At 43.6% G+C, this 57,663-nt stretch overlaps 2 protein-coding genes across 2 annotated transcripts; both read left to right on the top strand.

Moving 5' to 3' along the window:
* Positions 1 to 8,369: 8,369 nt before the first annotated feature.
* Positions 8,370 to 33,165, top strand: LOC118514619. Its single transcript, XM_036061616.1, has 7 exons — positions 8,370 to 8,517; positions 10,751 to 10,930; positions 11,009 to 11,225; positions 15,326 to 15,468; positions 30,603 to 30,665; positions 30,804 to 30,884; positions 31,829 to 33,165. Exons 1-7 carry the CDS (start codon positions 8,506 to 8,508, stop codon positions 32,384 to 32,386), a joined length of 1,254 nt encoding a protein of 417 aa, XP_035917509.1. The 5' UTR covers positions 8,370 to 8,505; the 3' UTR covers positions 32,387 to 33,165.
* A 17,564-nt stretch (positions 33,166 to 50,729) lies between these two features.
* On the top strand, positions 50,730 to 56,649 carry LOC118512634 (larval cuticle protein A2B-like). The gene is made up of 4 exons (XM_036057330.1): positions 50,730 to 50,965; positions 51,791 to 51,887; positions 53,385 to 53,603; positions 56,179 to 56,649. The coding sequence occupies exons 1-4, from the start codon at positions 50,873 to 50,875 to the stop codon at positions 56,283 to 56,285; spliced, it is 516 nt and encodes a 171-aa protein (XP_035913223.1). The 5' UTR covers positions 50,730 to 50,872; the 3' UTR covers positions 56,286 to 56,649.
* Positions 56,650 to 57,663: the final 1,014 nt, after the last annotated feature.

The raw sequence follows: 57,663 nt of genomic DNA, 5'->3' as shown, positions 1-57,663 counted from the left end.
ATCAGCCCGCCTGATTGCGTTCGCTAATCGGATCAAAAGATTTAAGTGCCCGGTCAAGCGAGGAACCGATCGTTTAATCGCGTGCAACACAAGCCCGCTCCATTCCGAAAGCCTTGGTAGACATGTGGTGATTATCGAAAAAGCCGATGGATTACACGTATTTAAACAGCTCCACAAAGCTCCCTACGCCACAGAGAGTCGTTAATCATTTCGACGGAACAGTTAGCGGATAGTGTGATTGTACTTTAATGATGACATAAAATCGAATCTTTCGGGGAACTGCAACCGAGGTGCGAGACTGCTGAAACGCTTCCTGGTGCATATGGACATAATATTGTCATGCAAATGGTGGGTCCCAGCACCGGTCCGAAATGGGAATTGGGTAACGGTATCGGTACCGGTTGCTGGAATCGCTTCCCGGTTTTCGCTTTCGAGTGCCACTTTTCACTTTTCTCGAGCGGCGCAGCTCGTTTTGCTGCTACCAGTGCTGTGCTGTGTTGGTTTGGTTTTCATAAGGTGGATTCGTTTGCTGATGAAGTGTTTTATTGTAATTAGCTTTGTTGCCAAATCTTTTCACTTTCCACTGCGGCTGGGAACGTTCAGTTCAGGGAAAAGCGCACTAAGATGCTGAGAAGCTGGGGGCAGGCCAATGCAACACATGATCACATGATCGTTTGCTGCACACCATAAGTGACTTGATAAAATGTAATATTTTCTCGCTAAACAAACTACCAAAATAAGCCAATCTGCAGCGTTTCGTTTGAATGAGTAACATCTCTTAATGCAAAACCAAACCATTACCGTGCCTTGCATAACACTGCGCTACGCCGGCCGAGCTGGTGCACGTGCAAGCACTTGTCACTGTCAATTATTCATTAAAAGTGCATAATGTTGAACATCGTTTTACATACGTTTCCCTGCACTCCCTCACACATAAACACACACAGAAGAACGATCCAATTTCAACGGTTGTGCCGCCGTTCGGCAAACCAACCACGGTGGGAAGCCTGCCTGGATGGGTTTACCCTGTTTGTTTGGTCAACTAATTTGAGAGACCATTGAGACCGATGCATTGCTAAAAGACATGCGGTTTTGTTGCTTTCATTTCAACCGGGAAGCTTAACCGTTTGAGCGGCTGTTGCGGGTCGGGACGCTTTGAAGGCGGACCTCCCACTATGGTGCCCGCTAGGGCTCGACGATCATAAATCAACGATGCTGGGTTACATGGAACCGCCGTGGAGTAAAGGGGTGTAAGGTTTTTCTGGGTAAAATGGGCTCGAAAAGGGGATCAAGTGTGCCGTTCCTAGAAGAAATCGTTTGGCTTAGAATTATGTAAGGATGATGGTGCAATGGATCGTTTAGTTCGATCATTCTATTGTATATTTTTACACAGATTTTTGGTATTATGCCTAGATGCTGAATGTTAAATTATTGTTTTTAGGTAGAAAGTCCTCTGTTGTGATCCATAATTCGCTTGCTATAATTCTTCATATACTATAATTCAATTGCATATATCTAGGGGTATGTCCGCTTGTACTATAAGAAGAACGTTTTACTTAAGTTGGCCATAGTTAATTTGATTGTAATTGAATTTAGTAGCGAATTAATAATAATGCAGATGCGTCGTTTGTCCCTTGTGATTGTCTTTTGTTAAACAATATTCTTAAACTTATGCTTTATTTTGAAAATTTGCAAGAACTTTTTATCAAACGTGACGATAGGAGCTAACATTTAGAAAGTTTATTAACACATAATTTTGAACCAATTAGAAATAACAGACACGAGACAGATAATTGAGAGAGACTGCCTTCAGTTTGCATTGTGCGTGCAGTCTGTCTCGATTGCTCCCGTAACCTTGGCATGTTGGTGCAAAGCGTGTGGCACCATTAAACAGTTATTTAACGGAAAATCCACTTCAGCAGGTTATTAAATTTTCGACTACCGAAAACCTGGCAAATGAAAGCCCCCCGAAAAGCAGGGGAATGGTCACACTGATTATGTTGCGTGCCCAACAAAGAACAATGCCGACGCGGTAGATTAAATATTTGTCGGTCTCTTTGGTTGCCAAAAGACATTTGTTGTTCGCCTTTTTGCCTCTTTGAAGGAGAACACCCGGTTGGAAAGCAAACGGTATGTCAGCCCGGTGCAACCGACCGATGAAAGATGTCGTGCCAAGCGTTTGTCACTAATTTTATTTTGCGAAACATAAAATAGCGGATTGCGTCAAGCAGTTGGGAGCTTTTTTGGGGTGAGCTGCAACGCTTTCGTACGCTTTTGGATGTCAGCGTACCGCCAGCGTAGCATATCTAACGAGAAGCGGATTAAAGTATGGAAAAAAAATTAAATTTGAACCTCAAAACAACTTATTGTGTGATTTGCAATTGTTTGTTTTTACTGAAATTCCTGCAGATGGCTTATCTAACGGCCGACAACGGCACGCACACACACTATCACCCGTATGAACCTCTGCATTAGCATCGTTTTGGAATGTAATTTATGTAATGGTACTGTAAAAGTGTCTTCAACTGCATAACTCCTATTTTTAGTTGTTATCGCTCGAACGAGGTGCATCAGGCCAGGGACTAGTTGGTCTTACAATACCACACACGCAGCCAGGCGGATTTACGCTGCTAGAGGTGTAGTTCCGACGCTTTACATCATTTAGCATCGGCTCCACCGGATCGTCTAATTCGCACACCTTCCTGCGACATCCTTTACCCTGGCGACTGGGCCACTAAAGACGAAGAAAGCACTGTCGCTGCTAACAGGGCGCTAGCCCAGCTTGCCTAGCTTCTTTATTAGCCACGATCGGGGGAGGGGGGGGGGTTTCCCCCTGGGGCAACATGCGTAGCCATAATGTTGCGTGCGGCACGAGGCCACCCGTCGGTTGCGCAATTGATCGGCAGCGAACTGTCGCGTAGGATTTCCGCTTTCTATTAACACCCGTTTGGCCGGATGGGGTTTTTACCATCTGGTGCTGGTGTGGTTGCCAGAGAGTGGCAGTTAATAAACTTCAGAACATTAAACTGCTTCATCAGGTGTGGAGAGAGTACATGTCTTCATGTACAATTCAAAGTACCAGGTTATCGTTTTTGTCTAATTGGTATTTTTGTAGGAACTTCCTTTTGATCTGTTTCTCTAATAATAGTTTTGAGGGTTTAATTTCAGTTTTAAAAGTTTATTTTAATTAACAAAATCTTGAACAATTTTTTGTACCTTTTCTAAATTTTTTCAATTTTTGTTTCTTCTTTTGAACGGTTTTTGTGTTGAGATTTTAGTCGGTTTGATTTTTAATTTAACTACAAACCTATACTTTTCACGCCATTTTAGTTTTCGATGTGTTAATCAAATGAAAAAGCCAAAGCCTAACCTAATATTTCCCACCTTACCTTGTTGCATCCGGTAGAAATCAGCAACTTTACGGCGAGGAACTTGAGCGTTAAGAAATGCATGTGCCTCCGTCAAGTGTCAAAAAAAAAAAACGTTATCGGATCCATCGATAATAATAAAAAACTCCGGCGCTAAAGAAACTTGAGAAACTGCTCCGGAAAGGTGAAGAAATGTTGCTGGCGCTATTAAAAGCCGACGCTGGATGAATTACCCGTGCGACCCGAATGAACGGTGTCTCCGCAAGGTTTTAACGAATTGATCGACTGCAACCCTCTCATTGGTTTCGGATGTCTTTATCACAGCAAAATATCGATCATAAAAATCAACAGAGCGACCGAGCGAACCATGAAATTTCATTAACGAAAAGTTCGATCGTCGCACACCGATGCAGGTTTTTTTTGGCACTCTTCTCAACCACTGCAACTTCGATCAAGTTGTCTTTCGCGAGTGCTCCAGTTCATGTTCACCGCCTGTTTTCTTCGACACCCGTGGTGGTGTCGAACGGAATTCGTTAATTGGTCCTAAATCACATCAGGCGCGTCTGCATGCATTAAGCATTCGGTCTCACCCATTCCCCGCCAGGGACCTCATCAACGCCACCGAAAACCCACTGACGCAACGTACCATGATTCCGTGGTGACGATCGACAAGATCGTGGCTACCAAATTTACTGTTTCCCTTTTTGCCGCCGGCACCGGGAAGCTGGTGCGGTGAGCTGTGTTTATTCGTTTAACGGAGAGTGTTTTATGTAGCTCGAGCTTGTTATTTATGTGGGAGCCTGTGGGTAGGTTGTGCTGGTGTAATCGGGGGTTTTGTGTGTTATTGGGACTTGCTACTGCAATGATGGGGGAGCAATTGGATTCCCAAGAACTTGTTTAAAGCATGTTAAAATTAAATGTGAAATTTAATCTAGCCATTGAATTAAAAATGAAGCTCACCATCTGGCTAACAATGTTAAATACCCTTAAAGTCAATGGCTGGAACTAAATTTTGCGAAACAAGCAGCTCGCCACACGCCACATAATCAATCATCCATTCCAATGGCCAGTACACACTTCCAAAAGCCACCTCAACCGACTCGATTGCATCTCCATACGCCTCGCAGTAGAAGCTTTCCACTACGCCCACCAAAATCGGTTCGACGTTAACGCGCGCACCGGGCGTAAAGTGGCAATTTAGCTGCCAATAATCTACCGAGAAAGGATTCACTTTCAGTCGCTCTATCTTGAGCTTCGAGCGAGGAAACAAAAAAAAATGGAGGCTAAAATTATATGCTTCGTGTATGAATAATCGTTCAACGCGCTCGGATAGAATCTCTTGCATGCTGCATGAGCGCATGAAAGGAAAACGTTTTATGTAAAATAAGCCACCCACGGTGGGGGTGGATTTAATGCTACCATTTTTGCGATTGAAACCCTCCCCCTGTGTGAAGGGAGGGGGGTGGAAACCCCTTAGCGCCAGGAGAGTGAAATTATGCTTTTCATTCCACGAGCACACACACCCGGTTTGATTGGAAGGAAACTGTCCCATGTCAATCAACGGAAAAATCTATCGCCATAACTACTGGCTCGCTACCTCGAGTAGCCAGCGAGGACGACCCACTCTCCCGGTTGGATCCCCGATTGACCCACTGTACACACGGTGGTATGTGCCCCTCGACGGCGACGGTAAAGACAACAAAAAAGTCCGAGCAACAGCTCCTTTCCTGGGGGAGGTTTTACGCGGTACTGTCTCATTACACCGTGTCGTGTCATGTTATGCTGTGGCTGCTGTTGCTCCGACTCGCGATCATCTATTCTCGCTTACGGCACACGGTGCGCGATCTTTGCCTAATATGATCTCTACCGTGGCCTACTTTGGATGGATTGCCACCCTTAAGTCTGGAAGAGTGTGTGTGTTCTCTCCTTTCAGTACGACGTTCGAGTGCTGCATCTTGCCTCGGTTCTTTGTCATAATCGGTGCCCGATCAGTTCGCGTCAGCTTCTTTCACCGAGATGAGGCTGCAGCACAATTACAATATTGCATAATCGATTACCGGCGCGGTTTGCTGCTGCGAGTAATAAGTAGCGCCACCAGTGCACTTTTGTGACTCGAGCAGGAGCGAGCGAGCGAACGAACGAAGAGCCGGCACTGCGTTTTGCGTATTCCTGGTCTGTTATTGTTGGATCGGGGTGTTTTTTTTGAGTGAATCATTGTACGGCCGATACTTTTCAGTCGGTTGTATTGAACCGTTTCATATGAGCTTCAGGAAGGAATCAAGGCGCTCGATCGATGCTTATTGGATGATTTATGCTCGACTGTAGGTTTTTTTTTCTATGAAGCCTGTAATTTAAACCAAAATGTTGGATCAGATTATTTTCTTTTGAGTCTCAAGGATACAATTATTATGTTACTTTTTATGGAGCAAGGGGCAGACCGGTGGCCGAGGCGACAGTGGCGCCGGTCTTCACACCATCTAGACCACTTCCCGGTACCTATGGCTGACTATTTTGCTACGGGTAAATCAAGTCACAGAAAGCCAGGTATGGCAGGCCGAGACCTCTCGAGGTTGTAGTGCCTAGGAAGAAGAGATGATTTTTGGAGTAAATGGAGTAAATAAACGTTAGGTATATTTTTTGATACAATAATTAATAATGTCTTAAGATTCAGAGTTATGGATGGGCTCGACAGTTTCAAGAGCATTTGTAGCTATTGGGGTTTCATGACGGTTTAGGTATAGTTGAAGTAATTACATGACATTTGCTTATTTTAAAAGAAGTTGTTAGGAAAAAGAGTCTCGTTTCGTCGTTATTATCTTAGGATAACATTAGACAAGAACCGAATAAATGGAATTGACAGAATAAGGTAAGGCGTTAAACGAATTGCAGAAGATTTTTTATATAATTTTGATATGAGATCAATATTTCAATTGTTTGAACCCTTAGGTTTTTCTCTTAGTTTTTTGTAACCTATATGAAGCCATCTGAAGGTTCTACAATATTGTAAGCACAATAAAATCCAACCCTAAGGCCGTTCCCCGTCAGGCCGTTCTTTACGAATAAAAAAAAAATCCAACCCTCGTATCGATTGCATGCGCAGAGTGCAATCAACTCCCGAGATGAATTAATAGTAATTAATAATAACTCCAACCAAAGCAAGGGCAATGCTACACCGTTTGCTTTCCATTACTAGCACACCGAAGTGAACTGGTGAATGGGAAATTTTTATTCAGCATTGCACGATTGCAAAAAGCGAAAATAAAAAATCGCTCGCCACCGATTCAAATGTGGAGCATAAAATTATAGACACTGAACGAACGAAACTGAAACAGAATCGGGCGTACATTTCAGTGGGAGGTTCTTTTGACGAATTTTCCAGCCCTCACCAAAAAAAAAAACAAGCCGTCCGTTCAAAGCCTCCCATAACCATACCATAACCAAAGCCGATGCTAATGATCGCAGCTCGCACGGTCACGGTTGCCGTCATAATCATGGTTTGCCAAATCAAATTTGACCGTTTGATTTCGGTCCGCAAAACGATCCTTGCAAAATTTACTGTTCCGAACAAAATGGTTTTAAAAATAAGCGGATTCGATTGGCTTGGACTGGGGTTGCAATTTTCAGATCATTTTCAATGGCAAACGGCAGCGACGTTTTGCAAGTTTTAAGACACAGCCAGACGTCGCCCTGCAGTTCAGACTGACCTTATCCCTGAAAATGACCTCACAGGTAAGTGTTGCTGTGTCATTTGATCGTGCCCGAGATGAGATAATAATTCCTGGGGCCCAGCACGTTCGCCCGCCACCGCCTGGGGCTGTCACCGGTTGGTTTTTCCTTCTCTGCGCGGTTGTTATAAGGCATATTTTCCGGCATTAGCAAACACGAATCGCAATTTAGCTTATACCGTACGCGAGACCGACACGTTTTGAATGCAAATGTGTAATTTGAAGCTGTGAGTTGGTGTGGAAATGGAACCGCGAGCGGATACGGTTTGGTTGCCCTTCTGTAGGGTTTTTCAATTTTAGTCTCGTTTGGAAATGTTCAAGTGATAATTGTTCGGGTGGAAATGTGGAGAAGAGATGCAGCTGATTGTTGAGCGCAAGGTCAAGCAATTCGATTATAGATAACTATTTCTGAGGAAAATGTGATGCATTTGAATGGAATTGATTGGGAGTAATTTTACTGTCAATATGTTATTTAATTTTTGTCATTTAATGACGTTTTAATCCGGGAAAGTTCTCTATGGCTTTGTACTTAAAGCTTTACAAATTTAAATAAAAAAATTCCTTGAATTTTGATATTCCTACAATTTATAGGAATAACTTGTTTGGGTTTCCTGGAGGAAATGAGCAGAAATAAATATTTTCTTTATTTATTAAATGATTAATATTCATTTTATTTATTTATAATAAGGCCAGTTACAATTTAAAATTTCTTATTTTATAAAGGCTTACTATTTAATAATATATTACTTCATACAGTTTGTGTTCATCCAGCTAATGTGAACTTCCATTTCTATTCGTATGCTAAACATCATCGCACCCGCAAAACCGCTCTCTATTTATGCGCTTACGAATCTCTTGACAGGCGCGTGAACCTAATGCAGATGCAGCGGATCGTTCGAAATGCACCTGTGCAGCGAAGCTTCCTCCTCATTTCCCTGCACACGTGCATCCAACATCGAACCGCACCATTTCCTTCCCATCGCAACCGCCCTCCCCCCCCCCTCCTTACATCCCACAGCAACGTTGTTACGATGACACTAAGAAACGGAGAAGAAGGCGACGACGAAAAACACTCCCGTGGTTGCTCCCCGGTGGAGGAGATCCGTCCACCCGTGGCGCGTGAGATCGCGTGCCGTTTGCGTGTGGAAGAAGGGGCAGGGTGGTTGGAAAACTCGGAGCCGAACAGTTTTCGCTTTCTTTACCGTAACGCGGTACCGGTTGCAGTGTGTCGGGCGCCGGTTCTTCGCCCTATATAAAGGGGGTGAAATTTTATGGTTCAAACATCAGTCAGCCAGCGTCCGTTGTGCAGTGCGGTACAGTTGAACGTTACCACCAGCAAAAGCAAAAGCGCTTCTCAAAGCATTAAAGCTATTCGTCGGTTTAGTGCAAATCGTACAATTTTCCCCAGCAAAATGGCCTTCAAGGTAAGGCAGAACGTTCTGTTTGTGAGTGTTTGTAGAAGTGGATGGATTGAGTGAAAGGATCGTGGGCAGTGGGTGAAGTTGTGCTGTAAAGTGATCCGCTAAGTGTTTAGCTCGTGGTGGAATCGATTCTAAGGAAAAGAATTGAGAAAGGATCGAAAAATCTGGAAGTTTTGTCACACACGGTTAAGCCGGTTGGAGTGTCGATTGGGATAAACTGGAGCCCATCAGTGATCGAATAGATGTTGATGGTTTTAAGTATTGCAATGAGTTTTACGCAGCAAGTGTGAACATTGTTGTTTTACTTCTAATGCACTAGTTCGAAAATGTTGCAGCATTGTTATTCTTGCAGTAGTAACGAGAGAAAAGTGCTTGAAACACGACACGCAAAAACAATTAAAATTGTTTAATTGGCCAAGAAATAGGACCTTGGTTGCTAAACTTGCAATCAGTTTTCGTTTGATTACTAGCGATTTGTGCTTGCAGTGTCTTCATTCGTTCATGCAAGGTTTTCCTTAAAATTGATCTACTATTTGAGGAAATGCTTTATCGAACCATTTATTGGAATTATGTATCATTTTCAGGTCTTACAACAAGAGTTTCCGTTTTTTTAACAACTTGTGGTTTGAGGTACAACAACCATACGTCTCATGGTAGTACTAAGGTTGTTGGTCATTTCAAAATCACGCATTGCCATAAATATGAAGACACTTGTCAGGACTCACAGGAATGAAAAATTCGGTTAGAGGGCTGGGGCGATCCGGTGGCCGGGACAATAGGCTCGAGCAATAAATCCCATATAGACCTCTACTTCGTACGAAGAATTCACTATCCAGCCAAGGGGTTAAATTAAGTCACAGGATGAAAGCATTGGCAGGCTGAGATCTTTCGAGATTATTATCACCAAGGAATACTGCAAGAAGGTTTATTACAGTTTAACGAATTACACGTTAAATTGGTTAGCTTGTTGTTTGATTTCGGTGGGAAGTTTTGTTCCCTAGGGGAAATGAATTGGGTCGGCTCAGTTGAATAGTTAGTATTGGCGTGAGTAGTTAATACAAAAGGATTGGTATCGAAACCCGGTCCTGAACTGTCACTTCGTACACAGGACTGGCTATCCAGCAATGGGAATCTTAAGTCCGTCTTAATCTGGCCAAGGGAGCCAGAAATGGCCAAAACCTCTCGAGGTTGTAGAGCTCTTATGTTGATTAACACTATTTTGTGCTGCGAAATTCAAGCAAATCATCAATTATTTGCAATTGGAAGTCACCTATTTTTGAAGGGACACTAGATGTGACAAGTCAGTTTGATTTATTCAAGACAAAATTAAAAGAAAATGTGCATCGGAATTCCCAGTTCCTCAAACCAGTCAGATGAGTCGGAAAAACAAACCAATTACTCGTCAACTGCCTTCCGTTAATTGCACCCTGACGATCGCGATCAGGAGCTAACTTTTACTCGTTAATATTATGCGATCCTACAATTACCAGTCACACTCCTTCAATTAGGATCAATCGTCACACATAATTACTGTCGTCTTGCTGAATCCGCTCGTTAGGTGGCTGGTGGACGGGTAAAAACAAGTAAAAGCAAACCCATCCACCAAGATGTCACCAAACGGGTGTTGGATTGCGCACCCGTTGCTCCCACCGGTTTTGTTTCCGTTTCCCACTCGCGCTAACGAGGCGTCAATTGGAACCAGTTCCGGCCGTTGGCTTCGTCTTCGATGCGTTTCATAATTACTGGTTTTGCACTGGGCGGGAAAAGCAACTTCAGCCCTGCATAATGCATAATACACGCGACACGCCCGGTGCAATGTACTACTGACGTGCGCGAGAGTGACACGTTCTGCAAAACGCCTTTCTCCCTAGCCAAGGTGGAATGTCCGCTGCTTTTCATGGGGGTCGCATCGGTCGGTGACCCGTGACGGGTGTGTGCGCCGGGGGTTGATTGTCCGGAAGAGAGATAGAAGAGTCCGCTCGATGGGCGATCGTTTACGATCCTCGACCGTTTAGCGCTGGTTTTCCTCGAGCGGGGCACTAAATAAGGCATGATTACCCATCGATTACCCATCGTCGGTGTCTATCGGGCTGACCCCACTATCAGCACACCTGATGCCGTCCGTGATTGCGTAACTGATCGACCCACCACGGACGGGCGGAGATGCGATAACGAACGAACGAATTTTCCGCAACATCGGTCTGATGCATTTCTATTCACTTTCTCATTCGCACAGTTTGTAGTATTTGCATCGCTGCTTGCCTTCGCTGCGGCCTTCCCCGGTGGCTACGGAGATTACTACGGTGCGGAGCATCAGCTCGAGGGTGGCCATCAGTACGGACAGGTGGCACGCATCTCGCTCGGTGACGGCCACGGACACCACGAGTACCATGAGGATGAGCACGTCGACTACTACGTAAGTGGGCCGGGATGGCAAGACTCGGTGCGGACCGCTTTCACTAACCCTCTTTCCTGCGTTTCGTCTCACCCTCAGGCCCCACCAAAGTATGCCTTCAAGTACGGAGTGAACGACTTCCACACCGGAGACGTCAAGTCGCAGCACGAAACGCGCGACGGTGATGTCGTGAAGGGTCAGTACTCGCTGGTCGAACCGGACGGTTCCGTGCGCACCGTCGACTACACCGCCGACAAGCATTCGGGATTCAACGCCGTTGTGCACAAGACGGCCCCGGTCAGCCACCATCAGGGTGGTCACTACTAGAAAGGGTCTTCCCATGAAGGGGAAGTGAACGCCAACTGCCCTCCCTACGGGCCCCTAGCAGGGGCTTCTTAGTGCCTAGGACCAATGTGTAGCCCAGTAGTAGTCTTCTCACGCCTTCTCACTTCCGTCTCGCTCCCACTGTACCTCTACTGCAAACGATCGAGGAACCAACTCTTTTGGTTGCCAAAACCCGGTGGCGGGGTTGACCAGAACATCTTCGGTTGTGAAAAAAGTATCACTGCTCGCAGGGAAAACTCAGTTCCCGCACAGTAGCCAGTTTTGCATAGCTTCAAGAGAAAAAGCACACACACACCATCGTATTAACTGTGATATTAACAAATTTTTGCCACGGAAGTGAGCGATGCTGCAGGCGGAGTTTGTAACCTTGCCAGCATCTCACCACAGCCACGGCCAGCCAACATAAGAAGTAGAAGGGTAGTAAATTGAGATGAAAATTCAACCTCTAATCGATGGTGCGGAAAACTGTGCGAGCTGTGAGCCCTGCGAGCCACGTGCCAGACGAAGTGGCTGACGTAACCTGTGTGACTTGTCGCGGACGCTCCAGAACCGGTTCGGTTCGGTCTTCCTGGGGTAGTTTCGGTACGTTTCCTGGATTACGCAAACCATCGCCACAAAAACTCTGGTCACGTACGCGGCCCGATCGTGGAACAGCGGGAAAACGGCCCTTGTTACGACGGATCAACACATGTGGCCGGTGGACAGCCAGCTGGACGGGAAATGGCACGCGATAGTCAGCAGCTGAGTTTTTGCATTCGCGTACGCGTTCCATGGATGTACCGTTGCGCTTTATTTTCTTTCACACACTGCACCCCGCCCCGTTTTTTCCATCTCGTGAGACTCATGTTGACTTGTATTTATGTAATTATTACGTTTGTTTTGTTATCTGTTATCAAAGCGAATAAAGAGGAAGTTAAAAACTGTATCGGCATTGTGTTTGGGGCTGGGAAAAGTAGTATGGAGGAAAGAAAAGTCTTTGCGAATGGGAAGTTCATTCATATTCTATAAGAAAAATGTGTGGGATACTTTAGAAATTGTTGCTTATCAGGTTTGGACTGTGCAGATCTTTGTTTAATACTCATCAAACGCTTCAGTTAGAAGTGATGCCTGTTTAAGTTCGATTATTTTGAATTGAAAAAAGTGTTAAATTTTTAAGCAAATTTAGTAGCATTATTATCAAATAAACCAGTTTATTTACATAAACAAATGCTTACAACCTTATAGATTATCCGCTTATTGTTGTGAAGTTAAATTAGTTCATTTTATTTCTTTAATTATTATTTTGTGTCGTTTCTTATTTTGTTATTTTGTGTCGTTTGTTAAATCAACTCTTGGAAATAAATTTTCTGAAAGAAAAATGCGGAATTTTGTTAACTATATGGCCAAGTTGACAGGTTAGTTTGACAACGTAAATAAATTCTTCATAAATGATTATAAAAAAAGAATGTTCAATGCGGCGGTCCGGTGTTTAGACAGGACCGGGGTTCAAATCCCATCTAGACCGCCTCCCCGTACGCAGGGCTGACTACTTTGCTACGGGTAAAATCAAGTCACAGAAAGCCAGAAATGGCAGGCCGAGAAGTTGTAGTGCCATCGAAGAAGAAGAAGAAGAATAAGAACAATGGTTTACATAAAAATTATTACTTTTTTATTTATTACAATGTATGTTTTTATACACGCACAGTAGCAGTATTATTTTCTGCTGGAAAAAATGTATTGGAATACTGAATTTTTTTTATTAAATGTTGATTGAAAAAGTATGTTGGAGAAAGAGTAATGTAACGTGAATTTCGGAAACGATCTACAACCTATGTAATCGCTACACTATTAACAATAAGACCATTTACATTTTGGCGTGATTAAATCATTTTTTCAATGTATGCACATGAAATATGTTTAACTCGCTTTCGAAAAATGATCCTCGATTTTAGGCTGATTTATTTTAAATCACTTATTCACGCATTCAGAATTAGGATGGATCATCCTATGATTTTAACAACAACAAAAACTACTTAAGCCTTTTATTTTGTGCATAAATCATTTGAATTTGAAGCTCCGAACTGAAACGCCATGAAAACAACAAATGCTTGTTTCCGCTCGTTGGAAGAAATGTATTATATGCGCCTAAATGTAGGCTATTTGTATAGCATGCACAAATGCACAGTGACGAACAGAAAAAAAAGTGTCATATGGTTTCCAGATGTATTTTTTTTGTGTTGTTTGGAGTGATTTTTAAATTTCAAAAATACAATTAAATTGAATAAAACGTTGAATTCAGTTAAAACATAATTTTGGAAAACATTTTCGTAGTGCTAAATTGATAGCTTTTATGGGTGTAACGATAGTAAAACAAGAGTTCAATTTTTGTTTTTGGGTGATGATTTTTAGTCGGTTGATTATCTCATGTTAAATTTGAGTTAAGTAATTTCTAAGTCAATTATTGAATTTCTCTAAAACCTACCCAAAGATCTTATCAAAAAAGTAATGTATTAAATTGATTTAAAACGATTCGCAACTAACGTTGCAAAGAACATTTATCTCTTTCTCAATTCCATCACTATAATTAACCTATCTGCTCGAAAATCTCATCGGATCCACACACTTTTGGTGGACCGATTGACGCCTGAGTAAAATTGCATAACCGCTTGCAGTTTCATAGTTTCTACCACGTGCAAGGTCGTTGAAGGCCGTCTCGGCGTGATGTGTTACAGCTGCTGCTGTTGCTCTCGTAGGCTCGTACATCCGTTTAGCGAGAGTGTTTTTTACGACCATAACCAGGGAACCGCTACGCCTGTTCCACTGTGTCAACCGCTGGTACCGTTTCATTGACATACCCAACCCGTTTCATCCCCAATGGTACTTCTGTTTACATCTAATTTCAATCCACCCAACAAAACAAAGGACTTTTGCAATTTTGCTCAGGAATGTGTGCAGGGAAAACCGCGTTAGCGACGAACCTTCACGATAAAATTATTTACGGCTGACCTCGCATCTCGAACTGTGTGTGGTTGATCTTTCCCAAACCCTCTTCCATCCCTTTTTTCCATCGCATGTACACTTTTCCTCCTACACCGGGACGTTCCGCATTGGCGCCGATTTTAACGGCGAGGCTCAAGAGCTGTCAAGGACCTCATTTTCGTGATCGACGCATTGAATAGCTCGGCGTCGGGTAAGTGGCTCGGCGGTTTTGGAGGCATTAACCGGTGCAGCAATGGCAATTTGTTCATTCAAATCCGTACCACTCGCCTATTAGCATACAATTCCGACATTTCGAGTGGTCACCGTCCCGATGACCCTCTGGCCGACACGCGAGTGACACAGATTGAACAACGCATTGAACAGAGTAGCTGCCACCGATCGTGCTACGACTGCTTGCTGCGGTGTATTCGCGGCGGTTAAGATCTTTTTCTCGGAGGAAACCGATATCGGGCCCACAAAAACCGAAACTTTATGGAGCGTGTGCATGCTGGAGAAATATGTTTCAGGAAACATATTTTACGCCTTGCCTGCCGCGTGCATTCCATTCATATCATTGAGGTTAACGTGCGGTTTAACCGGCTAGAATGAAGACTAAACACAGTCTGCCAGAGTTTGATTATCCATTCATTAGTTATTTTAAAATTATCAACTATTTGTTTCCAGTTCTTGGGGTAATTTGAGAGCAACCACTTCAGCGACCACTACACATGTCAATTCGAATAATTATCAAACGATCTCCCATCGATCCTAGAGCAGCCTCCCATCAATCACGCGCACCGGATTTCTTTCGTTAATTCGTCACCACAATTCGCCTGTGTGTCAATTAAATGTCGTCGATATCGTGGTGGAATGCCTTGATCCTGCACCAAATACGCGTCCGACTGTACATCGTGTTGTTAGTTTAGCTAATTTGCCCCTTACCATTGGTGGCCTTTTTGCTTAATTAATAACTTTTGTGTCGTTACGCCGGTCTCATGCTCGCACTTGCTGAGCAACCCTTGAGCTCATGCTAAGCGCAGAACATTCCGTTCTCGTACACGTCACGGAACGGTCGCCGGAATGCTTTCCTCGTGCGATGCAGACCGGCTTCAGTGCCACGTGGCCATATGTTGTGGCCGTCCTTCGGCGGTATGCCGGCGGTTCGCCTGGTACTGGTCTGCCCGGAGTGGAATGCGACGCGCACTGCCATTGACGCGGTAAAGCAGATCAAGGAAATGAGAGTAGTAGTGCAGCAGGTATGCGTCACCGTGAGGCGACACGTCGTCAGCACGGGTCAGCAGCAGTCGCAACGCACCGTCGCAGATTATCGTATTTTAGTTGTCGCGTTTGTTTGCGGGGGCGATTTCTGTTTGTGAGACGGATAATAATCTATTTCGCTGTCACTTGAAATGAGGCGTGAAAGTTCAACACGCAACTTCGGGTGCGATGAAAGATACCGGTGCCCTGAATAATCGGGTTGTCTAGGATGGTTTGGTGTGAAGGTAAACTGGAGCCGAGGTGGATTTACTCTACATTGCATAATAAATTATTTGACTGACTTTTATTTAAACGCGGTAATAAAAGCGGCTTACTGAAGGTCATCAGTTGGAAGGTCAAAATGAGGGATTTGCTTTTATTTAAGGTGGTGCAAGTGTCATAAATGTCGTAGATACAAGAAGCTTGATATCCTTCTGCGGAATTATTTTCAGGACTAAAGCCGTGCTGCTCTAAATTTTCGCTACTTGCTCCGTTTCTCTATGGACATGTGCTGCCAAAAACAACTCAGGGATAAAGGATAAGTTATGTGTAATAATATATTTTTTTCTTAAGATTTCTAATAAGCTAGGCTTTTTATTAGATAAATTGGGATTTGAGATCTTAAGACATCTGCTCTTGGATCTCCAATGCTTCACTTAAGATCCCTGATTTTAAATCTCCGATCCTTGGTATCCATTGGCATCCTAATCCTTTATTTTATATTCCAGGATCCAAATGCTTGGCTCGTTTCAACCTGACCAAGGATCTCGGGATCTCAACTTTCAAATTACCTATCCCTGACATTGGATTGCTGATTGATATTTCTGGAACCATGCCCTTTTCCATTTTCACGATCTTAGCTTTATTTTCCATACCTCCTCGGATCATTTATTTGGCAATTCAGGAAATCTGATTTGATCTTGCGTAGTGGATGATTGATATGATCACTACTTATGGAACCAGGATCTCTGGTTTCTGCTCTCAGATTCCTGATATGGGATTGGGTGATCGTCAGCTTTGAGTCAGATCCTAGGTCTCTCCTGTTTATTCTTTGGCGCTATAACTTTGATCATGTTCGACACGATTCCCATGACTGACTCCACAGGTCGATCAGCCGGAGGTGCCTTGCTGGGAGATAAAAAAATCAATATTTTTAATTCCTCGTTATTTGTCCTGGTATAACATCACGGTTTTCAATAATGCCCTATATACGTAGGACAAAGGCTTAGCAATGGCATGTAAAAACTAATAAAACTGAAAAGCTAAAAATGATAATGTTGGATAAAGCTAAGAAAGACCAACAAAGCGCTGCTCATGATCATGAACTTCTAACCACATCTAGATGTTCGCTCTTGTTCAAACACTTCCCCCTGCATAAAAACATAATAGCGATCGTGAATGATCAGATCACGCCATGACTCCAACCCGCCACCTCTTCTCACTTCCGCCACTTCCGCCACTTGATCTGATACAGTTACGGTAACGAGAATAAGTTTTCTTATTCCCGACGATCGCAATAGCAAACGGATGCTGACAAACCGGAGCCCGCCCGTAATAATAGCAGTAAGTGCCACATTACCTCGTGGGCGCCATTAAATTGGACGACACACCTCACACTCAAGGTCGCGCTCACATTCAGCGGTCCGATGTGGTAACAAAGTTGTGTCCCCGGTTCCGTCCGCATGTCCGTAGCACGTTCGCTTCGTCACTTCCGACGCCCGTGTTGGAACACGACAACAGGCCCTAGCTCTGGTACGGCACTCGTTTTTTTTTTTTGAGCGAGCAGATTGAATTGAACGAACAAAGCAATTCAATCCATTAGCGGATTTAGTGGTGGAAGCGAACTGCCACCAGCAGAGCGTGGCTAGGGACGCGGATTTCGTTTTCGAAAATGATGATTTTATGCCAAATTATGGATTGGAGGAATTTGTTGTTTGCTTTAGTGGCGTTTCGGTTTGGCGTCCCTCCACCCGGGAAGGGACCATCACCCGCTGGCCAGAATGCTGCTGAGCGCGTTGATTGATGTTCGACTTAAGCGAATGATTTAAATGCAAAATCAAGCGACGAACCTATTCGGAGGCATAACATCCTATTGGTGGCAGCAGGATTGATCGTACCGAGCGCATGGTTTGACACGAGACGGAAGTTGAGCTAATCCCTGCTAGCAGCTTGGAGCCGTGCGAAACATTCCTGCCAAACTTTCTGCACAGGGTGTACCGTTGGTAAAGGTCGGCCCAAACAAGGCTGAACGAATCTCCGTTGCGAAAGGGAATTGCGAAATAACCCCAAACGCTCCAAGCTTCTTCGAGCGGTGAGGTGGACGGAAGAAGCATTTTTAATTAATTTTTACGCCATACCGTCGTACCCCGACCATCCCGGGCTACCGATCGGCTCGGTATTCAAAGCTCGGTGGTGCTAACTAATTGCCGAAATCTAGTCGGTTCACGAACGTCTCTGTCCATTAATGCCTGTACGAGCAGCAGCAGCAACAGGTGACAGGGAGACCCATTGTTGAGTTCCGTTTGTTCTTAATTGATCGTAAAATTTGGGGTTCTTTGTTTATTGTCACGCTGGATGCCCGATAGATTGGCTTATGTTTTAGTTCGGTCGTTACATTACGGGCGGTGTAGTTATGGTGAATTTTAATCTTCGCCGATGACCATCAACCTGCTCTTGCGTTCAAAGCAATAAAGAGGAGACAAATTAATTAAAAGCAAATAAAACTAATCGAGTGAGTGTCTGCACTATTGTAGCACAAGGAAGAGAGCAGCAATGGGAACTTGACCTACTCGCTCGGATTGCAAATGTTAATGTTAGGATCGGGTCTCAACCTGCATTAGAATATCTTTCAATCACCGCTGGTGGGGAATGACCAACGAGCAAGTGGGGTGGTTCTATGACATAAGTATTCGTTTGTATTCCCCACCTGGACGCATTCGACGTAAAGCAAAAGAAGCAAATCAATTATTCATAGTCGATTTCACTGCCACCGACCGACCCACCCACTCCAGGACAGGACTCCCCAGCACGCGCAAACCCGCTTTAGGTCTGATGATTGCTTCCCATCGGGTTGGACCGGTACCGGGAAGCTGAAAGGAATCCCTAACCGAACGAAAGTGAAACCGGATCGGCAAACGGACCCGGTCGGCAACCGTAACCCAATTCCCGGCACAGTACTGTGCAGTAATACCGAGCGAGAAGGTCACCGCCGGCCGAACAAGATCACGGAGATTCGTGCGAAAATGTCCGCTCACGAACTTCCCGGTGGGACACGCTTACCAGTTCGCTCGCGTTCCTGAGTCATCGACGAACGAGTGGATTCGATCAACCGCCGGTACGCTGATCGATTGCGGTTTAAAGCGCTGGATAATTGCAGTTCTCGTCCCGACAAGCCGGCTACTCCCAGCTCGAGCGAGTTCTTGGCGAGGTGTCTACGCTCACGGTTCCTTATTCCGCTTCTGGTAGCCGTAATTGCTTCTGGTGACGTGTCGACAGCCGCCACCACCACCGATGTTGTCCACCACACTCAATCCACCCAATGGTGCCTTGTGGTGTGGTTAATGTAATTATACCGTTTCACGTGCTAAGCCACTCTTTACCGCATGAGCATGAGAAAATGTATTAACGTGGGGCGTTTTTTCCGTATTCGTTTCTCCTCACTGTAGTTTAGCTAGTGCGGTAGCCATTCTGCGTCGGTAGAATCGTATGCCAAAAGGTATGTAAATTGTCCACGAGCATAGTGTGATTAGATCGTGTGATTGGATGAGGTGGATGTCTTTTTTTTCGAACCCCGGGTGGTTGGGCTCCTGCTTGTGAACCGATGCGAACTCTTGTGGGGTGTTACAGTTGTAGCTTGGGTGACGACGTCCTTGACGGTGGCCTGGGGTACTAACGGAGGGATGGGGGAGTTCTTGGAGAAGGAAATTACCACCGCTCACGAGGCCAGTCCAGTTGAATGTAGTTCATTTACAAGCGTTTGTAGCATTGAGCTTCATTTGCTCAAGGGAGCGATTGGTAGGGCGCTTTTGATGGGGCTGAATGGAAGGATAATCAAGAAATTATTATACGCGGAGTGGGAGTTTCAGCAGTGGTGGTGATGGAGAAAAGAATTAATTGACAGTAAAGTTTGGAATAATTGGACAGTATTTAATGGCCCTTCGTGCGGCGTAAATGGCACGAGTTTGAGAAATTCTAGATAAGTTTGCTAAATCACATAAGCATGTGAAGCATGCAATGTGAAGCAATAGACTATTAGAACCATTATGTTTTGCTTTACCAGCATAATAAAATGGGTAAATTATAACCCATTGGAATGTATAATAAAGATTATAATGACTCCTCTCCTTCGACTCAATAGCAAGCCAATCAATGCTATTGTCAAAACTCTCAGTCTACTAATCATTATTTTGAATGCTCTCTTATCATAGGAAAAGATCGATTAAACATCATGGCACCTACTGTTATTTGAAGCTTTTTATCTATTTCTAAGTAACAAAACTACAACTCTTGCAGGCTACCTCCTCAACAAAACCCCAGCTCTCAATGCATCCTAAACCCAAAAATTGCTCAACATACCTTTGACGATTGGTGTGGCGTGTCGGGGTTTTTGTATCACAATTTGTTCAACGCTGACTTGACACTTACGATCAAGGACCAACCAGCTATTGTACCTTACGGCCCTTATGGTGAAACGAACCTTCCGAAAGCCCTCCAATCCTGCCCAACTAGCTCCTGGCTCTGCATTCGATCGAGCCCTTCTCATAATTGCATTCGATGCGGTGTCAATGCGTTGCGATTCAGTTACCGTTTTCCGTTTATTTGATACTGGCGCAACGATTAGGTTGCAGTTCATGGTAGCTGCCCGAGTGATCGGCCCAACCTGAAAGTCTTCAATTCGGCAATCGGAGTGAGAAATCTCGGCCGGTGTCAGCTTTGCTGTGCAGCTGGGCTCACCTACTGACCTTATCCTAATATACACGTAACAGCAAGACAAGACAGTACACATCAGCCCGCGCTTAGGGCCCTATGGCCGGTGCGGTTTGTTACGAACCGTGCTCTGCTTTACTTGGTCCTGCCATTGCCTGCCAACTTGTGGGAGATAAATTTGGACCCGATTAAAGGAAAAAAAAAACAAGAAAAACAAAAACATTCCAACCCCCGTATCACCTATCATCATCGACGAAAATTGTGTGGAAACAGAGTTAAAAAAAAATTGGTTCCACTTGAACGGTAGCCCTTTCGCCCTTTTATCTCGAATACCCGACACAGGCCACGGGAAACGTTCGCATACGAGAGCACTTTTAGCCCGTCACAAAAAAAATACACACAAATAACGAGTTCCAGGAGGGCGTAATGAACGGGTGGCGCTGAACGTTTGAATTTGGTTTTACATGAGCCGTGCCCGACACTCGTCAGCAGGCAGCAGACTCGACAGTGGCAAACGGTTTTGAAAAATTACGTCCGAACCGGTCAACCGTTGCCGTTGCGACGTCAAAGGTGAAGCGAGTGGTGAAGCAGCACGGTACACGGGCGTCAAGGCCGTCCAAGGTCTCGCGCTCGAAAAGACAGCAATGCCGGCGCAGCACACGAACCTCGGAATTCCGTACTTTCTGATCGGTGAAGCGGCGGGTTTTTAAAATTAGATTTGGAAGCGTGCGGCAAAGACAAAGCTATTTGAATAGCAAAATAATCGTGTGCCAGTTTATCTTGATCTAGCTTAAAGTTAATGCTTTGACAATATATTAAATATTTATTAAAATGATAATGATAGCATGCAGAGGTATTGTATGAATAATTTGCAACTGTGTGAACACCTTGTTAAATCATGTGAACTAAGGAAGAAGGAAGATTGTTGTGAATGGAGAATAATTGTTTAGAATTAGGTTGATTTTGATAATGTTTCTACAATATTCTAGTCGATTTCCGAAAAGAGAATCATTTTTGTCTTGTTGATGTTATACATTACCTTCTAACCGAATTGAATGCCTTCAATCTCACCGGAACTAAAGTAGCTCGGGATGATAAATCTTAAACCTTCACCAACTTTAAACCAAGCGACGAAAACACATGTCCCGCTAGCAAACGAGATCGATCCATCAAATCATAGCATCACATACCCTTTACGCATGCGCACGGTTGCGCTGCCACATATTTTCCGCCCGATCCGCGTCCGGCCACGGTCGTAACAGGAGGCGCCCCGCGTGCAAGCGTGCTTTACATGCTCGTAAAATGTTGACGAATTGATGGAATTTGGTGCGCCAGTTGACAAGATAGTTATCCTCGGCCCGGTAACGATACGTTGAACCTGACCACCGCCGGCAAGCGACCGGAAGACTTATCGGACGTGTAGGTTGTTGCATTGAGAGCGCATTAGATTGATCCAATTTGAATAATCCAACCTCGTTTATGGGCTACGAATTAGTTGGTTCCAGACACAGTTGCGTAGAAGGATAAAAAAGAAGAAAAACGCCCCATTAAAATTAAATTTAAATTATGTCCGACCGATGGTTTATAATTGTTTCTTTTTGTGTGTGGAAAAACGTAGAATTTCCATAATGTACGATACATTTATGGTGGAACTGCATCTCAACGCCCAACGAACAAAAGGCCCGCCTCTGGCACTGCTCTGGGTGGGTTAAATTTCATCGATAATTAATTTTTAACGATATCGCAGCCACAACCAGCGGAGCTGATCGTGTGATGATCGTGTGCACCTTTCCTGCCAATCTTCCGATGAAATCGACTGAAACGACGATCGACTCGAGAACTCTCCTGACCATCGTTTCGAGGGACAAACGTTATACTGCTTTACACCCGACGGAGAGAGCGAGAGGGCGTTTGTTACACTACGATCGCCATTCGATCACTATTGGTGGTAGTTATTTTATAACGATCAATAAATTGTCTCACGAGCCGCGAGTCCTTGACATTACTCAATATACGACCGAGTGGTGGAAAAATTGTACAATCAATACTGCCGGTGGATAGAGCGTTGCTTTGGTTCGCCTTTGGTACACTGGAGATTTGGTGTGGTTTCTGACCCGAAACCAATCTCGGGAGTCAGATTTATAGCCACAATAATTGTCTTTATTTGTTGAAAAATCTATTTCAAAACAATCCGCCCTGTTTGGGTGGGATCAAAAAAGGGGATGTTAAAACTAATGAGCTTACTCTCGCTTTCCGTTGGATTGTTGATCCGCGGTATGATTGAGTTGATCGATTCGTGCTGGCAATATGACTACCCAACGGACACCCATTTCCCTAATGACTCTAAATGAAGCTGTTCGAATGGAACGCGCTTCCTAGATGCTTTGCTGTCAGACGAGATGTCGATATATGACGCAGTGCTGAGTGTACTCCACGTTCTCAGCGATGGAGAAGTGCTAAATGGCTGTGTGAAGTGCCATTCCCTGCCTGAATGCTAGAATGGGTTGGTTCGGCTGGATTTAATGTGGGGCGTACGCTGGATGACGGAGATCGCTATCGAAGACCGGTGTCTTCTGACCAGCTGTACCGTGTGAACCGTGCAGGTAATTGAATCATTCAACCCATTATCAACCGGTCGCGGTGTACTTAAATCGAGGATGTAGAAGCGAACATTCATAGTCACCAGGCTGTCATTCGGTTTAAAAGCAGCCGCCCGCTTAGTACGAGATAATGTTGCACAGATAATTTGTCATCTGTGGTTCGCCTTTGTTCGGATGCATTTAGCAGCTCGTGTGTCTTAGGTTGTGAGTTGCGGCTTTTACCGAGCGTTTGAAAGAAAGGGCCAGCGAGACATGAGTGGTTTTTATAAGAATCATATTTCAAGCGTAGAAAAGGCGGTGTCCGTCTCAGCTGGCTAGTTTGTAGCAGATAAGTTCTATGTATGACATTTTAGCTGGGGATGTTTGACAGACCTGTAATAAATGTTTGAGGAAGTTCTCTTTTTTTTCATAAATATATTTTTATAAAGTAAGGAGTATAAAGGATAAGTGATTTATAATGTATATTCCTTTTTATCAACTACTGACTAAAAACATGCTAAGAATTAGTTACTAAGATTCCGAAATGGATTCTCTCTCTCTTCTTGGTCGAAGAACCTATCAGAACATGTCTGCCTCTTCTGGCTTACTATACTTCATGATACCACGTAGTTGGATATTCATTCCTCACTACGGGGGAACAGTTCATATCGCATTCGAACCCCGATCCTGCCGTATGAAGGCCAGCGCCTTAAAACACTATTCATCAAGATAAAAATTTTGCAATAACTTCAAACAAACATTTCCTTAAATAACAATCACTCTTTAATGTTAGACAGGGGTAGACAAGGCCACCAATAACCATTGGCTGTTCATTTTCCCGCTTATTGCCGCTTATTGGCACACCATCGAACGCGTATGCAGATAACGATTTGCCACGAACTGGACGCGCATTAGCACGGTTTCGCACGAACGGCACCCACGGCAATCATCCGCCCGCTACCCAGTTCAGTAGTCAACCCGGCAAATGGTCTGTAAAATGCAGCTAATCGAACATCAAACTACCGTCAAACAGCTGGCACCTATGCTCTTTCGTGTCCGTTCTTAGCTCACGGACTCGGACTTTAAAGGTAATTTTGCTACAACCACAACCCAGCGAAGGAACAACCAGTGCCGGGAAATACCGTTTCCAATCTCCACCAGCAGTCCAACGAGCCCTCGACCTCGACAAGGTCTTTTGGGGTGGGTATTTTTTCTCCGTGCTCCACCCACCGGTTGGCATTATGCAATAGCGATCCTCGATTCGCAAAAAAACAAATCCGTGACCAACCCGTTCCATGGTGTATGTGTTCTGGCACGATTATCCCGCCAGCCCGCCGGCAGTTTGGGTGGCAATTTAGGGTGGTAGTGGTGGAAATTATCAGCCTCTCGTAATTTAAGCAGCTCGTAAAAAAGGCATTATCGAGCGAGCATGATAATCAATCGCAGGGCAAAAAAGGATTCGGGTGTTCGATCACCGGTGTCCATTGGAGCAGCTGGTCGAGTAGAACGCCACGGCATGTTTTGTGCGAACGGTCGAACAAACTATCGCAATCTTTATCTCGTTCTTATTCGGGGAGTCGTAAATACTTCGCCGACAGTGCGCAATGGGCGTCATCGTTCCTGGTAGCGCCCGTAGGATACGATCCAGGGAACGCCTTGCTGGTTATTGACATTTTAATAAGAAATTCAAGTTACCTTTTCGAGCTGTTCCCGGACAATCCTACGCTCCACCGGTGTCATGGGATCGAACGTGCCAACTCGCGGTCAAACAACACTCAAACGCTGAACTTTTGCTGCACGGTGCTAGGGTGTCCGTGTTTGTGTAATGTTCCGTATGACACGGCTTGTTTATACCTCATTAATCATTGCCGTTGAAGATAAAAATGTTTCATAAAGTACTTCGCCCAAAGCCTGCTTATTACCCGTAAAATAAACAGTTTCCAAATGAAAATCGTTTAACAAGATCCGGTATTTGGTATCTGGCCCTCGCCGATAGCTCCAGTGCTGGCAGCATCAGAACAAATAGCACAATTAGAGTTTAATTATCGGCACCATTCTCCGGGCAGTCCCAGAGAACTAGAAACTAGAACACGATTACGCAATTGGCCTGGTCGCAAATGGCAGCCAACTTTAAAATAGAACAAAACCACCCCCGAGAGCCAGCTTGGATTGGAAGTCCATTCCTTCGGGGAAACGGAGATCGATGCCGATCGCCGCGGCTCGTACAATGAGCGACCAGTAAGATCAAGGACTAGTGCACTAGTCGGGAGGCGAGATTTCTATCGCTAACGTTTGCTCAGTTTTCGATGAGTCAGTTAGCACCGCGGGCGATCGGAAATCGATTGCAAAATAATGATACTCCGGACTGCTCGGCATTGGTCCGCATGCTAATGAACGCAGTTTGTTTCGATGCCGGGTTTGGTCGGAGCGTAAAAGTTCACACCAAGTCCCGTTTGGCCGAACCAGATGGCTTAAGTCGGCCCCCGTACAAAGTCCGATCGCGCCCTCGACCGCGCGCGCGTTGTTGACGATCGTCGGTTGGTGGTGCGAATGATTGAGAGTAGTTGCTTTTTCCTATTTGGAAGGTGCATTAAACTTTATCGGCCGTTGTTTATGACCTGCTTACGGATCTTTGGAGCTAGGCAAAAGGTTATTTAATATCTTGATGTGAAAAATAGAGATATTAAAATTCGTTTTCGATATTTTATTGTGGTATACTCGTTTAAGGTTTTGTAGGAATTGTTTAATTCTTAGGTGTCCTTGTCAAGACATAAGACAAATATTGAATTTATTCGTACAACACTGGTCCAGTCACTTGAAAATCGATTCTTTCTCTAGATTTTGAACGCATTATAAAATGTTGTCTTCTACGAAAGAATTATCTAAAAAAAGTATAACGAAGTCAACCATCGTAGCTCTAACGAGCTTGAGCCATAAAAGGGCAAATCCGCACAAGTTAAAAGAATTCTCAGTTTGATAGATTACTTCCTTGCTATTGTTCTGCCTTAACTGATCATTCTACTCATTTGGATTTGTAAAAAATCCTCAATATTAACTTTTGTATACCACAACTCCCAATAATTGAAACCAACGACTGCCGGCTTCGAAAGATAAGTCTAGATTCTTAAGCATTCTTTAAAACCAAACCTTCAAAATGTCACCCCAACCGGAGCTTATGGTCGGAGAAAGATAAAACCAGCTTTAGAAGCTCATGACATTTCGCCAGCATTCGAGACACAATATTTTAAGCTCACCGTACCGAAAAACCCTCTGGAATTTGGATGCCGAAAAAAAGGTCATTTTGCGTAGCATTGTGCGTCTTAGGTAGATCCAACCATGGAAATGAATCAAGTGACATGCCGTATCGTAGGATGTGTATCGCTCTAGCCTTCGGGAGTAACAGCTCGGGCGGCTGGGATCCGGGTCAATGAACATCCACAATGAGAATAATCTCAATTACTGGATCGGGTTGGGACAACTGACCAAAAAAACAAACCCCCCCGGTGAACGTGAGCGTTTCCCACTATCTTGAAAGGTGCGTCTTGGGTGCCTTTTTTGGCTCCATTCCCAGAGCACTGTGTGATCGGAGGTAAAAATGATCTAAATCTGTTTATATCTCACCCGAAACCAAGCGATTGTGCGTAGGTTGATTAAATCGTTTGGCGTCTTTATGGTAGAATAGTATTCGTGTCGACCAGAGACCGAAATGTGTATCAATCATCTCAAAATCGTTTTACCGGAAGGTGCCACGGTTAACCGCAGCTAAGTAAGAAGCAAATGTTAGATCCGTTTCTGCGCAGTTAAACCGATTGCACCGACAAGAACTGCTGACTCATTACGTGTGTGGGGTGTCTTTTTTTGGATAGCATCCAACTCATTCTCACCGGCCTGCGCTGCACTACCTTGCAGTGGGATTAACTTCTTGGCCATCGTGTACCGGGCGGGTGTACACGGTTATGCAGCTTAGCGATGGTTGGCTAATGACTGGTCGGTGTGTGTGTCTCTTCGAGCGGGGGCTCACGGTAGCTTATGTGCAAAGTTCAAGAACTGATGTAGAAACAAAAACAAGGGTAAGAGAGCCGGGAATGGTTACATGCTGGTTGCACATTTATTCCAGGTAACATTATACCTGGTCCTGTCAGCTGAAACAGGAACATCGATTTTGCACAAAATTCTTCCTACGCAGGGTAATGTGATTAAGCGGAGGCTCAACTAAACATCTCGAGAGAGCCTGATGCTACTCCGGATACACTCTAGAAGCTTAATTTCACGGCAACAAGACAAGAATTCATTGCATCAATGTGAAATAGATACAAATGCTGGGCAGCGTTAGAAGAGCGGCATAAATCGTCTCTTCCACCCAGAGTGGGTTCGCTTGGCTACCATGCTGACATGTGAAAGATAACAGTACCACTACAATATATTTGCGCTATGATATGCTATCCTTTCGCCAGCGAAGGTTTATGCTCATAATTTTTCTCTTCTTCTGTCTGCCTTCCTTCTGGCGTTTGTTTGTTTATAGCTTCGATTGAGTATCGACGATGTTGGGCTTATTCTGTCATTATAAATCAGTAATTGTGGAGCAACGGTAGACTACGAACCGAACATGAAGCACCCCGTCTCGTATGATGATGCTGGGCAGTGGAGCTAAATTTTTTTAATTTTTTTGCGATAGAATTAATTGCTTGAAATATAAATATAATAAAAGAATAAAAGTGGAATGATACTTGTTACCTCCAAGTGAGTTGTTCTTGTCCATTCTAAAGACTACTTTAAATGATAATTGAGCATAAGAAAAATGGTTGATTGTACCTGTTATATTATTATAGGTTAATTTAATTTAAAGTTTGTAATAAAACAATGTTTTAAATAAAACATCTTCTAAATAAAAATCTAGATCAAAAGAAACCAAGTTGTTCACCACTGGATCATGTGCATCCATTGCAGACCCTTTAGCCGCAATACAATTGCGTTCCCTTCAAGTACTCCAACACGGACCTTTACCATTACACCGTTACGGGCAGACGCGATCCCGGGACCTTAATTGAAGCACCACTTAGCGAATCAATCGGTCGGTCGGTCGGTAAGAAGTGAAATGGATTAACGGGTACTTCACCGTCTATTGACCCTCGGCCCGGTCAGGGAAGCTGCGCGACATTGACATTGGTTTGGAGCATGTTACCGTTTCGGACAAATCGACGGATCAACGTTCGCAACACCGAGGGCAAGCATTTAGTCTTGTCGTTGCGAAAGCGCGAATCACGCGGATTTTTGTACCGCACCCGAGAAATTTGCGCCATTGACATTGAACTCTGGGCGCGCGCGAAAAACGCCAAAGGTTCCACGTTCGCTTCTTTCGCTTCACCACCACCCCAATACCTTTCTCCTTCGCTGAGAGTTTCGACACGACACGATGGTGCTGCATGCTTAACAAACCGCGATCCTTTTTATGTTTCTCTGCCCTCGGGCGGCGTGCACGGAGCTGTTGGGCGTCATTTGTCTTGAGCAGCATTCATTCCTTCGTCTTTATTCGCCCATTTGACAGCTGCTGCTACTAAGTGGAGTCGCCCAAGATTCGGGAAGTGAAGCTGAACGAACGCACTATGCTTTTGGATGTTGTTTTTTTTCGGGGTGGTTTCGCCTTTGTTTCTTGGTCGGCATCCCTCTGCTTCAATCCATTCACCACCCTGTGTTCACAGTCGTTCCGTGGGTGGTGCGTCTTTTGTGCCCGGTGTTTGATCTCCTAGGGGTAAAATTTTATGTCAGATGGTTTAAAATCGCATTAAGCGTTGCCGTTTGGCAACAGAAACTGCCAACACAATGACAAGTTAGGTTATAATTATAACGGTGTGTCAGTTGTGTTTGTTTTGAATTTTGTTGTGGAAGTAATAAAGTTAGATTTATCACACAAAAAAAATAGCAAGTGAAGAACAAGTGGCGTATAACATGAATAAATTGATGCTTAATGTCAAAGGGTAATCAGCAATACGGCCAGGCCGTTCTTTATGAATAAAAAAAAAATGTCAAAGGGTAATCAATAACGTTCAAAACAGTTGAGACTTTATCATTTATTTCAAATAATACTCCCCGTATGTTGACTGTGAAACCACAAAATATTTGAATTTTCTATAATTTTCTTAGGCAAGAGTCATTCATTAAATTTACCTTTTTGACATTAATTGCAAGGGCCAAAACCGACAAGAAAAATGAGTTCGTTCCATAAACATAACATTTATAGCTCATACACGAATCGCTTCAGCAACAAATTATGCCCCAAAAATGGAAAAAGCCGGAAGCCACAGAAGCTTTACGCATCCATCAACCTCCCGGAACCGAAACCGCAATTTTCATTTAAAAAATTCAATCAAACCCACGACTCCGACACCGTCCCCACTGACTCTCAGCCGGATGTGACGCACTGCACGATTTTGCCACCAGGCCCTTTTTTTCGAGCAGCCCTTCAGTAGAAGATCATGCTTCTAGATAGAATTCTTTGTTTGCCCAAAACCAAAACGAGCCAATCGTTTCCTTTCTTTATGATATCGGCATGAAAATTCTTATTCGCATCTAAACCGCAGCGTGACCTTCAAGTCGGAGGTCTGAACAATCTGCCTGTAGTCGTTGTGAGGTGATGGATTGTTGAAAAGGGAGGGGTTTATTAACCGGAGGAGGACAGCAAAAAAACATCAAATCAACTCCCATCAGACAAATGAGGATATGGATCGGTTTTTAGGGCTTTCCATGGTACACCAGGACCAACCGGACCTGTGAGGCTTCCATCTCATTTCATGGTTCGTTCACAAGAATGCTTTGTTGATGCGTGATGTTTTTTTTGCGTGTGTATTTAAATGCTCATTCTTGCTGTTCACATAGCCGTACGCCACAAAACGCATCCGGCACTGCGTTTAATGCCGGGGTGCTGTAAAAATGTCCAGCCTCCAGCCGTTCCGTATCGCTCTCGTTTGTACGAGATCGGTCGTGTAATGATCGATTGAGTGGTAAAATAATGGCACGCTCCCTTCTCCTCTCCCACCAGCCGTGACCACCGGCCAGACCTGACGTCACCGTCCTGTCAACGGTATCTCGCATCGACACCGTGGACGCTACCCTCCCAGGCTGTAAGTTACTCCACCACTATTGCTTCCCTTTCGTCGATCACACTGAGCAGCATCTTGGCATGTTGGACACTACTACGCTAGACAACAGACGCTGCCTGCTCCTTCCACCTTAACTGTGTGACGTTTTCGTAAAATGAGTCGCTCTCTCGCTCGCTTCTGCTCGGTCGGTCGATCTCGGCGCACTAAGATCGTACGCTTACGGTTGCCAGAACGGAGCGTTTGGGGCAGCTCAGAGACGTCGATATTTAGAAGGCGAAACGAAACGGCGCTAGCGAACCGTTGAGAGTGAAAGGGAACGAGCCAACCCCTTGATGGGGTGGGTACCGGGCGTGTGTGTGTGTGTGCGCGAGTGCTGGGCGGGGTGGAAAAAGGAGACTCGAGGAGCAACAACGACGACAACGCTGAAGCCCCACGGACACCGGCAGTGGCAAAACGCACGGGTGGAGTTGACTATAAAAGCGGTCAGCACAAATCAGTTAGATATCATTCGCAGTTCAGAACTCGTCCTAGTGCAAAGCAAAGCTTGCTCAAAACAAACCAACCAACCAACCAATTACAATGGCTTTCATCAAAGTGAGTTTCGAAGTTTCGGTGCTAATCTGAATCCTTAGTGAGAGGGATACTGGTGGTTCTCGTCGGGAACACCCAGCAAAGTGTGAGCGTGAATTTGTTCTAATTGCTTCTCGATCTTCCGGCTTCTTCCTTTTGCAGTCGCTTGTGTGCCTGGCCGTTATCGGAGTTGCCGCCGCTGGTGTGGTCCCGCTCGCCACCGAATACCAGGGAGACTACTACGTAAGTAAATAGTCCTTTAAGGAGTGCCCAGTGATACTAGTTTCGAGTGAAATTTGCTTAAAGAGGTGATCAAGAGATTTAAAAGAAATAATCGCAGAGTTTCTCAAAGCATTGCACGGCATTAAAATCTTCATTTGTAACCTTATGAAAATCAGAAATTTCTACACTCATTTGTTCATTTTTGAGAGGTTCATCGCTTTGAATCTTTTGTAATGAAGTCTCTTTTAAGCTCGCCTATACATCTGCATCTTGTTTTATGATGCTTGACAGGCTTTTTAATTACTTCCGTTACATCTTAACATTCAAATAATTATTCGTACGACATCAAGCAATAAATGCTAGACAGCTGTTTTCCCACAACCGTAACACACCTCGTTAACCGGGCGACCGAAACAAACAAACCCTTTTAAAGCCGAACGCCCATTAAATGCAGCTTACGCTTCTTTGGGGGCGATCATCCGCCATGTTTGGTGATGTCGCGAACCATCCAATTGTAGCTGCATTCACAAGTGCGTAACCTGCCCTTGATCGCGTTTTCTCGTTTCATCGATGCACTGGCGAAGGTGAAGTGAAAACTCAACTTCGAGAGACACTACTCTCGAATAAGACTTGAAAGCGATCACATTCGATCGCTTATTAATATATTGTTGAAATGTATCTTGAAATCGTTATTAAATGATACGATCATTGAAGCTAAAAGCAAACAGCTACCGAATCTCGATCCCTGTCAGAAGCTAATCTATAATTCACTAGCAAAGATGATGATGAATTGGAATACATTAGTCACAGCTGCACCTTTTCGGTAGCTGCATAGAATAATTTAAACTATTTCAACGGAAATCGTTTGTCGGGCTGTGGAACAAACCTTCGATACTCTTTGCCGAAGGTCACCACTTTGAACGATCATTAACTGGCTCGCTTCCGGCTTCGTTTTTTTACTGCAGGCTCACCCCAAATACTCCTACAACTATGGTGTTCACGATAGTTTGACCGGAGATGTCAAGTCGCAGGTCGAGAGCCGCGACGGTGATGTCGTGAAGGGCCAGTACTCCCTCGTCGAGCCGGACGGTTCCGTGCGCACCGTCGACTACACCGCCGATGATGTGAACGGATTCAACGCCGTCGTCAGCAAGTCGGCCCCGTCCGTCCACGCCAAGACCGTGGTGGCCCATGCCGCCCCGGCCGTCGTTGCCCACGCCGCCCCGGCCGTCGTTGCCCATGCCGCCCCAGCCGTCTACCAGGCCCCGGCCGTCTACCAGGCTCCGTCCGTCTACGCCACGCACCAGGCCCCAGCTGTGTACGCTTCCCATGCTGCCCCGGCCGTCTACGCCACCCATGCTGCCCCGGCCGTCGTCTCCAAGACCCTGGTCTCGCACGCTGCCCCGGCCGTGTACGCCACCCATGCCGCCCCAGCCGTGTACGCCTCGCACGCCTATGCCCCAGCTCACGGAACCGTTGAGTACCATGGCAAGGCTGCCGCCCCGCTCGCTTACTACCACTAAGCCGAACGATAGTCACACTCGACGCTCCGAAGCTGCCCACTCCCGGAGGACGCCTCACCGTGGGCCTGATTCTCTCCCTCCCACCCTAGCCTGACTTCACTGCCAAAAGTGTGGATATTTATTTCATCTCCCTAGCTCTATTATCCCCGCTCGTGCAAGGTCCCACGAATCGAGAGCCCACCCGTTCCACGGGAAGCAGCTTGTTTTCGACCCAGCAAAACCTCTTCTTCTTCCTCTCTAATGGCCACCGCTAAACGGAAGCATCGCCCGTAACATCACGCCCGTCGTCGTTCTTCTGTATATAGTTCGTGATCGTGGGCCCGAAAGCAACGTTTGGTTTGGTGGCAGTGCGAGCGACTGGACTGTGTGAAAGAGTTTTGAGTGAACTGCTGATCGGGTTTTGGGGAAAATGTCGCAATGTGGACGCATGTTCTAGTTCCGCATTTCCTCGAACATCACTATGAAAGATTTCTAAAACAAAAATAACGAATCGGATTCATTTCGATCGTAAGCTTTGCTTTGCACCTTCGCTCTGCACACTGCCATCGGATCGAAACCTGTTGCAGCCTGAGTTCACGATCAGTAATACTCAACGTGTACTTCGAATCATGACGAACGAGTCGAATGTTCCGGCGTTACTTCTTCGGGGCTTTCCTCGTCAAGCTGACGGTTGTTACTCTGCTAGCCTGGTGAGGATTGTCTTATTTGTACAGAATGGAATGAATGCCGACGATGATATTAATTTAAACTGAAGAATAAAACTCAAATGTACGATGAAATCACTGGTGTTTGTGTTTCTTGTTGCTGGTTCTTCGCCTGTTCTATGAACTTCACTTTGATGAAGCTTTCTGGAGTAAAAACAAAGAGTTAAAAAGAACTTCTGTTCACAAAACCTAAACCAAGAGCTATAAAATTTAACTTTTAAAGGTGTTTCCAATCGAACTTTTATAAAGCAAGTTAATTTTTGGCATTGCCACATTTTGGCAATTGACATAGGGTTCTTAATATATGATGCATTTATTCTACAAGCTCCTGTTTTTCAGCAATATTTAACCATAATCTTCTTCTTGAGCAACAGAACTTTTGGAAGGCCTTCAAAGAGAATTAATTTATAAGATAAATCTATTCTAATTGGGTTGTTTGACTTTTTGTACTCGTCGAAGTGTGACAGCCGTTCTGATAAGACGTGTTTAAATCCCACTGAGATAAAAAAAAAAAACCGAAACCAAAACAAACGAAATGGTGCTACGCGTGAACACCGTAAAGGTGGACTTCACCGGTGTACCGAAACCAACGTACCAGGAGATCCACAAGTTTGTGGAAATCAACCTTAAACTGGACGTACATGAGGTGGTAATGCTGCAAATTTGCAAGTTGGAACCAACCGTGTATGTCAAAGTATCCAGCCAAGAAGTAGCCGAACGTACAGTGCTTGCAGCCGCAGAAGCGATAATCGTGCTAAATGAAAAAACGTACAAAATCCCAGTGGAAATGGCAGACGGAACAGTGGAAGTTAGGGTGTATGATGCACCGGAGGAAGTAGAAAAGGACGATATTGCCAAACTCCTACAAAAGTACGGTGACGTGAAAAGTGTCATGCCAACAACGTGGGGAGCCAACTACAAATACGCAGCCAAGACGGGTGACTTCAAAGTCCGTATGAAAGTAGAAAGCCCAATCCCTTCCACGGCCTACCTGGGAGGCGAACACAAAGTTTTGATAACTTATCAAACTCAAGCCCATTTGTGCCGATTCTGCAACTGCAAGATACATCCAGGCGTGTCATGTGCTCAAAATAGGTTAAGTTATGCGGATGCAACAAAGGCTGCAGTAAGCACAGCTAACACAAGCAAAAGTAATCCGAGCAAAACCTCCACACTCATGACTACGCCTAAACCCGCGGTTACAAATACATCGCCGACACCATGCACATCAAAATCTCTAGCTTTACGCATAGAGAAGTTACAAACCGAAATTGCGGATGAAACGAGCGTAGTGATGACTGAACTTTCGCCAATCTCTCCCGTACTTACACCAATAAACAGACCCAAACTAGTGCGTCCTTTCCCCGTTGAAACAGAAGATGAACAAAAAGAAACGATCAAGCGAGGAAGGGGGCGACCAGCGAAACCTAAACCCAGCCGTGACAATAGTAGTGAGAACCTGTAATAACAGTGACCAACAAGTTTGAACGACGTATTAAAAAAAAAAGGAAAAAGAAAAGATAAAATTCAAAAAAAATTTTTTTTTTTAAATGACGCTAATCAGTTTAAAAATTTTACAAAGTAATATAAACAGTGTGACCAAAAACAAAGAAGAAATATTACGGCTTATGTCTGCAATGGACATTACTGTCGGATGTTTTATGGAGACGTGGCTCAACGACACAAATACGCAAAAAGCCAAAATACACAATTATAATCTAATACACACAAACAGAAAAGACGGGTACGGTGGAACTGCAATTTACGTAAAAAAAGGTATCCCATATAAAGTGTTAGAAGAATATGAAGAAAACGAATATATTCAAATTACTGAAATTCAGCTACTCCAACTAAACTTAAATGTAGTTAGTGTGTATGCGGCCCCATCCACACCGATAAGTGTATACAAAAACGTCGTGACAAAAATACTAACAGCAAACGCACATCAAAACAAAACTGTAATAACAGCTGACATAAATTGTCACCACACTATATGGGGTAACACATACAATGATAGCAAGGGCAATTTTCTAGTGGATGTATTAGAGGAGACAAATCTGTGCTTGCTCCACGAGAGTGAGTTCACATATATTCCCACAGATGCAAAAAAACAAAACACGGCAATTGATCTTACCATGGTATCGGAAGATATCATGGTTAAGAGCAACCGAGAGGTATTAGACCACCACATGGGAGCCACAAATCATAGAACCATCATAACAAATATACAGATAAAAGATCGAGCGAGGCAAAAAACATACGTAAACAAAAAACAACTGATGTGTGACATCAACCAGATTGTACCAGACAGGACCGAAAATCTAAACACGCTTATTAAAGTAATTCAAAAGAAAATACGGAAGCACAGTCATGTACAAAAGAAAAAACCAAAAATATGGTGGAACTCTGAAACTGAAAAGGCCTGGAAAGAAAAAAACCGCACGCGTAAAATATTTACCAGAAACAAAACTGTAGAAAACAAAATCAATTACAACAAAGCTAATGCAATGTTCAGGTATAAAAAAAGAATATTTAGAAGAGCACAATTTGAAGCGAAACTAGACAAACTTGACATGAACACCAATAGTAAAGAAATGTGGGAGCTTTTGGGTAACTTGGAAGGAAAAACCAAATTTCCGTTAGAACAAAATAGAATTCATCAAAGTAAATCAGCGGCAAGAGAGTTCATGAGAACAAATTTTAAGAAAAATCAAAAAGGTAACAAAAAAATATACAATGAAGAAACACCACCAACACTAATCAGCTTTGAAGAGTGGATTGATATATTGCGAAGAAAAAAGAACACAGCACCAGGCAATGACAAAATATCTTATGAAATACTAAAAGGCCTCAATACTGTTGCGACGAATAAGTTTATAGACGAAATCAATGAAATGTGGAAGGTAGGAAGGTTAAAAAAACGGTACAAGCATATAAAAATAATAGCGATCCCGAAACCACACAAAGATCTAAATGTAATCAACAATTACAGACCAATAGCCATGATACCAACAATAACAAAAATTGCAAACACGGCAGTATTACGCAAACTAGACAAACAAATCGCTCAAAATAACATAATCCCGGATGCTTCGTTCGGCTTTAGGAAAAAACGAACCACGAATCAATGCATTAGTCTCCTATTGAACCAAATTTCTCATAACAAAAGAAAAAAGAAATTTACGGCAGTCGTTTTTGTGGATCTAACAAATGCATACAACAACGTCAAGACGGACATACTGATAGAAATTTTAAAGGAAACCCATATCTCTACTGATATAACAAGATGGGTTGCAAGCTTCCTGAACAATCGAACATTAGAGATAGAAGCTGAAGGAGACATGATTCGGAAGTTGGTATCAGATGGGCTCCCGCAAGGAGATGTTCTATCCCCTACTCTGTTTAACATATACACACGATCATTTCACAACAACAAAAACAAGAATGACATAGAAATCATACAATACGCGGACGATTTTGCAATCATACAATCAGGCAATTCACCAGAAGAATTAGAACATAAACTACAAGAGGCACTGAACTCATTTGTTGAGACAGCAAAAAAATTACACCTGCACATTAACACACAAAAAACCAAAATTTGGCTCACAGAATCTGAAACAAAAGACATACAGATTGGAATAGAGGAAAAAATTATTGAAAGGGTAGAGACATACAAATACTTAGGCATATGGATGGACAGTAGGCTAACATTCCGTAAACAAATAGAAGTACAAAAAGACAAAGCCCGCACCAAATTTAATGTAATGAAACACATTTGCAACTTCAAAAATAATCTTAACCCAAAGAAAACGATCGCGGTACATAGAACAATAGTAAAAGGAACACTCGAGTATGGAGCATCCATTCTAGGAAATGGTAAAAAACAACATTTGAACACAATGAACCCAATAGTCGCACAATCTATCAGAAAGGTATCAGGTTGCACAAAAACTACCCCGATCAACACACTTTACGCCATAAATGCAGAAATACCCCTAGGCTACAGAACTAAATACCTAGCTACGAAAGAGCTCTTTAAAACAATCCTATATTCACCCATACATAAAAAACAATTTGAGAGGAATCGCACCAGAAAAAAACGGAAGAAAAACTACCTAGAAATATTATACACGGAAAACAAAGAGACCATAAAACAAATGGCTGATATAACCTTAAACAAAGTACAGGAGGAGATAAAAATACGCACTAAACTCGATCAGAGGCTGTCAAAAAAGAATCCTCACGACCAAAAAATCATGAAAGTAGAATATATAAACGAAATCGAGCAGGCCCAAAAAACAAACACAATAATCTTCACAGACGGTAGTAGATCGGTAGAAGGAGCAGGCATAGGAATTTTCATCACATCTCTCGACAAGACTCACACCTACAAATATCGTTTAGAAAATTTAACTTCAACAACATCTATCGAATTATCAGCAATAGAAAAAGCCCTTAAAATAGCTCACGACACAAAAATAAAAAATCCAATACTATATACAGACAGTCAGGCAGCATGCCAAATTATCACAAGAGCACAAAAAGACTCACACATAGAAAAACCACTGCATAACATATTAAAGTACTGTAAGCAAACTAAAGCAGAAATCAGATGGATCCCTGGACATGTGGGTATCCCAGGTAACGAAAAAGCCGATGAACTAGCCAAAGAAGGCATTAAATCAGAAACTCGCATAAAAAATAAGTTAAGATTAGAAGATACCTTAATAGTAGCAAAAAACAAAATGCTAGAAGACACAAAAAAGTGGTACAAAGAACAATGCGAAGAAAAAGGTAAAAAATTCAAACAATATCAACAAGAATTTACAAGTAAACCGTGGCATCATGAAATCGACTTAACTGCAAACGAAATAAGGAGGGGCAATAGAATCTTAACAGGCCATGATTTAGCAAAATATTGGTTACATGTAATGAAACTATCTGATAACCCAAACTGCAATGTGTGTAATGTACCAGAAACAGCTACACATTTAATATTCGAATGTCAAAGATTCGACCCACCGCTAGGTTCAACTACTGAAGATTTTATGGCACACTGGAATGATAGGGATGGAACGATGATGAAACAAATAGCGAAGTACGTAAAGCAAAACAAGATCGAATTCTAGAGAAACAACAACAAAAAACAAAACGCAAACCCAAATTCCGAATTAATCGTAATATTAATACGTCGATATGACTCAGGGAAGTCAAAGACAAACAAGAGAGAGGCAAACCTCTGATTATGTAGAGATGGTTCTGCCACTAAACATAGGAGGATATGTATTCCTCTCTCATATAGCGAAGAAGAAGAAGAAGAAGACTTTTTGTACTAGAATGTTCCGGGTGTGTATTTGTCTGATTCTGTCGCTCTAATGAATATTATTTTATTAAACAAATTTTTAAATCACTTTTTATGAAAAATTTCAACAGATCGAAGTAAGAAACAACCCGGATGAAAATGAACAAGGAAATTGTTTTTAAAATCGATTATTTCAGGACGAAAAGTTTGCTTTTAATAAGCTTCAAATGTTGAAAAATGTATCACCAAATTGTTACTCATAAATTTAAAATTTAACTTCTAGTATAACAGCTCCCACAGCTGAATTATGCCTTAAATTAATGCTTGCTACGCAATCCATAGCTCAATAGAGGAAGCTTCTACCATATAAAGCGATTCAGCATTAATAAAAGGAATTTCCAGGCTATACTAATCAGTTTCCTAAGTGTCAATTATTCATTTGAAAAACTGAACGTACAACTCATTGTCAATGAAAAATAATTTTTATTCTCCACTTCCTGCTATTAACAAAACGCTTGAAAATGAAACAAAAACGCTTAAAAATGTAACGATAATAGCATACATTTAGGCGCACAAATGAGATTCGTGAACCGCTGTCGTTTCTTGAAGGGTATTGCAATGTGTTTGTTTGGGACTGTTGTTTTTTGCAGTAAATTAACTTAAACGAAGTTAAAATGAACACAATATTTGAAAATATTTGTAAATAAATCTCCTCTTTTATTTCCTCACATTCCTTTCTATTTCTGCGACAAAGCGCTGGTCACACCATCCGCATTCCAATCCAGCTGAAGCAATCGTACCGTAGTGGGATCTGTCCTCTCTCTAACTCTAACTCAATCAAGCCGTTCTGGTTCGGTTCTGCATACCGATTCGCTACCAGCGGAACCAATCATGCAGTTTTTCGCAAAACAAAAAAAAACAGACCGCCATCCGCTGGCAACCGCTTCGTCATTTCCCATCACTTTCGTTGCGCTTGATTGAATCGGTTAGCTGCCGGTGCCATTTAGTTGGGTTCTGGCATGGAAAAGCCGTCGCGCTACCGTCGCTAACTGCCGCAAATATTTAATTTCCAACGCAACCGACCGTACAAATGGTGGTTGATAAAGTTTTATTGCAACGATTTAATTACATTGCACATTCATCGCACTCGGTAAGTCGCTAAAAAGGGAAGGTCGTTTCGGTAGTTTGCTTAAGATTTTGGGTGGCATCTAAAGCGTGTGTGTGTGCCATGCCGTGTTCTTCCTTAGAGAAACAAAAAAACATCATCCACGGTCGTTGTTGTCGTTGTCTTCCGCTTTCGATTGCATATTTGTACGCCGGTGCGAATAATTCACATCAGCTAAACGATTGCTGATTGCTTCACCCATGTTTGCTGAAGCTTATCATGACGAGTGGCACTACTTTCGGTTCTCATCCCTCACTGGCGGCTGATTTGCAAAACGATAGCGGTAGACAAAAAAGTTGTCTCACAACCGAGACACGGATTAGCTTAGCGTAAGTGGCTTAAATAATATCGCATTGCTTCATCGGTTGACTATTGTTTCGTGTGGCAAAACAAGCCAGCTAATGGTACAGGTCAAGCAGGTCTGTTTTAAGCAGCCAAATGATCTTATCTTGAAGAAGCACCGGGGACGATCATTATCAAGGCATCTGCACTACAATCGATTCCAGAGTGTGCAGAAGGAGTTCACGCAACACAAACCACCATTTTCTGCGCCACAGTCACAGTCTTCTCGGGGCTTGATTTATGTGATTTGAACGAGGTGCAAATGAAAACATGTTTTACCGGGCGCTTCTCGGCTTGCGCACGACGGTGTTTCGTCTAATTGATCATCTTCATTTGCCTTTAAAGTGACCGTAAAGTGAGCTTTTACTATCACACCCTTGTGCACTTAATGGCCCAGCGGCTGGCTGGTATCGCGACGCTTGTAACGACTATTATGGAACACAACCGTTTTTTTGGGGCGTGAGCGTTTTTCGCACCCAACTCCTCACAGTCACCACCAGCCTGTCAGCGCATGACGGGTAATGCAAATTTTCCCACTCCAAGGATTGTGTTTATCATTGCGAAAAAACAAAGTAAGGGGAACCCACCTATAAACGATCGGCTGAATCATGCCAACCGGACTGGACCCACGATACGGGAGTGTAAGAAAGAAGGTAGGTGATTAAATAATAACTGGAACCCAGCGTCATTGACTCATCTTTCAACCAGACTGGTAGAGCACCAGCGTTCGATCGCCACACATAGCAAGATCGGTTTGCTCCGGCTTTGTACGGATTCCAGAGATTGGAATTGGGTTGATAGATCTATTACGATTAGGAAAGCCATTCAAAGTCACCGCTCGTGAAGCAGGTGGAAAATGGGTAAGCTCAGCTCGACTGGGTGTCGAAAGGCTCAGTCCACACACACACACACACCTTGCGCGGGGAACAAATCGTACAGAAAGAAAACAAGAAGCCACCAATCGAATCGGTGATGATCGGTTAGACGAAAGAAGTAGTCCTATCCGTCGATAAATGGATTATGCGCAGTTGGCGTGTGCCACTGAAGCAGGGAACCGTGCGCCTTATGTCACTCGGCAAATGGCATCAGCAATGCCGTTGATGATACGTCTTCCACTTCATTTGCTTTCTTCGGCTGTGATGGTGTGTCCGTGTAGTGTGGTGAGTTTTTCTTAGCATTGGGGCAGTGGGTGACTATGTTACAGGAACAAATCGAACCCGGTCTGCTGCCGATGGTGGCGATGAAAACTGTAGTTGGACGAGCGATTCCGTAACGCGCGAGCTACGAGATGCAAATTGGCTGTAATGTTCTCCTTTTATTGGGAGTGGAATCGATTGATAACTAATATTGGATTTAATTAGCTTTTCGAATTAGTTTAATGAGGTTAAATAATAACGCAATTGGTAAGGTTAACTCTATCTTAGCCCCATTTTCCAGTTAGTTATACTTATTCATTACTCATCTTTCAACTCTCAATTAAGACTTAAACCAGATTAGCGGGTGTTGGAAATAGCCAAACTTTTGAAAAATATTTGAAAGCTTGAAAGGTTAGAGAAAATAATTCCATTGTCAACACAGCATGTACTAATGAATAGTAAATTCACAAACATTTACAAAAATTAACAAGGCATTTTCTTCCTGTTATATGCCTTGTGCCGGGCATTCACTGCTCAATGGTTATCTCTTTCAGTATATTTTTCTTTGATGTTTGAATTCAGTTATCTTATTAAATTATACTTTTAAATGTTGAGGAACGGCGCCGGTCTTCACACGGCAGGGTTCGAATTCCATACGAAATGTTGGGAGAAATTACTATCCAACTGCGTGGTATCAAAGAGTCTAGTAAGCTAGGAATTGCAGGCACGACCCAAGAGTCCATGAAGAGCTGTGTAAAAGTATATTTTTGAAATTTGCATTATTTATAAGAAATATTGACTTTCGCAAAGCTTTAAGTTGGTTTTTTAGTATTCTGATTTTTTATGATTCAAATTATAAGAAAATCATTTAAACAATTCAATATAATAACATTTCTTTCGAAACGAACTTCTTCAGCGATGCACATCGCAGACAATGCAAGAAAGTACACCTCCAATTCTTCTCCGAAGACCTTCAGCTTGCCTCAAACCAAAAAGAATTAACCTCACGTAAAACGTATCGCAGGGTAGCCGATCGTCATCGTTTTGCGCTTCACTGCGCAACCTCATAATTAACATGTTGCAAATCCAAGTCCGAAAAACTCTCCGGGCTCCCCAAGTTTTGTCAACGTTGGCGGCCTCGGCTAAGCTCCTAGCTCTAGCTCACGTGTGTCTCTGTATGAGCATGTTTTTTCTTCTCTCCATTCGATCATGAATTTGTTTTTCGTGGTTTCGGTTCGTCTTAGCGAAAACGTCCATCGCCTCGATGTATCCGACAATTCGATGGCATTAATTGAATTGACGGTAAAACATGCGTGTGCATATGGGGGAGAGTTTTACGAGCGGAGGCTGCTCAGTGCTTGCGCAATCGCCGCATCGGTACGGTAGAAGCATAAAAAACGTAGTCACAATTAGGCGAATTGGTAATGTTACTACCGACAGACCGGGCCGGGTCACGCGCGAGCGTTTTGTGCGGTGACGATGGATAATATCAACTAGCAGCGAAAGTAATATCAATCTGAGCTGGATAATTTTAAATTATGTAAAACTAATCGAAATTAGCTAACATGATATAGTTAGAAAGAAAAATCTTAACCATATTGGCTTTATTTCAAATCGCTAGAGAAAATCATATCTTCGTTGACACCATTTCTTATACGACGCTCTTGTTCACATACGAAGATGATTTCTTCTCCACCGAAAGCGTTACCCACTTTCCAGCCAAGATCGATTGCGCAAAACGCAAGTAATTGTTCCACTGGCCGAGGGTGCATCAGCTGGCACCATTAAAGTTTTGCCTCCATGTCATCCTCCTAACATAGAGCCGAGCTGTTCAGGCTCCGAACCACAACTCTGGACACTAAACTTTCCCTCCCAGGTTCGGTGCAAATGCAGATGAGTCCATAACTGTACCGCTTCTGTCATAAAGCGTGGCCAGTGAGCAATTACAGGCGCAAAAGACACCCGTTAGGTCCATCGGCAAAGACTGCCTGACATTCCACCAAACCCGGGAGGATGTGTTGCAAAAACGAGCCTTCGAAGCACCATCACCTGGTCATGAACTTTGGCCTCCCACCAGATGCTCTAAATTTGTACCACAAACGGATCCGCTGACGTGTGTTTCAAATCTCATCCGACGGTAGATGAAACAATCGAAACCTCTTCAAAACCAAAAAAAAAACATAAACTTTGACGAAGGGAGCAAGTACACAACGATGAAGGCATACATGTGGGCTGCGGCATGTTTGCGATTCGTGCTACTGCACGCGGTGGAGATCAGGCCGTACCGAAATGTTACTGGAGCAATAATCACTCGGAAAGCGCAACATTTCGGTGGCATTGGAAGGAATTAGCCGTGCCTGTCGAGCGTGATTTCTTGAGGTTGGAAATAGTGCTGTGCTGCTTCTTTTTGGCCGATTCTGACACGCGGGTGTCAACGGTACTTACCTTGGTCCTTTATTACCTCCAGACACTCATTCGCCATGTTCCGTTCTCACACATTATACGGACGCAGTAATAATAGTAATGGTGAGGGTAAGGGCAGTGCTACCGATGGCTAATTGCGCGATTAAAAGGGAAACCATTGGCAAAGCCGCAAAGACTCTACAGCTATTAAAATGGTTTAGTTGTTTGAATTTAGAAGTGAAGAAAAAATATAATTCAAGCTGAAGGAAAAACTACAATAAATAAGCTTAAAAATATAGAATAATAAATGTGTATTAAGAACAAACAAAATTTACAAAGAAGGATACAAAATGGATATAGTAAATACAGGGCTTTTCAGTTGATAAGGCAATAGCATCCATTTTGAAGGCAGGCTCCTTAGATGAAATGGCAAACAATGCTAGTTGATATGGAAACGGCTTCGTATGACAGGGAAATCAATTCCCTTTTATTGTGAAGTCCTCAGATTATATTGTCATAGTAGCCTTTGATATTGTATACGTCCTTTCAGCGCTCGACTAAGGGCGTGCAATATCAACGGTCACTATGACAATATCATCTGACAATAATAGGTACTTGATTTCCTTACCATCTGAAGCCGTTTTCATATCGACTAGCTGTGTTTGCCATTTCATTGAAAGATAATACACTAAAAATGGATGCTATCAACTGAAAAACACTGTAAGATAAAATAAGAGTAGATAATTCAGCAATACGGGCCATAGTAAAAAAAGAGATAAAAAAAACAAGAAAAGATAAAAATGATGACGAACAATTAGGAACTGAAATAAGAGAAGAAGAAAGTTTCAAATGTAATACATAAATTAAAAACAGAAGAAAACAAGACAAATAAAAATAAAAAAAGAATATAAAGGGAGCAAGATAAACCTAAAGGGTAAAATAAAAAAACAAATACAGCAGCATGAACAAAAATATATTTAAAGAGATTACAGAAAAGGACTAAATAGAAAAAAAATAAAAAAAATGATAACCCATGTTTAAAAAAAACATAATAATTTGGATGAATCCCAAACAATCTATTTGTTTTAATTGCAATTGGCTGTCTCGTCGTTTCGTAACACTCAATAAGAATCAAATCTTTTCTAATGAATTATTTATATTTGCTTTATGCGTTATTATTGCAATATCAAACATACCCACGCTACATAAAATAATTTAAACAGAATCCATCCATTGTTAATGATTCACCAATCTCGTTCGATGGGATGCACACAGAAGGCAACCCCCATTAAAAGAGCTCCCAAGAAGGCGTCATTAAAATGTTTAATCATCGGCCGTTTGAACGTGATTTTAACACGGATCGAGGGTTGAAGATAACGCAGCTTAATCACGTGTCAAACAACCGATCAACTAAACGCTACATCCGGCGACAAACGGCACCATCAGCAAGGTTGAACAATTTTTGCCGATCGACCCAATTCGTCTAGTACAGAGAGCGAAGCGCAACAAAAAAAAAAGCGTCAACCAAATCGTAGGTCGATGCCGGATAGTTGCTCTTGAAATTAAGTGGTCCTTTTTTACGACCCAATTCGACCGGACACTGGCACCAGCTGTTGGTTGGTTGCAGCAGCTGCCACCATTGCATAATTTTTTGCTTCCAAGCGTTAGAGTGTCGCCGAAGCAGCAAAGCTGTGTCGTAAAAATCGTTCCCTCTCATTACAGGCCAGCTAGACGGTCCGGCGAATTGTGGGAGGAATCGAGACACCGTGTGCTTCGTTTTTTGTTTAATTGGTACCATGCCGTGAAGCTCCTTCTGCACTTTACCCGATGGCTGGCGTTGTTCGCTTGCTCGGTGGACGACCGGTGGTTTGGGCGGCTGGGCAACGTGACTGACCCGGGTCGACAAGTGACTCCTACAATGTGATGTGCTGCACTGTCTAAATATCGGTCACCGTGTGGGAGCGCGACGGAACACCCAGACCGGCAAAGTAGAGCAAACTGGAGATGACAAACATGTCAGCCAGGTCTGGCACAATTTGTCAATGCCACGGGAAATATGAGTAATGTCGGAAAACTGCATTCGCTGCAATCGATTTGATAACAATGGGTTGTCTTTGTGTGAACCGACCGCAAAAGGGTGGTGCACGAAGTTCACGAACCGCATCAGATTTGAAGCCATTCCAGAAAACGAAATCAAAAGTAAGAAAAAACACAACAACGGTGGCCCTTACTTCTTCTCTTTCTTTGTTGGCCAGTGGTACCGAAACGGTTGCTGCATTTTCGTAATGTGCATCCGCGTTCGAGAGGGTGCAGGGCGTGCTATAAACATAATTGCCGCGACCTTCCCTTTATTGCTCGTTATGACAATCCGTGCGAGTCATTTCTAGTCTCAGGAATCTTTGTTTTGAGCTTGAGGTGGTTGGTGCTCGCAGCTCCAACAGATGGACGAATTCCTCCTGGTCAGTGGATCAATCAACGGTGATGTGGTTAGCTGATGCATTAAACGTTACGGGTTGTTTAATGGACCACGGAGGAAGAAAATGGGGGAATGTGACCCGAATACGGAATCAATCAAGGATAACACAAAAATAACATTTGATCGTCAGCTTGTTGAGGGATTTATTTTCCTTGGCACTACCAACCCCGAAAAGTCTTGGCCTGCAACCATTTCTGGCTTTCTGTGACATGATTTTACCCGTAGCAAAGTAGTCAGCCCTGTGTACGGTGAGGAGGTCCGGATGGGATTTGAATCCCGATCCTGTCGTGTGAAGACCGGTGTCGCTGATGCTTCGGCCACCAGACCACCCAGAACAGCATTAGGGATCTTGGTAGAACTTTGGAAGCTGAGCTTAAGCTACGGCCAAATTTAGTATCACAACATATTGCGCTGATGACCCAACAGCTGTTTTTTTATATCAAATCGATTAATTTTGAGATGTTATTGAGATCGAAATTGAGATGTTAATGATGCATTTTCTATTTTTTGGAATAATTTTCAATTTAAAAGTATCAACGGAAGGAGTATCAATATCGAATACACTTCTAGTCGTTTTGTTTTGCCCGTCCATTTTGTGAAAAGAATTCTTATTTAAAACCCATAGGAATCATCCAATCATAAATCACGAAGAAACATTTAAACTCAATCATCGAAAAACTGAAAATTTCAAGAGCCCAACAATATTGTTACTGAAATTTAATATAATATTTTCTAGTTCAATTAAGCTGATTCAGATAAATTTTACACAGCCAAAAGTACTAAAGAATTGATTTGCATTAAAAAAAACCCCAAACGTTTCAGAAGGACACAGCTTATTGTACTACACATATTAACACAGATTAATTGTCATGTTTCCTTGCTTCGTTCTCACCACCAACAAAAACACCAGCCCTTGAAAATCACTCATCAAAAACATACCCATAAAGTAATCAACATTTGATTCGAACCATATCTGATCTGCGCGATCGCAAAACCGAGCCCCACAACCGGTGATCTAAAACAAATTGCCCAAATTCGCCTTAACAAACAACCTTTAAGCGGCAAGGGCCTGACAAACGCTGTACCGGCGTCCCTGACAAGATCCGGATGCATTGTGTGATCCGGCGTGAGGCCGTTTCGCTGGGCTTCGCTTTCCATGCAAGCACTGGATCTAACCGTTCGCACTGATTACCATTTCCGCTCACCACAAAACCACAAGACAACAAAACAGAAAAAACGGTACAGAATGGAACAGAAGAAAGAAAAAAAACCCTCCACCGAATGCCTCTCCAGTGTACTTGCAGACGCGAAAGCTCTCAGAACCTTGTGTGGGATGGGCCCTGGCACAGCGCCGTGGTTCGGCACGTTGACGGAAATTCAAGGATTTTCCTACCCAAAACCCTTTCCGTTTTCGTTCACGGTGCCCCGTGTGGGGTTGCGATAATTGCGCACGGGTCGGTTGTGGTTTATATCACTCGAATAATTCTCCCATCGGGCAGATCGTTTTGGGGGCCATTTAATTTTCCATCCCCGCAACCGCGTGCAATCGTGCGCTGTGAAAACTCGCTCGAAAGACTCTGGTCGCTGATGTTGAGGTGTGGTGGCTGGTGTGTCTGCCTTGAAAGCTGTGCCCAGTGCCGTCTTTTGGGGGGTGTTAATTAGCATGCACTAAGCCACCCGAGCCACCGAGTAAGGCAAACAATCTCAGTCGCTCTTTGGGAAACAAAGTGTAGAAAAAGTGGTAGTTCCCTTCGGTGGTTGGCGAGGAAGAACTGCGCTTTTTGTTTGCGCAGACGCAGTGTTTCCATTGTGTTTTTCCGTCTCCGATTGCTCGTGCTAGCATGCGATCTTTTTCGCGCCAAAGCGCCTGATGACTGATAGCTGGGAAACGATTTCGGATGACGTTAGAGGCTTTTTTTCTGGTGGCTATCGCATGCTGAAGCGCCTTCAAGAGATTTGAACCCGTCGGAAGATTTGAATAAGGAGCATGAAGAATGAGCCGCGAAAGCGAGAAGCGTTATGAATGGAAAGGAACGACCTTCAATATCATCAAATTTGGGCACGCAACTTCACAGCATCAAGGATACAAAACTCGGTCCTTTCTTACAATCCCCCCTAGGTGATCAGGGCTCTTTGTGAGGTTCTTTCTCCAAAGGAACAGCATTAGCTCTCCAAACAGTGGTCCAAAATTGTCATCGTTAGCTTCCACTCCTTGCTTTTCGGCGAAGGTCTTCCCGGGCGTATCATTACGCTGCTAAGCCACTGGGTCACAGGCCTAATAATAGATCACCGGACCGTGCCCTCGCCCGGACAACGCCCGCGTCCGAGAAGGTGTTGCCCGGTACACACCTCTTGCAGCTTATGATTCAATTTTCATCAACCACTAATTTGGGAGCTGATTGTTGATTGTTTCAAAATAATTCAACGCCCACCGCTGTACCCTGCCAGGGTGTGCTAGCGTACCCAGGCTTCGTTCGGTTGCGTGTGGCAAGAAGCCCGAAAAACCGATTAACAACACCTTCAACAGAAAACGACTCCGACGCGAACTCCCGAGAACTAGATCCGATTAAATGTCCCTCCGGACAGCGGCAATGTGACGTGATCGTAGTCAAATGTGACACTGATTGTGAGGTTCCCTGTCGCTGGGGGTACACGGTGCACAAAAATTCTCACCACTTTGCCGAATCATCGTCCGGGTCAGCCGCGTTACAACACACCGTCGCTCGTTATGGTCTTGAACTTAAAATGTAAATCATCAGCGAAACGGCTCCGTGAGGTTCTCGGGTAAAGATCAAGATTTGGACCGGTCGATTGACCTGCCGTCGATGTAATGCTCGGGAGTAAGAAATTCATCACGATTTCATACCGTCCACCGGCCAGCAATTAATCACGAACCAACCAACGATCTCGATACCCTGGTCGCGGGCATGACCTAATGTCTTCTGGCCACCGCGGTTTCATCGATCCGCGCGGTGTGACTGGTGTGACCGACGGGATGCCTGCGTTGGGCACATGATTAGATAGATGCCGTTTTTAAGGCTGAGCTGATGTGATGAGCCGAAAAATTGGTAAGTCATTTTGGTAATTTGGCCAACCGACGGTGCTTGGCGCAAACGAACGGAAAGTGTGCCACGGCGAAATGATTCCTTCGCAATTCCTGTGCTTTGTCATTTTATTGTTGACAAAGCTTGGTTGGCGGTGCAAAATTCACAGTGACAGTGATGAAATGATGTATGGGAGGACAATATTGATGTTGATAAGGGATTTAGAAATCTAGAAATAATCGTTTCGTTCTAAATAAAACAGTGCTGAACAAATTTTATTAATCTTCTCATAGCTGTCTTCTCATATTATTTTTTTTATTCAGGCCGATCGGTGGCCGAAGCGGTAACGGTGCCAGTCTTGACACATGGGGACCGGGGTTCAAATCCCATCCAGCCCGCCTCCCCTGTTCGCAGAACTGAATACTTTGCTACGGGTAAAGTCAAGTCACAGAAAGCCAGAATCGGCAGGCCGAGACCTTTCGAGGTTGTAGAGCCAGCCTAAAAGAGGATTAATTTATTTTTGTTATACTATTTATTATAATTAAGACAACATAATATTATATGCTTTACAAATTTAGCAAGTGTTGTGTATACAGTATTATCAATAACTGTTTAAAATTATACCGGTTTTATTGAAAAATTGATAGTTAAAAGTCTGTAATGATTAGAGAAACGATCAATGAAATGCTTGATTCTTGCTTCTTTGATAAACTTATAAATATTTTATTGAAAAATAAAAAATAAACATCAAAAAGTGAGATTGACAAAAAAGGCTTCAATACATTGAATTGATATGATAAAATTGACAATCTCAGTCAACAACGATAAAATCGATATAAAAGTCGAAAACGATAAAATCGACGATACGATAAAATCGACATAAAACGCTCTCCAAAATATTTACAAAACACAAAAATACAGCTGTAAGATTTTTCACGAATCAATCAAAAATAAGATAAACAAGTATGTAAAAAAATTGAATAAAATATTATAAAACTGTAGAATTTTTAAGTAAGTGTCACTTAAAGTAAATTTTAAGTCTAATAGCTCATTAAAGAATTACTTAAAATGTGTATACCTGTAAGCATACATTAGCATAGCACTTTTTTTTTTTGTACGACGGTGAGAAGCCGTTTAAAAAATGCTTAAAAGCTCGTATAGATGGAAATATTCTCACTTCATTATGGCAAGAGATCTTTAATAGTTTATAATACACACCCTGCCAATATTCCTGTACCAGCACGTTAATCTGTTGTTTACTCAAAAGAAAATGTAATACAATGTTGCCTCTAATAATTATTACAAAGTTGACAAAGTTGACTTTTGAGACTTTTAATACTTAAAAAAAAACCTTATCCCAGAAAACACACCTTTAATCCAGCTAAAGCTTCTATCGACACCGCACATGTCAACAGCCATCCACAACATGCCCTGTTCACCTCATCATCAACATGCTCTTCTTGCTGGGAAAACAAACACATACACTTGCACAGCCATCCAAGAAAATGTCCTCATCCCTTGTCCAGCTGGCCACCGTCCGCTTGGTTTCGTCTTGTGACAGAAACAGACCCCGCCGAAGACAATGCCACTGTCAGTCGGCGTACCTCGCCACCGAGCCACATGCAACGGACGGAGAAGGGAAGGGATGATGGCCGGGTACGGTGCCGTTTGGAAGGGGTTCGCAGCCACCGTCACCGCTGGCTCGTCAATCGATTGCAGTTACCACTAGACTATATAAAACCAAAATTACCAACCACCCAGCAGTACAGTGTCTCGTCAAGCCACGCTCCGTGCAGTCAACAGTGCTCCGTGCTCATCTCATTCATCGGCCAAGTGATTGTTTGCCCGCCCCGCGAACAGTGTGAGAAAAGTGAAAAGTTGTTGAAGCAAAGTTTGCCAAGAATATACAAAATGGTTGCTCGCGTCTGTGCTACACTGCTGCTGGCCCTGGCCATGTTCGGAAGCTGCGCGCTGGCCCGTCCGGGATACGCCGTTGATTATTATGTGAGCATTTTGTTTGTTGCTGTTTCGGGAGGGGTTTTGTTCTTAAGAATGATTTGGTGGTAGAATGCGAATAGCGAAGGAAGTGTTAGAAACGGTGTACCGTAATGATGAAGAAATGTTGATGTTTGGTGTGAAAAGCAGTATGTGATTCAGGGTGGATGTGATGTTACGATGAACACTGGGGCCTGTGGTTCGAATGAACAAACAACACAGGATGAAAAAATTAAAGTTATTCAATAGGGCGCAGAGAAGAGTACAAGTGTTAAAAATTCAATTCAAACTGAACATAAAGTGATCGATACTCTCCAAATAAATTAAATTAATAAAGCAGATCAATGATTAAAAATACCCTATGACATCCCAAGGATAAAAACACATTTTAAACAGAGTAATTCCTTACAAAAAGCAACATAGAAATGATTTTTTTTTTTCGCTAAATAAATCAATAGAGTTAAAGCAAGATTTAAAAAAAAGGTTTATTAAAAGTAATTTTAATTAAAAAATCTGATAAAACAGCATTGTACAACAAAAGAAGGAGCAAAACGGCCAGGCCATTCTATTAAAAAATATAAATAAAAGGAGTTTAACAGAAAGTTATCAAGCTAAAACAAAAAACTAAAAATAAAGGGTCAGTCATGCTAGTAAGATAATCGAAATTAAAGAAAAACTCAAACAAACCAAATAAAACATAGAATGAATCTCTTAATCAATCAATCTAGCAAACCATACTAAAGAAAACTCCGATTTATGCTTAAGAACGCTAGTGCAACATGCTCAGAACGACCTGTTAACAATCCAACTATTCTCGCCTTTTCCCCCCGGCAGGATCATCCCAAGTACGCGTTCAACTACGGTGTCGCGGACCACAGCACCGGGGACGTGAAGTCGCAACACGAAACTCGTGACGGAGACGTCGTAAAGGGTAAGCCCGAACCAACAGCATAAGTCACTTCGGCGAGCATCGGTCGACATTACGACAGAACAAGATCGGTTGAATGGCAGCAGAATAACACCCGAGGGAGAGACAACAGCAAAACAAAAGCCTTACACAGAGCCCGATTGCATGTATGCATTTACGATGCATACGATCTTGTTCGGTACCGAGTTGCACCATCTTGCATCTTGTATCAGTGACAACTGGAGCTGGAGTTGGAACGAACCAACAAAAGATCCCAGCGCGAGTGTTCCATATTTCACACATTCCGTCACCGATGAAGCGCGCGTTCATTATTATGTGACCCGTGGGTGAGCGCCCTTCCCTCCCCCCTTTCGCATAATGGTTGCACTTTTCGCACGATTGCACCATTTGGAGGGTTTTGTTTTACGACAGCGGACGGACAAACAAAAACCCAGTGGAGATAAACGAAACCGATTGATGCACCCACTCGCTCGCTCGCTGGGAGATTCATTCATCCAACCGACGCCATCCATTCATTCAGCTGTGAATTGCTACTTGGTTTGCGGGATTTTGTTTTTCGCCAACCCCGTAAAGCGCCGGATGATTAGCGTCGTTTATGTTGACCTCGGCTTTTCGGCTGATGATTTAGACCACAGATCGAGATCCGAACCGCGGCACCGATAGAACTAACGCACCGTTCAAATTAGGTGTAAATTTTCCCAACGTTCCCAAACCCAATCTGGCTTTTTTTGCGCATTAATGGTAATGAACCATAATTTCACCCACCTAACGCAAACAAGCGGAGAAGCGTTGAAAGTGAGAAATTGTGCAAAGTGAAGCGTATAAACGCGCGAACGAAAAACCGGGCGAGCCAACAATTGCATAATAATTGGCTTTTGGCGCCCATTTGCTGCCTGGGACAGCACAATGCTGGAAATTAATTTGCGCGAACCGTTTTGCCACGTGCGGGATGGCCAATTGGTTTCAGCCGATTGTATTTGTACGGAGATGCGAAGATTCAGCATAATGTGGCGTGCGTATGCAAAATTAGCCGCTTCATTATGATGGCCCCGCGTGACGAGCGATTCGGCAGCCTAGCCAGATCTTCGGAAGAGATGCGATCAGTTCGGGAGATTAAGATATGGAGATCCTGCTGCGATTGGGAGATTGGTTAGTTGATATTATCGCATATTTCACGCACCCTAGGGTGGTAATGTGTTGCTGTTTGCATGCCCGAACTTCCTCTTTTTTACATAATCATTTTTTTAGAGTGCTCATACAAGGGTTTATTATTTAAAAAATTGCCTTACAATATATTTTGACGAGTGGCTTTGAAATACTCCTGAGTGAATCATGCCTTAGTAAGCTGTTCATTTCAGGGTTCATTTGATCGTTTCATTAAAATTAATTCAATCCTCTTCAAATCCCTAATGAATTCATTTGATTCATTCGCTCACGAGTATTAGCGAGTTTAAAAAAAGCTAATTTTAAATATAATATTTCTACATCCCTTCCCGTCAGGACAATACTCTCTGGTTGAGCCGGACGGTTCGGTGCGCACCGTCGACTACACCGCCGATCCGATCAACGGATTCAACGCGGTAGTGTCGAAGACGGCCCCGCTCGTCCACGCACACGCCCCCGTCGTCAAGCACGTCGTCCCGGCAGTGAAGGCCGTCCATCACCACGTGCCAGCCGCTCCCGTCGTACAGAAGGTCGTCTATGCTCACGAACCACTCCGTAAGTAGAATTCAAGTAGTAGATCGCTTCTTCGATGCTCCAAACCGCAACACCGCGAACGACAGGAACTCAAGGAATCATTCCTGCATGTGTAACTTCACGAGCCTACTTCAACAAACCGAAACATGGCGTCTTCAAGTGACATACAAGCAGTTCGAGGCATCGCTCGTCTACGGTGTTCAGTTCAGAAAACTAGGCCACAACACAATAAACACCACATAATGAAGCGACTGCTCGCTCAATGGTCGTGAAGCTGCCGGCTGTTGTTGTTGTTGTTGTTGCCTACCAATTGTTTGAAAAAAAGCTACTTTTCCACTCATAACGATACCGATGATGGGGTGGCCCGATGACGTAGTAATCCTTTATCTGTAAACACCCTAACCATCTTTATGTAACTTTACTGCCCAGACAGTACCAGGGCGGGGGACAACCGGTTCGGGGTGCCTTTTTATCGATCAATTTTTACAACTCGCGATCTCATTTGATAATTGTTTTCGGTGCCCGTAGGTCGGGAGAGATTTTCGGCACAACGGTACGCTTTCTTCCGTTCCGACGGTATGATATTGCGGTACTTCCAGTTAGACTGGTTTCGGAGCCGTTTTGCTGGGAAGCTGTGAGAGTCTCTGCGCAGCTTTTTGTACGCGGATCGTGGCGTGATATAAGATTGTTTGCAATCTCGATTGTCACGACGAGTCCTTTCACTCGCCACTTCCGGATTTCCCTTTTGCTCCGGGTCATAGACGGTTGAGAGTTACGAAAGCGGCATCAGAGTAATATGAGCGATGCAAGAGTAGGTCAGCTTATATGATTATCTGAACCGTCGAACTTGAAAAGAATTTTTTTGGTGGGTTTATTCTACTTGGGAAGAAGCTCTTGAGTACATAAAATCATAATCATAAATCGAGCTTGAATTGCCCTACAGGCGAACAAAGCCTCATTCAGCGACCGTTGAATTGGTGCCTCCCCGAATCGGATTACCCAGCATAAACCACAAGGTTAGGCAAGCAATTCGCCGTATCATAAATCTGTTGCCCTTTTGCCAAATTAGCCCCATTCTAGGAACATCCGATTGCACATCCGATGCAGAACGACCTACCGGGCTTCTGGGCGTCCCGTTCGAGTCGCACCTCACGCAACGGACATCATTAGTGTTGGCCCTCGACGCCTACTCGCCCAGAAGCCAGGGCAATAGATTCGCAATAATCAGGTCAAGGCTAGTACCCGCCGATCCAACATTCGGATGCGCGACAAAACGCACCGTGTGAGGTTTTCGCACAGGGTGGAAAAACAAACACACACATACACCCATTTGTTCTTGAGATTCGAATCGATGGCGAGTGAACAATGCAACATTGTGCTCGCCACAACACGCTCCTTCTGCCAGCTGTCACTGGTGGGCCCGCGTGCGAAGAGTTCTCTTAATTTGCATGTAACCGCTTGTAAACAGGCCGGATTATTTTGCTGGCTAAAGGTTAATTACACACACACACACACACACACACACACACACACACACACAAGTGCCGCCATACCCGCATGCGGGCAGTTTGGACAAACATAATGAGATTTGTTGTGTTCCTTGGGCACTAGAGTTGAGGAGTGTTTCCATTCTGTCTCGTAAGGTTGCGGCGGCCAGCCGGTTGGTCGTGATCGCCACAAGAGTGCCATTACATGCGCTCCATCCGCTTGTAAATGAGAACCGACCCGCCGGCTCACGATCTGCCGGCTAGCTCGATGGAAGGAATGTAACGAGAGGACGAGGTCAGCTCGAAATATCTATTAGCAATAAAAAAAAAACAGCTGTAATAATTTTACCACCGCGAAGACAAGCGGAGCGAGAAGATCAGCGAAAAAATCAAAAGACTTCAACAAATGTCAATTTTAAGCGACGAACCCATTAGCATAGTTTACATCATACTTTCGTGATTTATGGATTTTTGCTTCTCGTTTTCCTCTCGTGCGAAATGCTCGCGATAGATGCCATAAGGAAAGCGATTATGCTGTTTTGCATAACGATATAATTACGGGTGAATTTTACCAGAAGCGTGGTATCCCGGCCGGTGTGTGTGGAATCGATCAAACATACAATCGTCGATCGAATCGCACTGACTGACATTTTGTTTGCCTTTGTGACAAACGAGTTTGTTTAGCCGTGTTTCCACCGGCTTCTCTTCTCCTCAACACGATGATGAACGCGTGAGGGAACGCTCGGTTACGGTCCGCAATCGATTTGCCTGTGAAGCGTGCGGATCCGTGACAGTACGATCAAGCTGTCCGGATGCGGTATAATGTTCTTTGCCTTTTGGCTACCTGTTGACTGCCCGTGGCTGCCACTGCCCCTGTCGATCTAGATCAGGAACGTGACTCTTCACCAACGGTCAGCGGGTGCGGAAGCTGCCCGTTGCTTAAATGTCAAATCGTTCGGTGAAGACCTTGCACGGTGCACCTTTTCTTCCAATTAATGAACATTTTCCTATCCACTTGAAGCATTCCTTTTCCTGATCAATTTTCGCATAATGTCTTCGTTCCCCTGACTAATTCAGTTATTTCTTTGCTTTTCAACCTTTTTTTCTAGTTCACGTTGCCAAGACGGCCCACTACACCGAGCACGCTCCGGCCGTACACTACGGAGATTACCACGATGGATACTACGGCCATTACGACGATAGCCACTACTACTAACAATCTCATCGAGGATCGTTTCGTTGGGGTTGGTTGCTTTAGGCGCAGAATCATCACCGAGAGAGCGAGAGAGAGAGAGAGAAAATAACTGCTAGCAATCGACAGCGTTAAGGTGCCTTATCCCGATCGATGGTGCCTGGGGCTTCAGCAAAACAACCCGCCACAACGATAACACCCTACCACGACACTCATCTTACACGTTTCACATTTACACCCTCCACAACCAGTATTGCATAAATGCATTAGTTTGTATCATTAGATGCGTAAGTCAATCGGCAGGAGATGCGAGACGAAGGAGCAGGAAGAAAAGCCGCATGTAAATAATAATAACGAAGATGCTGTTGATATCTGCCTCTTAAACATTGCTGTATCGCTTCTATTTTATGCTGCTTTGTTGTTCAATTCCGAAACATTTTTTTTTTGTTGTATGCTGATTTGTATGAGAAGAAGCGCGCACCTTCTCTTACGAGATATTGTACAGCTTAATTGTGTTGATGTGATTGTGTGGTAGTCGGCGAATAGCGTGTTGAAGTCGAGCGAATTATGTCGACAGAAGGTAAGTTCAAATTTCTAGCCACCCAGCGTAAGTGCGTTAAAACATTAAAAAGCTTAGTAAGCAGCGTCGGATAAACAATAAAGACATAAACCCTTCGGAAAGAAATTACTTCCATCCAACTGACTTCGAAATTCGTGTCAGCTTCACCTTATTTCACCTGCCTATGCTTGGGTTAATTTCGATCCAACGATCCAACCGCCTCGTGCAAATGATCACGATAACGGTGGTGAATAATTATTTCGTTCGTTAATCAAATGATTGGGTTGGCGCTCTCGGCACCCTTCATCTTCACCGTGCATAATCCTACCGTTCAGTGAGTGTTCAGGGTAGCTTTACTGCTAATTGAGCGGCAGTATCTACATTACTGCTGGGAGTAACGAGATGGGTATTTTGGCCGAAGATAATGTTGGCGCGAGATGATCATTGTTATGTTGTTTTGTTTCGATTTGCTTCTTCTGCTGAGGCCCGTTAAATATCGTGAGCTCTAGGCTAGCCTCATTTCTGGATTCCTTGACTTGATTTTCCGTCCGTCGCTCGTTCGTCTGGGCAGTAAACGCATGAGATTTGAGACCCGTTTCTGAAGAGTTATTGATCGCTACCAGTAGGCCATCGGATCGCTTCAAATGAATTTAGCACTCGTTGAATTATAATTGAAATAAAGTTCTTAACCTTTTACCACACATAATTTATTTATTCTTCCTACTTTTTTTGACGCGGAAAGAACTTGTTTTTACATCGTTTTTTCACTCTAGATCTATTCCTTTAAATTTGATCTGATTGTATGGTTTGATTTTGAAACCAGTTATACTTGACCAAAAAAGG

This window comes from Anopheles stephensi, chromosome 3 (assembly GCF_013141755.1).
Source record: "Anopheles stephensi strain Indian chromosome 3, UCI_ANSTEP_V1.0, whole genome shotgun sequence".
Classification (NCBI taxonomy): Eukaryota; Metazoa; Arthropoda; class Insecta; order Diptera; family Culicidae; genus Anopheles; species Anopheles stephensi.
This window is presented reverse-complemented; position numbering and strand designations above follow the sequence as displayed.

What these genes read in the sequence shown, in the direction of transcription:
- LOC118514619 (XM_036061616.1), top strand. An exon ending in ATGAGCACGTCGACTACTAC is followed by an intron (nt 10,931 to 11,008) that starts GTAAGTGGGCCG and finishes TCTCACCCTCAG; the next exon opens with GCCCCACCAAAGTATGCCTT. An exon ending in TGAGAGTAGTAGTGCAGCAG is followed by an intron (nt 15,469 to 30,602) that starts GTATGCGTCACC and finishes AACTCGTCCTAG; the next exon opens with TGCAAAGCAAAGCTTGCTCA.
- LOC118512634 (XM_036057330.1), top strand. Translation starts at nt 50,873, where the DNA reads ATGGTTGCTCGCGTCTGTGCTACACTGCTGCTGGCCCTGGCCATGTTC. An exon ending in TGACGGAGACGTCGTAAAGG is followed by an intron (nt 51,888 to 53,384) that starts GTAAGCCCGAAC and finishes CCTTCCCGTCAG; the next exon opens with GACAATACTCTCTGGTTGAG. An exon ending in CTATGCTCACGAACCACTCC is followed by an intron (nt 53,604 to 56,178) that starts GTAAGTAGAATT and finishes CTTTTTTTCTAG; the next exon opens with TTCACGTTGCCAAGACGGCC.